Raw genomic sequence first — 69,159 nt, forward strand, 5'->3', positions numbered from 1 at the left:
CGCAATCAATAATTGAGTAACAAAGAATTAATAGATTAAGTTCACGACAAAATGTTAAATCAAATCACTTCAATTAATAAATATTTTGCAATCCCTACATAATGTCTCACTCCATCAAGATGGATGAAAAGGCGATTAGCCACTCATATTCAATATGAAATAACAAATCAAAATGAAGGAATTCATTGTTACCGAATGATGATAAATGAAAACAATGAACGAAATAAATCCAATCGTAATCTTGATCTTTAAAGGTAGAAAAACTGATGAAAAGTATCCTTTTTGATCCTTAAAAACGGCTGGAAAAGATGGAATAGGGTTTTGGAATGGAAAACAAGCTATTTATATGTTTCCAAAAATTCTTATGCAGAATCGTCTTTAAGCTGCGTGGCAGCTTATAAGCTGCGGCGCACCTCACTTTTGACCGCTGTTGACTTTTGACTTTCATTGACTTTGTACGAATCAAGACTGATGGAGCTGCTGCGCAGCTTAGGCCTTCTGTTTCACAGCTGCGGCGCAGCTTATAACCTGTTGCTCAGCTGTACTTGATTCCAAGTTTGACTTTTGTTGACTTTCACCAAACTTCATCCAAACGACCTGGTGATCATCCGTAAGCACTTATTTCACTTCAAGAATGTCGATTTCTTCATAAATACGCTCAAGTATCTGCTATTAACCTGAAACACTAACAAATACCATAAATGCACCAATTGTATACGAAAACGACTCATTAAACATGCTAACTTAACTATATAAACCGTGGGAAATGGGTATAAAATACGACATATCAGCAACTTTACCGGAATCGCTTGTGATGATGATACTTTACATCGGTTACAGAAATCGAGTTATCGAATCAGAATCTTGTTGGTTCGATTCCTTTTGATTTCATATGTCAATTTAACTCGTTAGAAAAGCTCTCTTTCGGGTTCAATAAATTCCTTTTTTATGTACACGAATCGATATACACATTTTAATTTTAACAATGGCAAATTGCTTTATAATTTCAAAACTTAAAAAAAGTAAGTAACTGCTCAGTGTCGCCTTCCGCGGGATTTGAGCCCCAATACCTCGACGGTGTATAGGGGAGGTTAAGATGTAGGCAGACTTTACCTCTAGCTAAGTAGAGAGGCTGCTTACAGTTTCTACCTAAATGGTAGAAAAGACCCTCCAACCTTTGCATGGGATGAGGATTGAACCCATGACCTCTGTCTCCAGAGGCAAGGATGTTTACCACTAATCTAACTATGTTGAATATATTTAAAACAGGGTTGAAGTTTTGTTTAACAGACACAAGGCTTTCTTTTCAAATCTACAAGTTTCAGCTCTAGCTAAATGGAGAGCTAGATAAGTTCAAAGAAGAATCACCGGCAGGAAGTTGATGCCTAGCATGCAAGAAGCATTCTCGGAGGTGCACCAAAAGGAAAGCAGAAGGAAAGAGACTACTTTGAGGGGTCATTAAACATCCTACCAGAGAAAGTATGACCTACTAGCAAGATATCACTCATCCAGTTTAGAAAGTGAACTTCAAAGCATATGACGGATAACCTGAATATGTTCACTACCTTCAACCAGTCAAACGGTACCATAATAAATTTATAAGTATATGGATTTAACTCTAAAGTCATTGGCACAGTTGAAATCACCAAATTTCTTCTGATAAAGCAGAATCATTTAAATTCCAATGTTGAATAACTAAATTTCACATGGAAGCTTACGAAAGCCTGAACACAAACTAATTTCTTTCATAATGATGGCAATGTGAGAAAAATACTACGGAGTAGTTTAATATGGAAGCTTTCCAAAACGAAAACCTTGCAATTTTATCGGGCCGATCAGCTTATTGTAGTCTTTGTTATAATTGAAAAGACATTTGTAGGTGTTTCATTTACTTAAATGTGACATACTCCCTCTCTGAAAACAGTATCTAGAAGCTATTTTGCCACCTACAGAAAATGGCAGCCTTATTTACCTGGAGCTCATTAGTTTGTTGTCACTGCTTAAATGAATCATTTTGCTGTCGGTGATCCAGCTCTGGCTGCTAATGCACTGCCTATATAATTAAACTATTTAATGGGCAGATTATCAACTTTTATCGTCTTTTCTAGGTTTTTAAATTTAGTCCACGGCTTGGTGAGGAAAACGTAACTTATGTTTATGTTTCTCTACACAGATAATAAACAGATTCAGAACATATAGCAACACACCTCCACTTTAGTTTCAGGCTTAAGATATCCGAAAATCTCAAAACATTGAGTCTTTATACATTGCCACAAATAATGATAGTTCTTAGGACATTCAGGATACTTGGGTATTAGCAAATACCACACGCCCTCTTAAAACTATAAACTAGTGGAATGCACAACCTTAGCATGCATATATCAATTTTCAAAGACCATTCGTATGTCATAATGTTAATTAGTCATATTTATTCTTACAAATACTTAATGTATGATTAGTTACTTGTGCAGGAAGAGACAAGTTGATAAAGTTGGAGGTTTAATTCTGGATAGCAAGTAATATAAAGCTCAGGGTAGATTCTGTCATAAGTATAAAGTCAAGGATCCTATCTGTATATTGTTGATTCATATAAATAGAAGATGATGAGGTGAAAGAGATGAGAGACGATATTATTCACACACTTGATTCTCTGAGTTGTTTTCTCTCTTATTCCTTACATATACAATATCTGTATATATTGTATATCACTTTGATATACAATATTTTGATTCATTATAATTACTAATCATAATCTGTTTGATTAGTATATCTGTATAAATCTCCAGTTCTTCAATTTGGTTGTAATAAGTTTAATAACAAATTCTGAATAATAATTAACTTTCTGGTAATTGATTGTTGATTGTTGAGATTCTTTCATGGTATCAGAGCCAACGGCGGTGATTTTTGGTGGTTGATTCGATTTATTTTCAGATCCGATTAGATCTAGGGCGTATTTCACCTGAAACCCTATTTTATATTTTTTGGGGTTTTTTGTTCGATTAAGTTAGGGTTTCATCTGGAAACCTTGGTTTATATTCTTCCGCTGCTATCATTATTGTTTTGCCTAATTTTTTCCTTGACTAAGTGAATCAAGGAAAAATTAGGGTTTCTGGATTTTATATTAGATCCTGATTACTTCTCTTGACTAAGTGAATCAAGAGGAGAATTAGGGTTCCTCTACCATCGGCATAAATAGCACTGTATTGTATTCTCTTTCCCTATTTTTGGTGTGTTCTTGGTTGATTCTACTTTTACTTTCTTCTCGATCTGAATTTTTTTATATATACATATATAAAATTTTTCTTATCTCTTTTCACACAAAATCAATTAAGCTAATACTTGACCTGCCATCATACGAGTGGTTAGGAATCCTGTCACTGGCTTCTTTGAGTGACTGAGATTTATTTTTTACAATTTTTTTGAGAAGAAGGTATCTATGGTTTCTTCTGTGTGTTCTTGCTATTTTTTTGTATACTCTGTGTTGTTGATTGGTTTCTTTATCTGTTTATATTTGTTCTTATTTGATTATCTGGTTTAATTTTTTGTTTAAGTTCTTTATTTTTTGCTTGAAAAATTGTTTGTTCTGATTAGTATTGCTTAATTGTGTTTAAAACTGGTTAAAATGGTGAATACTCCACCTGGTTCTGTTCATGGTAATACTCCACCTGCTTCAGTGCATAATGAAGAATCTGATAATGAACATGATTTTGAAACAACTAAGATAAGTAAGCTTGATTTTGGTGATCCTTTATATTTGCATGCTAGTGATACTGTTAGTACACCACTAATTGGTTTTAAATTGCTTGGAACTGATAATTACAAAGTATGGTCATGTGCTATGGAACTTGCTTTGCATACTAAAAATAAGATAGGATTTATTGATGGGACTTGCTTAAAATCTGAGGATAACCCTGTGTTAGCTAGTCAATGGGATAGATGCAATGCTGTTGTACTTAACTGGATTCTAGGTTGTGTTTCACAAGAACTTTATCTTGGTCAAATTTTCTCAAAAAATGCTGCTCTTGTTTGGCAAGAACTAAAAGACACCTATGACAAAATAGATGGTTCAGTTATTTTTAATATTCATCATAAAATCAATTCTTTGACTCAAAATGGTGCTTCTTTGTCTAAATATTATCATAATCTTACATCATTATGGAAACAGTATGATTCTATGGTTACTTTGCCTACTTGTACTTGTGTTGCTGCCACTACTGTAAAAAGTCATAATGATTTACTTAGATTGATGCAATTCTTAATGGGTTTGGATGATGTTTATATGGGTGTCAGATCTAATATTCTAACTAAAGAACCTCTACCTAATGTGAGAACTGCATATGCTATTATTTCTAAAGAAGAATCACATAGGGCTGGGTTACATGATAAAACCAATTCTGCCACTGTTTTTTCTGCTAAAAGTAATTTTCAAAGGAATACCTCTAAATCTGCAACATATAAACCTCCTTTTGATAATAAAAGGACTTTTGACAATCATTTTGAATCAAAGAAAACTTTTGATAATAATGCAAGGACATTTAGACCTCCAAATCCTAATCTTCAATGCACAAATTGTAATAAAATTGGGCATACTATTGAAAGGTGTTTTCAATTGGGATTTAAAAGACCTAATTTTCAAAATGGTTCTAAATTTTCTAATAATCATGTAAATGTTGATTCAAAATCTTTTTACTCTGTTAATTCACCATCTGTGCATGAATATGCTCTATCTTCTTTGACTACTGATCAAATTTCTAAGTTGTTGAGTTTCATAGATAATCAGTCTTATTCATCTCCTTCTACTTCTACTTCCACTTCTTCTGGTCTGCATGCTAATATGGCAGGTATGCCACTATGTAGTAACTCTTGGTTTTTTAGTTGTCATTCTGCATTATATCATGCAATTCTTGCTTGGATTATGGATTCCGGTGCAAATAAACATATGACTAATTCTGAAAAAGAACTTTCTGATGTAGTTGATATTTCTGATCTTAATCTTAAAATTGGTCATCCTAATGGTACTTGTGCTATTGTCACTAAAATTGGTAACCTGCATTTAAAAAATGGCATTGTATTGTTTGATGTTCTTGTGGTACCTGCATACAATGTTAATCTTATGTCTATTCACAAACTTGCTAGAGATAATAAGTTGTATATAGGATTTGATGAAGATAAGTGTTACATACAGGATTTACTTCAAAAGAATGTTCTGGGGACTGGTAGTCAACATGGTGGTTTATACTTATATGATGATAATTCTTCATGTTCTAATGTGGTTTGTAACTCTGCTCAACTTCCTTCTGATTCTAAATTTCTGTGGCATATGAGACTTGGTCATCCTGCTGACCAAGCATTATCTGTTTTCTATAAAAAGTTGAATATTGTTTCTGGTCTCAAGGGCCTTGTGATATCTGTCACAAAGCTAAGCAGGTTAGAGAACCCTTCCCTTTGAGTGAACACAAAACTAAAAGTTTTGGTGATTTAATTCATGCGGATGTTTGGGGTCCTTATAGGATCACAAGCAAAGAAGGGTTTAAATATTTTCTAACTATAGTGGATGATTATACAAGAGCTGTTTGGACATTTATGATGAAATCTAAAGTTGAAGTTTTTGATCACTTAACTTTTTTTATAAACATGGTTTTAACTCAATTTTCTGTTCATGTTAAAATTGTTAGAAGTGATAATGGAACTGAATTTGTTAACAATAAATTACATTCTTTCTTTCATTCTAAAGGGATTCTGCATCAGACTTCTATTCCTTACACACCTCAACAAAATGGGGTGGTTGAAAGGAAACATAGACACCTTCTTAATGTTGCTAGTCTCTTATGTTTCAGGGGGAATTCCTTTGTATCTATGGACTGATTGTGTATTAACTGCTACCTATCTGATTAATAGAACACCTTCCTCTATTCTCAAAGGCAAAACTCCATATGAATTAGTTTATGGTTTTGAACCAAATTTAAGTCACTTAAGGGTTTTTGGATGCTTATGTTTTGCTACTAAACTAAATGTGTTTGATAAATTTGAGTCTAAATCTGAAAAATGCATTTTAATTGGTTATTCCAATTCTAAAAAAGGTTACAAGTTGTTTAGTCTTGAGTCAAAAACTGTTGGTTTTTCTAGAGATGTCAAGTTCAATGAAAGTATTTTTCCTTATACTATGAATAACAAAGAAGTTTTAAAGTCTGCTACAAATTCTACAAATCATCTTAATTTTTTTGATAATCTTGATACTACTAGTTCATATAAGAGTGATGTCTATACAATGTCCAATGATGAAGAGGAAGATAAGGTGGGTGATCATAATGCTGGCAGTGAGCCACAAATTGTTTTTGGCAGTTTTGATGATCATGTAAGTGAAAAGTCATCACTTGGCAGTACTTCTAAAGCTACCAGTGATCACTCTTCACAACCTGATAATGATAATTCTACCAAACAATCTGTTGAGCATGCTACTGCATTACATGATATGAATTTAAATAATTCTGAGGACAATTTGGTTGATAACAATGATGGTCTTAGAAGGTCTACAAGACATATTACTCTTTCAAAAAGACTTGCAGATTATGAATTGGAAGGAAAAGTTAAATATCCTCTTAACAAAGTAGTAAATTATGCTCATCTTAAACCTGATCTTTTCTGCTTTGCATAACTTAAACAAAAGTGTTGAACCAAAATCTTTCTTTGAAGCAGTTAAAGATATTAACTGGGTAAATGCTATGAATGAGGAAATGGAAGCATTAAATAGAAATAATACTTGGTCTTTGACTACTTTACCTCAAGGTAGAGAAACTATAGGGTGTAAATAGATATTTAAGATTAAGTATAAAGCTAATGGAAAGATAGAAAGATATAAGGCTAGATTAGTTGCCAAAGGGTTTAACCAAAGAGCTGGTATTGATTTTGATGAGACATTTTCACCTGTTGTGAAAATGGTTACAGTTAGATGCATGTTAACTATTGTTGTTAATAATAATTGGCCTTTGTTTCAATTAGATGTTAATAATGCTTTTTTGTATGGTGATCTATGTGAAGATGTGTATATGGATATTCCACAAGGATATTCAAGTGAAAACAATTTTTTGGTTTGTAAACTTAACAAGTCTTTATATGGACTTAAGCAAGCTCCTAGACAGTGGAATTCAAAATTGTCTAGTGCTTTACTTGAATGTGGTTTTAGTCAAAGTAAATCTGATTACTCCTTGTTTACTAGGAATATTAATGGTAATTTTGTTGCACTTTTGGTTTATGTAGATGATATAGTTATTACTGGAAATTGTGTTAAAGAAATTGAGCAAGTAAAATCTTTTCTAAGTACCAAGTTTAAGATTAAAGATCTTGGCAAATTAAAATTTTTCTTGGGAATTGAAGTCTTAGAGAATGATAATGGTTTATGTTTTTCTCAAAGAAAGTATTGCTTGGAATTGTTAAATGATTTTGGAATGCTTGGATGTAAACCAATGCATACTCCTCTTGAGATGAACATAACAGTAAAACCTTTTACTAAAAATGGTAAAATGCTTGATAATATTACTGTTTATCAAAAGTTAATTGGAAAATTGATTTATTTGACTTTAACTAGACCAGACATTAGCTATTCTGTTCAGTGTCTTTCACAGTTTATGCATGCACCTTCTCAAGAACATTTTGATCTTGGATTAAGAATTCTTAGATATGTAAAGAAGGCTCCAGGTAAAGGTTTGTTTGTGCAAAAAGGTAATAATAGTCTTCTTACTGGTTATGTTGATTATGACTGGGCAAGATGTGTTACTACAAGAAAATCTGTTACAAGTTTTACTGTGTATCTTGGAAATACTTTAGTTTCATGGAAAAGCAAAAAACAACCCACTGTTGCCAAGTCCTCAGCAGAAGCTGAATATAGGGCATTGGCAGCAGTGACTTGTGAAATAATATGGCTCAAAAATTTACTTCTTGACTTTGGTATTACATGTTCAATTCCTGTAAATGTACACTGTGATAGTAAGGCAGCTATTCAAATAGCAGCAAACCCAGTCTTCCATGAAAAAACCAAGCATTTAGAAATTGACTTGTATTTTGTAAGAGAAAAAATTTCTGCAGGATTATTGAACACTGTAAAAATACAGTCTGAGTTAAATGCGGCTGATGTCTTTACCAAAAGTTTGAGCATAAATCAACATAATTTTTTTATGTGAAAAGTTGGGACTTATTGACATGTTTAAGAATAAATCTGAGGGGGGATGTTAATTAGTCATATTTATTCTTACAAATACTTAATGTATGGTTAGTTACTTGTGCAGGAAGAGACAAGTTGACAAAGTTGGAGGTTCAATTCTGGATAGCAAGTAATATAAAGCTCAGGGTAGATTCTGTCATAAGTATAAAGTCAAGGGTCTTATCTGTATATTGTTGATTCATATAAATAGAAGATGATGAGGTGAAAGAGATGAGAGACGATATTATTCACACACTTGATTCTCTAAGTTGTTTTCTCTCTTATTCCTTACATATACAATATCTGTATATATTGTATATCACTTTGATATACAATATTTTGATTCATTCTAATTACTAATCATAATCTGTTTGATTAGTATATCTGTATAAATCTCCAGTTCTTCAATTTGGTTGTAATAAGTTTAATAACAAATTCTGAATAATAATTAACTTTCTGGTAATTGATTGTTGATTGTTGAGATTCTTTCACATAACATTAGAAACTTCTTAACCATAAATGGAATATGTATATATAAATACTAGTGCCTAGACCCGTGCGATGCACGGACAACCCAAACTTTTTACGTAAATTTTATAAATCTTTATGTACACAACTTATTTACATATATATCATAAAGCTAAGTATGTCACAACATATATATCATAAATCTTTTCTTTGTTGATTTCGGCCCTAAATAGAAAAGAGAGAGCCCAGACATTTGGGCTTACATTCTGCCTAATATCAATTCATTCCAAGCCACAAGTGTTGATATTAATTTGGTCTGCTTTTCGTATAACATGGAAGATAAGAGTGCAATTAAACTTTTTAGAACTTATTTGAAGCTATTCAGTATCTTCCATCTCATGTACCTAAAATTCAAATAGATCATCTAAGTATAAAAATCCATAAAAATGACAATAATACAAATATAAAAGTAATGATATCGCATAAAATATATATGTATAAAATAGACGATATCACTTGTTCAAATTCCAAAGGCAAAAGGGACGAAAAATAGTGAAAAATAGAAGAGATAGAGAAAGGGAGGGGTGATTTATACTGACGGACTCGATGCTATTGATGATGAATCTCTCAGCTTAAGCTAAGATATTATCTAGATAATCATATTGGTTGATCGTTGCGAATGACAAAAATATCTGGATTTTTATAGATTTAAACTGCATTGAATAAGTAATAATTCTATATCTTTTGAAAAATCGAATGTATGGAAAGTCAAGAAAAGTGAAGGGGAATTTGATAACGCTCAAATTATACATATTTAATTGAGCGTTTGCATGCCGTTTGACGTACAAATATGACCGAGTTGAGTGTAATATATTGTATTTTAGTTACTAATTAAGTGAATGAGTGTTTTATAGGTTGCAATGGATTTTAGTGTAAAAATGTTTGAAAAGTGACAAATTGATACGGTTGCACTGTTTTGGTCATAACTTCTTCATCTGATTTCCATCGAATAAGGTGGCCACACAAAAATTAAAAAAAGATCAAAAACTTAATTGGGTTTCTTTTGCATCTTCACCTCGCAGTTATAGCCAAAACACACAAGGTTTCATCCCGCTCTATTAAATCTACAAAAACTTTAATTGAAATGAGGTCTACACAATTTCCTCAATTATGCATAGAGTGCATTTTGTCATATCCATCCTTACATATTCAAGCATTAAAGAAAATGAAAGGATGATATGCATGAATGACCTTCCGTTCGTCGACTCGCATTGTTTTACCAACCTTCCAATTCGAAGATAAAAAATGACCTCTTACACTCCGGCACTCATGTTGTTAGTTGAAAAAAATTTCCATAAAAATTTAAAGTTTTGTCACTCAAACTAAATTTACTATTTGTTACATATTCATTTACGCAAATTTTAAATCGATATATGCATTTTATTTTTTATGAATTAAGAAACACCATATTACTTGTTCAAAATTTCCAAAAGACAAAACTCAAAAAGGGACGAGAAATAGAGAAAAATAGAAGAGAGAGAGAGAGGGGTGGGTTATACTGGTGTACTACGTCAATGGCGGTTTAGGGTTCCATCATCGTCTTCTTTCCTCTTCTTTCTTTCACCTTCCCTACTGTTTCATTCAATTCAATTCAATTTCTTTCTAAATTTTCAGCAAAAACATAGAGAATAAAAAATAAAACCCTAATTTTTACCCCTTTATAATAATCATCATCATCCTTCAATTCATATACAATTCAACAACTTCTTTATTTTCCCCGGAGCGACTTCCGATGGGCGCCCCGGAGAAAACAACCCCTTCTTCTCTCAACAACAACAACAACAACAACAACAATAATAATAACTCTATGCAGGTAACAACCCTATTTATTTAGCTCCTTTCTTAATATATATATATATATACATACACATAATTATATATGTATTATTACTATCTGCAACTTGATGATTTGTGAGCCCTAGCTTAATGTTTTGATATGTTGCATACTCAATTTATGCTTTTTATTTGTTTTACACATTCTATCAGTATATATTATATATATATATATATAGGGTGGCAATCAAATGAGAACCAACTTAAAATGAGAACAAATGAGAACACTTAAAAACTACATTTTGATGCATTAAAAGTCCATAAAACTGACATAGTGCATAACTAATTATCATTATTTAAGTGTTTAATAACACATGGATCTGTCAAAATCGAAAAAAATCATGTTTTTTTGTCAGATGCATCATTTTGATAATATGCATCCAAGATGGATGCACAAAACCAAAAACGTGATTTTTTCGATTTTGAAAGATCAATGTGTTGTTAAACACTTAAATAATGATAATTAGTTATGCACTATGTTAGTTTTATGGACTTTCAATGCATCAAAATGATGTTTTTAAGTGTTCTCACCGTTCTTATTTTAAAAGTGTTTTCACCGGAGTGTTACCCTATATATATAAGAGCAACTACGCGCTCGTTGCGGCGGTGAGATGGTGGGGTGATAGGTCATAGAGTGTGATAGCCAAATGCCTTAACCGTACGGGCTCCGCCTCAGATTTAAAAATTCGTCGAAAGTATATCGAATGACATCTCTATTGAAAGAGCATTAAATTTTAAGAACACCCATATAATTTTTTAAAATTTATCGATGTACGGTTTTTGAGATAAAATATTTTGAATGGATTGGTGGAAAGAAATGATTTATGGAGGAGAGAGAAAAAAAATGATTGGTTGAGATTTGAGGAAAGAGAAAGGGTGTTAGGTAAATATAGAATTGATATTGGACATTTTGGGAAAGTAAATGTTGAAACTTAAAATGTAAACAGGGGAGATCTGCTTTATAACATAGTATATATATATATTCGAGAATTAGGCCTGTGTTTTAGTAGCTTTGGGTTTAATTTGCTTGATGCTTAGTACTAGGAGATAGAAAAAGTTAATACGCTGTTATTAATAATTTTTGTTTTGATCTTTAATATTTAGAATAGGAATTGAATTTCGGTAGCTTTCCGTTTAATATGGTTGATACTTGCTAGGAAAATAGTTTACTTGATATACTGCTTTTAGAATGTGAAATCAAAAAGTTTTGAACTTTTGGTTGTTAGAGTAACAGTGTGACTTACTTTTGGAGCTGAAAATGTATTGTGAGAGAAATAGTATATTGAATCTCGCTGCTAGATAGTGAAAGTTAGTACATTGACTCTGGTACTACCTTATATTTTAGGATTCCTTTACCCAAACTCTTGTAATCTTGAAAGCATGTTGAGGAGTTTAGTCATGTATCTCTTTTGATATTGTCTGCATTCTGTTTTTGTTTCAGTTTCTTACTGGACACTCTCTTTGAACTCATGACATTCTAGTATAAGATAATTAGAGTTGGATAACAATGCCTGGGCTCATTATTGTATTCTTTTGGCGGTTTGATATAAATTATGATATCGAATCAAGTGATAAGGTGAAAGATGTTTATAGGAGAACTTGTCTAGGGATGTGCTATTCACTAACCTATGATATAGACAGCTTTGTATCTGTTTTGATTGTTTATAGGTCACTGTGGAAGTTTCCTGACATGACCTGTATTTTCTCGTTATCAACTTCTCCCAATCTCGATTGGATAAAAGATAAATAGAATAAGCATCGCATCTTACGTTTGAACTAAGTTAATCTGTAGTATGCTTGGAGTTAAAAACGGCACAAGCCTTAGAGCATTTTGGTACCCTAGGCGCAGGGTGTACAAAAAGAGAGCGCTTTTTGGGCTTTGTTTTTTCCTTTTGGATTAAGCACCAGGCACTAAAAAGCGTGAGCTTTTTGTAGAATACAATATTTATTTCCTTAATAAGAAATTTTTTTCTTTTTCAAGATTTCTTCTTTCTTCTTTCTCAACGAGACCAACAATCTTTTAGGGGTTTCTTTTTGAACACCAAATTTGATCAAAGCTGGACTTAAACAAGGCTCTTAATGAGTGTGTTTGATTTTGATATTTTATGTGCTATAAATTCTATATAAATAATTAATTTTTTTTCCCTGTAAGCGTTTGTGTACCTCGCGTACGAAAAGCTCACTGCTTTTGCACTTCGGAAATGGACCCTATTGCTTTTGTGTACCTTTCCTCTTTTAAAACCAAGGTAGTATGTACCTGCAAGAAAGTAAGACATAGAGCCTGTAGATATACGTGTCATGTCAGCTGCATGCGAGATGCACCACCATATTATATTCAAGTAATGATGTCTTGGTTGCGCTTTTTTGATGGCGGTAAACCTAAAATAGAGTAATAAAATTGGGGAGTACATTGTGTCCTTTTTAGAATGATCATCTTTTCCACATGCTTTTTCTATAGACATAATTGATAAGCATAACAATTAGTCAGTTTAGTTGTTCCTCTTTTAGTAATGTTGGCATTGAGAACTAGCTGTAGCCTAGAAAGTATTACCAGTAACTATTGTTCCTCTCCATTGTTTGTAGTAGTTTTGCTAGTTAATCGCTAGTATACACATGACACATGTAGTAGTGATGCAGTTAAAAGGTCCACAGAAAAAATGATACAGCTTAGAAACTTAGACTTTGAGGTCCAGGTTTCTAGATTACTTATTTGTTATTCAGTATGATTAGTTAATGTTTCACTTAAGAGTTGGTGAGGGAAATGTTCGCATATTATTTCATATATAGCTGTGTTTCACATCATTATAAACCAACTGACTTATATAATAATTAAAGCCAGAGAAATGGATCTTGAAGTGTCCAGATTAGATTGCAAATGAGTTATAACTTATCCGTACTTTATTTATCGTGTTACCTGCATCAGAGGTTAAAACTAATGGTTTTATCAGGCATTCAACTGGTCGTCTCTATTATTAACAAGCATTATTTTGTCGATTGGCTATTGGATTAGTTACTTTCTGTTTCTAAGATATGAACACTGATTATATGTCATGACCTTACGGGAATATTGTTGCTCGAATAAGCATTATACTTATGTAGTTTGTATGAATCGTGAGTTTTGTGAAACATGGAAATCTTATATTCTTATTAGTCATGTTTATAAGCGTTGGATTTATTATGTTAGTTTTATATATGTCGTATACTTGTATTGCGTAGATATAAATATCAATTTGTGGTTAATTACATGATTGTATGTTGATCTATATTATGTTGACCTATTTAAAGATGAAGTTTAAAGCAATTGTGATGATATCTTTAATATTTGATGGTTAATTTATCAATCTAAAAGTAGCATTTGTAATATGTGTACAAAGATGGCAAAGAGACAAAAAAGAAATGTATCACTTTCCAAAATGCTTTTGCTAATATTTCAAAAAATAACTTAACAGTTCTTTATGTAACTTAAAGGTACTTTATTGTTATTTATGATTCCGGAGTTTGTTTATTTGTGTTTTTGCTTCTGGTATCTATCTTTTAATCACTGAACAGCTGTTTTTCATGTAACCTTTTTGATATAGCGTGTCAAGGTATACCGACTAAATGATGATGGAAAATGGGATGATCAAGGAACTGGTCATGTCACGATTGACTATTTGGAGGTTCGTCATAATTCGGTAATGAAACAATTTAATTAGAGTTTATCATCAACTTGAAGTTTCCTGTCTTAAGTAACTGTCTGAAACTTACACTTAAAATGTCATTACATCAGAGATCTGAAGATTTGGGTTTGTTTGTCATTGATGAAGAAGATAATGAAACATTGCTTGTACACCGCATTAGCTCAGATGATATATATAGAAAGCAAGAAGGTACATCTAATTTTGGAAACACACTCCAGTCTTACTTATATTATGCCTCTGTTTAATACTTATGTGCTTTTTGGGCTGGACTGGAAACCCGCAAGGCCGCTACTGGATATTGAACGATCTAGTTTTTTAGCGGCCTTTTTTTGGCATAGAATGGACTAGGTCCCAAACCGGGAAGCGAACCGAATACAGATTTAGGATTATTGATTTTAAACTTATGGGTATAAAGTGACGTTTTTAATTCCGGGAATATCTAAATATGAATTAATATGAACCACCTCCAAGATGGCCTAGTGGTTAACATCCTGGACCTTTTAAGTTTGAATCCTGCTAGGTAGAATCTTGGAGGTGGCCAGGGGGGTTTGGTAATAGTTATGACTACGTAAATGTAAGCCATCCATGGCTTACCTTAATAGGAAAAATCTTATCTGATTAATTCTATGAACTAATGTTTCAGATTAGAGTAGCTCTATTTTAGTTCATTGATAATTCTAGAACAGGGAGGCAAACTTTAAATGGTTTCAAAATTCTGCCGTTAAAAAAAAAAAAAAGTTTTCAAAAGATCTTTAGAACCGAGAACTGAACTGAAAATAGCCAGTTTTGCTCCGGTTCATTTCGGGTTGGCTTTGTCAGTCCGGGTTGCACATTTCCACAATAGGTCCACTCATAGTTTGTGTTTTTCATGTGCTTGCCAGCTAATGGTTCTTATTGCTCTTGTATGTTCTTGTTTATTTTGGCTCTTCTAGATACAATAATATCATGGAGGGATTCTGAATATTCAAGTGAACTAGCTCTTAGCTTTCAAGAGACAACAGGCTGCTCGTATATCTGGTAAACTGAAAATAAGTATTTTTAGTGGTCATCCTCCTTTGTACCTTTCTTGAACTATTTGATTTGACTCTTTTAGGCTTCTTTGATGTTAATGATGTTCTATCCAGGGATCACATTTGCAATGTTCAGCGGAGTTTGCATTTCACCACCCTCAGCAGTAAGTTTTTGTTATTTGTGTATTGAACATCTGCAGCATACGTAGCTATTATTATCATTATTTTGATATCTTTGTGTTTTCTTGTTTGTCTTCGTGGTTTTGCTGGTTCTTTCGTATTTTCATGTTTCAATGAAAAGTATATCCAAAATGTTATTAATTGATAGAAGCTTCAAAAGCTTTGTAAATTTGATTTCTTTGTCTTGAGTAGAATGAATTTATATTGTTATTATTATTCTAGATCATTATAAGCTGTTGCAGCCTTCATGATGCCTTTTAAGTTGATATTCCATTATATTGCTTGCTCAGATGAAACATATCATGGTGCTAACAGTGAGTTGAGGGAATTGCCTGATGTAGAGCTTTCAAAGCTTCCTTCAATACTTAAGGTTCGGACAAATTTCAAGTATTTTATTTGGTTTGATATTTGAAATCATCTTAGCTGTTGAGATACTGTTTTTGGAAGCAGAATCCCCCTCGACACTGGTTTGTGTTGATGTAGTTACAATTCAATATTATAAGTGCAAAAATGGGCGAGTTGGGCAAAACAGTTTTAATAAGGTAGGGCTGGGTTTGGTTGATCAGAAGTATTCCTCTTTCTTTTAAATGATGTGTTGTATATATGATCACAATAGTATAATATTATGATCATAAAAATTTTCAGTAGGGGTTTTTTTGCATCAACATACACTTTCGGCGACTTTTTTTTATAGTTTCTTTTGCTAAATTGTTTTATTCTACTCATTACCTGTTTTCGTAAGTGCAGTGTCTCCTGGAGTTATTTTAATTGTTGGCTATGGTTGTTTCTATATTGCAGGTTGTAGTGAACAGTAGCATTACTGATCAGTTATGTGTGACAGAACTCATTCTACATGATGTATGTGATTCTCAATCTTTATTTTTACTCGCTAGATTTAGAGAAACATGCATGTCTTACAATTAACTTGGATTTTTGCAACTGTATAATGTAAGGTTATCCTGAAATTTGTATGGACTAACTTACATGTTAATAGTACTTAACCTAAAAGTTATGTTATTATAAGAACCAAGCAAAATTTGAGATCAACCATTTGTGTATAAGACTGTTTATCTACTTTATTGAAAGAGAGGATTACAAAGTGTTAATAGAAGCAAACGAAAAGTGGAGAAATGTTGATGAATGGAACTTGATATGGTATCTAAATCCAATATGACATATGATTAGGTAAATGTTCGAAGAAGTTGGCTTTCTTTTGTGTGGTAACTGGGTTCAGACGATGAATCCAGATATGTAACTAAGGCTTTCATATCTCCACATTATCCCAATTGCATGCCCAACCTCATATACTGTATATATATCATATATATATATATATCACATAACCTGGGTTCGAATCATGCCAAAGGCAGAATTGAATTTAAGTGGTTGAATTACCTTGACACTATCCTTGCTGGGGGTTATGTGGGTACCAATTCGGTACATGGGATCAAATGGTTCCTATCAATCTACCGTATATATCACACACACACACATATGTATATATATTTCATTCTTATTCCATGTTTAATACTTTGTAGATGTTTTGCATCCTTGCATGTAAAAGTAATTGTACACACAGAGTTTGATGGATTTATAAACTGTGCAGCAAAAGTTTTTCTCGAAGTTGATGGATTTATTCAGAGTGTGTGAAGATTTGGAGAACTATGATGACCTTCACATGATTTACAAGATTGTCCGAGGGATCAGTTAATAACCAAACTCATAGTTGTTATCAATATTGAAGAGTATGTTTGTATGGTTTACTAAAATGCTGATTATAATATTTTTTTGCAGTTCTGCTCAACAGCCCACAGATTTTTGACAAACTATTTTCTGATGAATTAATTATGGATGTAGTGGGATGTCTTGAATGTAAGTTGTATCTGTCTTAATTTTTTTGCTTTTTTGGTATAGCTTTATGGTTTTAGTAGGGCTGTAAACGACCAGAGTTGAGCTTGCCTAAGTTCGAGCTCGGCTCGTTTATGTCTAGAGATCTTGAGTTTAGCTTGTTCAAACCTTATGAGTAAAGTTTGGGTTTGGCTTGTTTATATAATAAATTTATTTTCTAATTATTTTACTTGCCGCACTTATTTTTATTAATAAATTCGTTGATGATTGTATTATAGAAATATTAAATTTTCTAGTTACTTATAATATAAAATATAGTATAAAAACTTATATTAGATTATATATTATGTATTGGATACTCGTTTTAGCCTTGCTTTGGCTTGCAAGCCTAAATATGTTTAGCGTTTGAAGCTTGTGCTAGATCTTGGTTACAAAGTGATCTTCTTGAACCTGGCTCAAGCTCGTTTGGGCTCAGCTCGACTTGAGCTCTTAGGTGTCAAATCTCAAATAGTTTGCAAGGAGCTTGGCTCATATACATCCTAGGTTTTAGTTTGGAAGTTATACCTTATGCTGATTTTGGAGCAAGTATCCCTATCTATTTTACCCATACGTAGCTAAATATTAATGCTGGCATTGTATAAATACCGATATTTTGATACTGCTGTTGTTTACATCGAGAAATTACTTTTAGAAGGTTGTCTTTCTTCTTTGTTCTTTCTAATCATTATAACTTATAAGAATTGTTATGGCTTCATTTTACCAATGAATATATGAATTACCTGAGGCCATCACGGTACAAGCACCAGGATATGTTGTCAGTGCCTACAAATCCAAAACCAGCTTATGTTTTGTATGCAGAATAATTGCTTTAGAAGCATTATAAATGCACATAAGGGACAATTATGAGAAAAGGACTAAGTAAATTAGCATAGTACTTAATGTAAGAAACGATTATTGTTTTTATTTGTTAGTTAGTGTTACACTTGTTATGTGGTTCACATTTCTTCATCAATTGTTATGTTGAAACAAACGGTTGATTGTATCTTGTAGTTTAGATACGAACTACACTATCATAGGTAGTGTAATGACTTTTATATATAATTTCATTTATAATAGTTGCAGCAGGGAGCTCTTTGCCAGCGACTAGTTATATTTGGATATTTGAGAACCTACAGATTATATAGTACACGTCAATACGATAGTCATCTTTTTTCCCTTTTTATCTTATACAGGCATTTTTTGAAACACATGCTCAGGCATATCACCTACAAGTGACAACTTTTACCCACTTACTTATATTTTTGGCTGATTTATTATATATATATATATTATATATATATAATATTAAATGGGTCAAGTAACTAAGTTTAAACTAAAACTAAAAGGGAACCCGTCAAAGTGGGTTGACCATTGACAACATGTATTCTCAATCCGTACATCCTCCTATCGACTTACTAATAGATTTACATTTATATTGAGAAATGAGAATGCTATATATTGATAGGTTTATGTTTTTATATTGTCATTATTATTTAATGTTTCACAGTTCAGCCATCTATAAAAACCCGAAAATGATTTAGGGTCAACTGACCTGTTTTTTTTTTTTATACAAAACCCGAAAATGATTTAGGGTCCTGTTTTGAAACATACTATAAGATGACCGGTTACCCAACCTGCCCGTATCATCTATCTGGCCACCTCAAATGTTATTACTTGCTCACATATGTGATTTGGTCCAATTTTTTAGTATTTATGCAAGAGTCTTTTGTTTTCATTGTCGATGTATTTCATTTAATATGGAATGTGGTGACATATGGAAACATCTTGTTTGAAGAGATCCCCTGAAAACTATCTGAAGATCAGCTTAAATGCAGTTGTATCATTTCCATCAGTTACTTGGTGATTAATGGTTTATCATAGTAGAATATAACTCATTTTTGCTGTTTTATATCCTTGTGTAGATGACCCTGATGTATCTCATGTCCATCATCGGAACTTTCTTAAAGAACATGTGGTATTCAAAGAGGTACTTAAGTCTATTCGTGCTATATGTTACGGATAGTTAGGTAAACAATGGAGGTTCTCTGTGTTCAGGTTATCGGGGATGGCGACTCTTTTTGACTCAGATGTACGCGGCCTCACTGGGTATCCTCATGGCCGTGACCGACCATTTCCCTGGCCACCCCAAGATGTTCACTTATGGAGGTTTCGAACCTGAGACCTCTTTTCAGAAAATAGGAAGCCTAACCACTAGGCCACCTTGTTGGTGGCTGTAGCTGTGGCCTGTGTGTGTAAAGGATGAAGAGAAACAAAAGCATTTTATAGTCTTACTATCTTTTATTAATTTAGTGATGTATTTTTGTACAGGCCATACCTATTAAAGATCCCCTGACGCTCTCGAAAATACATCAGACATACAGAATCAGTTACCTCAAGGTATTTTACTTAATGTTACTTCTTAGTTTAGTCCTATTGTTTGTTGTAGAATTCTAATGTATTGTTATATCTCTTAGGATGTAGTCTTGCCAAGAGTATTGGATGAGCCAACCATTGCAAGCTTGAATTCCATAATACACTCTAATAATGGAATGGTGAGGTCGTTAAGTTTCACTTGTGTAGCTTTCGCCCTTGATTGTTATTCTTTATTTAATAAAATTTTATTTTCTTGTAGGTTGTGACTATGTTAAAAGATGATAATACCTTTATTAAGGAGCTGTTTACTAGGTTAAAATCGCCTTCTGGGGGTCCTGAATCCAAGACAAATATGGTAAACAAGGGTTCTTAATTATGTTATGTTTGTTTTTCTTTAAACCATGCAGAAGCATTTGTCATGGTTACTGGAGTTGGTAGTTTTTATCCATTTTACTTATGTATGCGTCGATTTAGTTTATGGTGTATCTAACGCGTTAGACGGAGGAATAAAAATATTTGCTAAATAATTACACTGGTCGAAAGTCACTTAAAGTGTATTACTATATTCATAAATCCTTTAATTCATTTTACTAATTTCATAAGATGATTAATAAGGTAATATGAATTCTGGGCAAATGGTGTTTTTTGTTCAACTCAATTTGACATGTTCCTTACGATCTGTACAAAAGGTTACACATAATCCATGTAACCATGTTGTTACGTCTGTAAGTTAAATGATGTAACTAGCCTTATATTTTTGCTACAGGGACAGCTTTTTTGATTTAATATCTACCTGCCTCTTGCTTGGTCAATCTGTACCATGGCTAGAAAACGTAGTACACCCATGATTTTGCAAAATCAGAATATTAAAGTTTAAATTATCAGCAAATTTACCAATTAAGTTTGTTTATGGTATAGGTATATTTCTTGCAAGAATTCTGTAACCTAAGCAAGAGCTTGCAGATGGTTCATCAACTGCGGCTCTTCAGGTATATTTGTTGATATTCTTCATCTTCAATGTCACTTATGTGATTTAACATTCTGACAAAGATCTGCATGTTTTGACACTTCAGAGATCTTGTGAGTGAAGGCATATTTGATGTGATTGCTGATATTTTGCGGAGTCAAGATAAGAAGCTCATTCTGACTGGGTAAATGATTTATGTCTTTGCTATACTCAAGTTTTGTTTTAGTTTGCATGCAATGTCGTACTTATGGGAGGAAAATATGATGGATGCAGGACAGACATCCTCATGCTCTTTGTGAGCCAGGATCCTTCCTTGTTGCGTTCATATGTTAGTCGGCAAGAAGGGGCCTCATTATTTGGGCTTTTGGTATGTCCACAAGCTCTATCTTGTCATATGTTTCTTATTTTTGGTGACGGTTTAAATGAAATCTTTGCTATGCGTGTTGAAAGGTGAAAGGTATGCTCGAAGATTTCGGGGATTCCATGCATTGTCAATTTCTTGAGATAATTCGTAGTCTTTTGGATAACTATACGCCAGCAGGACAGGTTAGGCTACTTGATCAGTTTAGTGTGTTTGGCTAAAACTGATTATTGTTTTTGTTAATATCTTGGTTTTAAAAAAATGTTAAGTAATATTTTTGCGCTTTTGGATTAAGCCCAGGCACTAAAAAGCGAGCTTTTTGTACACAACTAGATTTTTTTCTGTAAAAGTAATATTTTTTCTTATCTGTTTTCTCAACAAGATTGATCTCTACTTTTTTCTATGTCAACAAGACCAACAATCTTTTAGGGGTTTCCTTTTAAAGGGATGGAAGAGACTTAAACGAGTCTCTTAATGATGATGCTTTGGTATTTTATGTGTTATAAATACTATATAAATAATTCATACTTTTTTTTTCATAAATGTGTGCCTTGCGTATGAAAAGCTCGCCGCTCTTTGCGCTCAGCGCTTTGGAAATGGGCCCTGTCACTTTTGTGCGCCTATCACCTTGTAAAACTAAGGTTAATATATTATCAAGTCAACCTGATTGTATCAGATAATTATAATTGCTGAGATAGCAAACTGAAATCATTCCAATTTTGCATCACTGTAACAACTTGTCAATTGTTAAAATCGTAATTAAGACAAATTAAGTTTGTAACTAAATGAGTTAATTATAGAAATATGAAGTTTGACTAAATGTATAAGGAAATATTTATGTAATTTAAGATCCAAGGGTATGTTAAAGTGTAAGTGTAGAAGGAAATATCTATAAATTAAGTTGGTAATTTCCAATCTTGAAATTTTTAGGGTTAAAAAAATTGTGAATTCTTTATCATGTATTATAGATTATATATACGTAATAGTTGGCGTAGAAGAATGGTTATTTGGTGTCAGTCAGTAACTTATAAGGTCTCGTATCAAAGGAACATACATTCAGTGTTTTTTTACATGGTCTTTTAGTAACAAATGGTGATTACAAGCTCTGATAATTTGTGAATACATTTGAATACAACTCATTCTAAACTAGTCTTTTATGATCAAACCTTTTATCCCATAACTTATTTGACCTGTTAGAGATATAATATAAAACCCAAAATTGACCAATATAGGTAAATGTGTTAAAAGTTGACCACTTTGTATCTGCTGCTAGAACTGTTCTTTTTTCTCATCTGTAAATTAGCAAGCTATTTTTCTGATGTCTTCGATTTTGATTCAAATTTGTTGCAGAGAGATGCTATTGTTGATATTTTCTACGAGAGGCATCTAGATGAGCTTCTTGATGTGATAACATCATCATGCCCTCCAACCCAGGCTGTTCATAAACCCACAAGTTCTAATGGGAATTTTGGGAACACAGTTACTGCAAAGCCTGAAATACTTTTAAACATATATGACCTGTTATGCTTTTGTGTTTTGCAACATCCTCATAAAATAAAGTAAGTACTTGATTTGTCTCTGGGGGTTTAGATTTGGCTCATAAACTCGAGTGTGATTTTGTCATCTTTTCTTGTTTACAGGTCCAAACTTTTGCTTAGTGGTGTACCAGAAAAAGTTTTAAGTCTGACTTGTAGAAAGGAAAAATTTCTTGTGGCTGCAGTTATTCGTTTCACTCGAACTCTAATCTCACTTAAAGTAAGTAAATTGTGTCACCTTTGTAGTTTAAGAAATCGTTAAACTGCCTATGAGAGGACAATCAAAGACGATGTTTCTGTTCTGGCTGAAAGTTATGTGAGTATTTATACAACAGTGAATTTACATGCTGTTATTATTGCTTGCAATTATAGTTGGTAAGATGGGGGAGACATGTGAGCTGGATAATGGGTCAAAGTTTAAATGGGCAGGGCTGGGATGACATGCTAACATTTGTTCATCTAAGTTTATAAATCTGTGGTGCATTAATCTTGAATTGCAAAACCACAAGTATTAGTTTTTGGTTAACCAATACGAAGGTTGTATTCAATAACGTAGACCTTGTGTGGCTTCTAACCTGTTTTGATCGATTCCACTTTCTAGCTAATTTTTTGTTGACTCGTCTTTGATATAAAACTTGAATGATTGAAACCAATTATATGTAAGTGGATTATAAATTACAACATTTACTTATGGATTATTTATTCCCACCACTAAATTATAGAACTGCAATTTGATTATTTCGAATTATTTTTAGATTTCTTCGATGTAGCTACTGTGACTAATAGTGATGACTTGCTAATTGACTTTTCGGTCAATATGTTCATGTAATCATATAGCATCTTTCGGGCACTTAAATGAGGTAATATTATGCGACACTTTTTTGCAGGATGAGCAACTCATGAATCATTTTGCAAAGAACAACCTATTTAAATCAATAGTAGATGTTTTTGTTAGTAATGGAAGCCGCTATAATCTATTGAACTCCGCAGTTTTGGAACTCTTTGAGTACATACGTAAGGTAATCATTTCGTTAATGTCTTTCATTATGACTTATGGCTGCTACTATGCTCTGATGATTTGTAACTTTTACACAGGAAAATCTGAAGATACTACTCAAGTATTTAGTTGAAAAATTCTGGGACCAGCTGGTCCAATTTGACAGTTTACCTTCCATTCAGTCACTTAAAGTTAGATATGAGCAGGTATACTTGTACACTAATCTGAAATGTGGATCAGGCTTGTTCATTGGTAATTCGTCCAAAGTTAGAAATGGATCTATTTGAATTATGACAAAAGTATTATCTAATTACATAATTTGTCGATTGGGTCAAGCGATTCAAACGTATTGCATCTCATCCATACTGTTAACATTTTTAGTCCCATGATTCAGGCAATTCATTGCTCTTAACACGTGTTAACATTTCTCTGTTCAAATATGCCAAACAGTCTAAGTTGTTTTGTCAAAGACTGTAGTCAATTTTGGTGGGTTTTTGGTTTCGGCCTTCTAAAATTTTGATCCAAATGTCGGTTCCCATGTAATCTGTGATATATACCGATATCCCACCGATATTGGTCCAAGTTTTGGTGGGATTTTGGTTTTCCAGGTTTTTTTTTTCTTGGTCTGAACTTAAAAACAACATAGTAAAACCTAATATTTTGTAAGTATTACCACTAATCTATCAAATATCGACACTTTTAAGTTTGACTTTTAACATTTCTATTAAGCATTAATTATTATATATGGAGATCGATATCCTGCTGCAATATTTACATAGGTCAAAGAAACATCTGTTTTTCTACCATGATTCACACATATTTGGAATTTTGGGTATCTTATAATCGGGTCTACAGCTCATGGAACAGGTAACCAACCATACGGGCCCTTACGCACCTAATGCTAGAAAGCGTACGGATGAGCGTGCGCTTGAGAAGGAAGAAGAGGATTACTTCAATGAGGACAGGTATAGTTGGCTCTTGACTGTGTACTTCCAATATAAAAGCGATGATTGACTATGTGCCTAGTATGATGAAGTCTTTGACCATCAAAAACATGAAATGGTACAGTAATGGATCCTTAAAAGTAAGATTGTTTACTTGTTTAGTAATTAGGCTGAATGCCTGAATTTGGGGACTTGATAGAAAGTTGAAAACTATAGTCTACTAATAATTGGTAAATTATTAGTCTTGAAGTCAAGCTTTTTTTAAAAGGAAATATTATCTTTGATTAGTCTTGCTACCTGGGATTATTATTTTGTAAATCTTAATGGATAAAGAGGTTTCAAATCTGAAATTTACTGAAAAGGGGGCGTTGCATATTGTATTATATTACATATATAGAGAGAGAGGGAGAAAAGTGATTATATGACTGTTAGATACCCAAGCTTGGGTATAAATCCCCTCACATATTAATTTTTTATAATTTATTGTATACTAGATAAATGATTGGGCCCCATGTTTTTTATGGATTAAGATATTAAAATGTGAGGGGTTCTATACCCAAGCTTAGGTATCTAACCTCAGAGGAAAGTTATTTTTAGTACAAGGGTTTGAAAAAGTACAAGGTATTATATATATATGGGAGGTGAATATAAGGGCCTCACATCATATTATTAAATCAAATAAAAACATGATACACAAATCATTTACCATTTTTGAAAAAATGTTAAAAAGTTGGGTTTTGTGAGCCCATATCTTACCAGCCAATCCATCAATAGATGCGGTGGTACCCGTTACCAATGCAGCTTGGGCCACAATTGAATTTGAGGGACGCGGGTTCGATCCTTAGGGATGCCCAAATCATGTGGGTATTAAGTGAAGGTATTTTATCAGCATTATAGCCCTTACTGGTGGGAAGATGGGAATCCAATGTGGTTCTGGGAACAGGGTGCCACCTTTTCCCTTTTCTTTTATTTAGTTTCTTACCACGTGATATTTGGCCCAACACCTACTAACTTTGGGTTCCCAACAGCGATGAAGAAGATTCCACATCTGCATCAAGGCCTCGTACAACAAGAGTACGTGCGCAGCCCCCTTTATCCAATGGCTCACCTGCAAACTTCTCTTCATTAAGGTAACTTCTCTTATTTGGTTTCTGGTATTGTATCTGCAATCTTTTGTGATATCTGGATTGGAGATGTTCCCTTTACAGCTTACTGTTTCTAGAGGTGGCTAGATGGGCAGCTTGGGTAAATTTATTGTGGATTGACACAATTTGGTTTTGTTGCCTTGAACCAATACATGATGAAGTTTTTCTTTATAAAGTGTTACTGCGATAAATATTACCACAAAAACTATAAATATCAAAATAACAATCTATTTCTAAATCTTTTAACAAAATGAGTCATGAAGTACATAGTGGGTAAACTTATATAATCCATGTGACCCATCACCCATATGAGATCAAACATAACCCATATCGACCCATTCCTAGTCAAACGAGTAAATGGTTCCTTCTCAAGTTTTTTTGAGATAAATGGTTTCTTGTTAGATATATACTTTTCGTAGCAGCCAGTGATGGTATAATAGATTAAGCTTTACTCTGTTGGTTAATCGTTTTCTAGCCCTAGACCTGGTGGACTCGTTGACTATGAAGATGATGATGATGATGACGAGGACTACAAGCCACCACCAAGGAAGAAGCCAGAAAAATCTGAAGAAGATGAAGGATCTCTGGAGTTTACACTGAAAAGAAAACTTCCAGCTTCCAAACCAGATCCTGAATTGGCTAAAAAACGGAGATTGGGAGGGAAAAACCCGAAGTCAAAAGGTGTGTTCGCTACATTCTGTTCAAGTCAAACTGTATTACCTTCCAAGAAAACTACAGTTACCACAAATACGCAAGAAGTAAATAATGAACCCAATGATAAGGCTGATGAAGTTAAAGATAATACCAGTCTAAATGAGGAAAAAGCAGATAAAGATTTTTTAGAAGCTGCTACCAAGATGGCCTCAAACGGATCCTGAGCTTAAACCTATCGGTCATTCAGGCATTTTGTGACAATCTATTTTGTTTCACTTGCATATGGTGGAAGCACTTTTTTTTTTTGAAAGAGAGACTCGAATGGTGGATAAAAGTGAAACATTGTTAGTGATATTCCCAGTAGTGGACAGTGGTGGGAGAGCATACTGTACAGTATCATTGCAAAGGCGGTGGTGTCGGTGGCGGTGCTACCATAATTTCCAGTCGGGTAATAAGTCTTGATGCTTTTTATCTAATGTAGAACTTTATACTTGTGTTCTTGCAATTTTGGTTAAACTTATGCTCGTTCAAGTAGCAGTTTTAGCAATCTAAAATGGTTATATATGTGATAGAATGGGATCGTAAAAACGCCCAATGTATGACCGTTGTAATGCACAATTTTTTCTTGAAATATTTAGTGGCGATGAAGTAGTAGTTAGTATTTATATGTACATTATACAATTATATAGGGAATATCAAAAGCTTTTGTCAAATTTCTCCTCTCAACACACATATTTTGTTACCGCATTGGATGGTATCCCTAATTTCTTATTGGATGTGTTTGGTTTTTAACCCCCACTTTAATAATAGCTTAGTAGAATGTTTCTTCTCGATGCACAATGGTTAATAGTGTTAAATAGTAGTTAAGGTTTCTTAAGGTTTAAACTATACTAGAATATTTGTTAAAATTTATATATGACAACTAGAAATAGAATCCCGGTCCCAGCAACCATCGTCTATGGTATTACAAATGAATGATAGAGAGTATTATCTTGCAAAAATGATGAAGTACTTTAATTTAACATACAGTTTGTCTTTGTGTGGCTTTATCTTTACCCAAAAACTAACATACTTGATAAGGCAGAAAAGTTCAAAGAAAAAAAGTGATATTTCTTTTATTAGCGAGTCTATATAGATACGTGGCTTTGAACCATATTATTAAAAAGATATGTTTGTGATCAAGATGGATGGTTTTCGATCTTCATACCAAAATGAGGGTTTTAGGTTTATAACTTGAAAAACAAAAATAGGCAAAATGTGGTATAAACATAAAACCTTGAGGTGTGCAATTGCAAAGAGTAGAGTAGAACGAGTTACGTCACCTTGTGCGTTGCCCGAAGCATTACGTTTATTGTGTGCGGTAAGAACAAAATATGACTTTGACTTGTGTAACATTCTTTTTATCAAGATCCGGAGTTATATAAAAGGTTATCCGCCCTTTGTTGTGGGTTTAACTTGTTAACAATTATAAAATGAAGTTTACTAACATTTAGAATTATTGACCAAACCTTATAAACAAGACCACATCAAATAACTATATAGGTCAGCAAATGCAATAAACAATTCTTTTATCACCTTGAAATTCATTTAAACAAATTATATATTGGGCTATTATGCAACTAGTGAAATTACTCAAACATAATTGAAATATTTTGTAGAATATAAACACGTCACAAAAATTATACTTTGAACATATAAGAGAAAACCTTTATATGTTTAAAATTATTTAATAATAAAATTTTCCAATTGTTTGATATTTAGCAAAAGAAAATTGATATAAATATAAATAACTAAAAGAATTTAAAACAACAACAATAATAATAACAACCCTATTACTATAATAAAAACATGGAAATAATAATGATAGTAACAATAATAATAATTAATATTACATTAAAAATAAATTAAAGTTATTAAAATGTTTCAAGGGAGCTTAAAATGCAAGTTGAACATTCGAATTTCAATGTCAAAAAGGAATGCGACAAGGTGATCCTATATCACCGTTTCTTTTTTTATTGGGCATGGAAGGCTTGTCTTGTTTGGTGAATAAAGCTTCGAGTTCGGGTTCGTTAATTGGCTTAAAACTACCTAATAAAGGACCGGTTCTTACACATCTTCTCTATGCGGACGATTGTACGTTTTTGGGTGAATGGACGGAGGAGAATTTGATAAATTTTGCTAGAATTCTGCGTGTTTTCTTCTTATGTTATGGATTAAAACTCAATCTAAGCAAGTCAAATTTATTTGGAGTGTGTGTCGAGGACAGTGAAGTTAAAGATATGGCCAAATTGATAAAGTGCAAGGAAGGTTCTTTACCTTTTACCCACCTAAGAATCAAGATTGGTAGCAATATGAATCGAATTGAGAGCTGGAATTTTTTATATGACATCTTTGAAAAACGATTGGCACGGTGGAAGTCAGATAGTATTTCAATTGGTGGTAGAGTTACACTCATTAAAGCCGTATTGGAAAGCTTACCGACCTATTATTTCTCTCTTTTTAAAGTCCCGGAATCGGTCATTGAAGGATTAGAGTCTATTATGAGAAAATTTCTTTGGGGTGGGACTGCTGAAAAAAGGAAAATCAATTGGGTTTCTTGGGATCGGGTGGCGTCACCGATAAAAGACGGAGGTTTGGGAATTGGAAAACTTAAAGATGCCAATATCGCTTTACTTTTGAAATGGATTTGGAGGTACAAAAATGAAACATCGGCATTATGGAGATCTGTTATAGATGCTTTGCATGGGACTAGAGGGTGGAAACCGGTTCCCAGTTCGACTTCTTTGGCTGGGGTGTGGACATCAATCATAAAGACGGTGGAAAGATTTAAAGTCGCAAGTAAGCCCATTTGTAGTTTATTCAAAGGTTTATGTGGGTGTAGGAATAAAATAAGGTTTTGGCTAGACCCATGGGTAAACGATACATGTTTAAAAGATTTGTTCCCTAACATTTTCAAGATCGAGAAGAAAAAAAAAGTGAGTGTGCGGGATAGATTTTGTAGTGATACAGGAAGATTTGTGGGGTGTAACTCTTGGTACTCGATCCTTTTTTCACAAGAGTTGTTAGACGAATGGTTATCCTTCCGAGATATGATGGACGTTTGTAGGCTGTCACAAGCAGAAGATCGGTGGGTTTGGCTAGGGGACAATAGCAAAATCTTCTCTGTTAAGAGCGCCAAACGGTTTATTCAAAGTGGGAGTGACTATAGTGATCGATTTATCTTCAAATGGGCGAAGGGGGTTATGAAGAAATGTAACATTTTTATGTGGCGAGCGGCTATGGATCGTCTTCCTACTTACAAGGCACTTAGCTACCGGAATTGTAATTTTGGTAATACTCTCTGCGGTTTATGTGAGGCGTGGGACGAGACAATTGACCATTTACTTTGCTACTGCCAATTTGCTTTGGAAGTTTGGAGACTTATTTGTAATTGGTGTAAGGTTGGGAATCTTAGTTTCTCATCTGTTAAGGAACTTGTCATGGCAGCTGACAACATGGGCTTAGGAAGAAGTCGACCAAGGCATTTAAAGGGGTTATTTTCGTTACGAGTTGGTGCATTTGGAAGGCTAGAAACGAGAAGATTTTCGAACAAGCATCTATTAGCGTCGACAAAGTGTTCACGGAGGCCAAAGCAATAGGTTTTATGTGGTACAAAAATAGATTGAAACAAGGGAGTATTAGTTGGGAGGCATGGAATTCTTTTAATGTAACTTAAACGGTTGTAACCTTTAATACTCCGTAATTGCGGAGTAGAGTGAATATATACGAATCATACTTTTCAAAAAAAACTATAAATTAAAAACAAATATGGATGAACAGACTCGGTCCTGAGTTGTTTGCGAAAAAAGTTAAGGCACATGTCATTTCACCTGTTTAATTTTCTACGGTCTAATTTGGTAAACTTGCTATATATAATCTTCTAAATTTTGGAGGAAATAACGGGCACGAAACCCGTTGTATGGGTTTTAGGATATATACTAGTATGTTTTTTTCCCCACAAAAGCTGGTTGTTAATATAAGTTGGAACCAAATCATTCACTGTTAAATGAATATTAGCACGTATTGTGAGAGTTTGAGTATGACATGGCTAACTAACAAGTTTAGTTTTGATTGGCTTACATATAATTTAATATATATATATATATATATATATATGTAATTTTTTAGAACAGCAAGGGCTGGATCATGGGTATCCGGACTGGATATCGTGGACCTACCCAACCTCCTCCCCCCGCCCGCCCACCCGGTAAAAGCTCCACGAAAGCCAGGACAAAATCCTGACGGGCAATCGCAGGCCAAGAGTATCGAACCTGTGACCTCTTGGACAAAAGTCCGGGTGTCCAACCACTGAGGTAATCTTTAATATGGAAGGCGTAAATTCTTAAATATTGGTTTGAATTTATGAAGAGATATCTTATCTACGTATTAGTTTGAACTTATGAAAAGCTATCTCAGTTTTTGAAAGAAAAAATCTTTTTTTTTTATGTCATTTATATATATTTATAACTTTCAACTGTAGTAAATCTTGTTCCTTTACAAAAACTACGAGCTATCGGTTTTCACTATCAAAAATCTGGTTACAAGCTATCAATTTACACAATAAACTTCAGATATACTGAACATAAAGTCCTTGTGTTATATCATTATATAGATGAGAAACGACTTGAGGTTTTCTTTATTCAGGATAAGGTTTTATCTAATTAGGTTGCTTGAAAGAGGAAGTCTGTATAATTTAAATGTATGCGGTCTCATCGAGTTAGCCTGATTATTATTATTATTATTTTTTACTAGTGAATTTTACCTTAGATGTGTATGATGTGTGCTAATCGCACAACGAAAGGGCCCCGCACTAAGCGGATCTTAAATAGCCTTTCTCACTATACCATCTCCTTAATTGGAAAATACCGTCGAGGAGAACCTACCAAGGCTCGAACTCGAGACTTTGGAGTAAACTCCCCCGGGACCCCACATAGCAGGTTTAGTGAAACACCGCTGACCACTAGGGTTTAACCCAATGGTTAGTCGGATTATTTCATTTCTTTTTTTTTTAGAACATTAAGATATTATTGATATTGAAAAACTAGCAAGGTGCTAGGATTACAATAAAAATGTCCAAGATAGAAACAAAAGGAATTACATGGAACTTGTAAGACTAGAAATTAAAAGACGACCATTAGGACCGAGTGATATTATTGTTTGTGGATCGATTGAACAGCCACGAAAAGCTCCACTGATTGAAGGTGACTTATTGGAGAAAATGCGATCATTCCTAGATTGTCAAGTAACCCAGACGAAAGCTTAAATGACGAGGTTGATGTGTTTCCTTGTTTTTGTGTTAAGCTTGAAAATTTTGTGTATTTCAAATAATTCTCGAATTGAAGATGACTTGTTAGATGGCAGCCGACACCAGATGGTAAGGGCAGTCCACAACGAGTCAGTAAAGGAGCAGGTTAAGAATAGGTGGTCCACGGTTTCATTTTGTTGGAGGATGTGACGGGGACGTTGCGTAACACAAGCTGGTCCAAAGTGGCTTTTCGGTTCATTTCAGTGCGCCATCCCAGAATGTTTTCCTTGAGATGAGCTGTTTTATTCCAAGGAAAGGTCCATTGCTGAGGACCAAATTGAGAAGAATGAAGTCTCGATCGTAGGGAGCTAGTAGTGAATCTTCCAGAGGGATCATGTGTAACATCCTAAATTTTAGCTTTTAACAGTTTTAATTTTCTAATAGTTAGCTCTTATTAATTATTATGTATTTGTAAGGTTAACTACGTAAATATTATAGGATAGTATACTTATGAGTGACCAAATTATGATGATAACAATTTAATAAATTATCTAATAGCCATTATGATTTAACAAAATAGTTTAAGGACTTGGATGGTAAAGTTGTGTAATGCCAATTAAATGACATATAGTAAACGTGCAAAGTCGGTTTATGTGGGGATTATATTATTAGCTTATTAGTAGATAAACTAGATTTTAGATCCGTGTCCGACATTGGATACAAGGTTTACAATATTATCAATATTAGATCTTCATACATTTAATTCATAAAAATTTATAATTTGGAAGATATACGGTTCTAAGTGATATACTTTGCAAGTTGTAGTACAATAACCACATGTTCGTCACAGTCATTATTAGCTGATACACATTGATGAGATGTTTGTAATAGTCGTTCCACATGACACATGCTACCATAATTTCTCTATTATATAATTTTTTGAAACCAATTGTACTCATAATGTGATATTATTATGAAAGATTATTATTAATTAAAATATAAACATACTTGTGATCCGTATTTGACATTGAAGTATATGTGTTTGATCATGATACGACCCATAACATGAATATGTTTATTTTCAACCACTGTCCAATGATAATTAGATAACAATTATGATTGTTTTCATATTGTTTGATAACAATTAGGACTTTTGATTTGAGTGACAATTGTAACTTTAAAAAATTCAATAAAAATACTTTTTGTAACTTTTTAAAAAAATTTTAAAAAAAACTTCTCAAATTGATGGCTAAAAATAAATATAATTTAAGTATTGAGGGTTAAAAAGTGTAAATTATTGATGGAAAACAAAAAAAGTGTAAATTAATGAGACTTTTTCTACAAATTAATATAAATACCAATATAATATATTTGGATAATGATTATTAGGATTTCTAATTTATAGTTAAGCTAAATGATGACATAAGCGAGACTCAATTTGATACAATTGAGCGATTTGATTGGTTAATAAGTCATTAGTTCAACTGTCTTATAGTATATACTAGATTTTGGACCCGTGTCCCACACTGGACACAAGACTTGCGACATTATCAATATTAAATCTTTATACATTCAACTCATAAAAGCTTGTAGTTTCAAAGTTGAAAATATACGTAAAAACTAACTGTGCAATTCAAATGTCAAGAATATTAGTAAATAAAAAGCAAAATAATGTGTTAAATGGACATTAGAAGCATATATCTTTCTTCATCTTTTGCAAAGTACATGGATATATATTACTGTTTGTAGATAAGTTTTACAATAAAAATAATATAAAATAATATATTGATTAAAAGTTGTACGTCTCTAATTTTTAGTTATATTTTGTTATTAGATTGACATTATGCAACAAAGTATAAACTATTTTGATATTAGAATAGCGTGTAAATTGGTGATGAAAAAAAAGAAAATGTAAATTAATTTAAACATATGCTTATTTAATTAATTTAAAGTTGAACATTATGCAACAAAGTATTAACTATTTTGATATTCGAATAAAGTATAAATTGATGATGAAAAACAAAAAAAATATAAATTAACTGAGACATGTGTTGATTTAACTAACTTAATTAAATCGAGACTTGTGATTGGTTAATATTTGTTAGGTTAGTTGTTTTGAGTATATATTAAGATTAAGATTAAAATAAAATAAATATTATATTATAGTTATATATATAGTTATATGGTTACCAGAGGATATATATCATTGATAAGTTTTAGTTAAAAATGGATAAGGACTATTTACAAATCATAACACAAAGATGGAGTTATTTTATTTATTAAATAAATTTAATTGTTTATTATTATATTTATCTTTACATCGTAGGTGGTCGACAATTAATGTGTAAATATATTTATTTATAATATAAAAGTTAACAAAAGTCAAAATTAAAAATTTAATGAAATCGAGAGTTATGATTGGTTAATAAGTTATTAGAGCAACTGTGCTTTAGTATAATAAAATATTAAGATTAAGATTAAAATTAAAATTAAAATTAAAATTGTACAATTACTACTAAAATCTTAATATATTTACAATAAATTTAATTTATTTTTATATAATTAATTTTATATATATGATAGAATATATTATTGGATATATATTAGATATTATTTTATTGGATAAATATTAGCTATTATTATATCAGATATATATAAGCTATTATTATTTATTTATTATATTAAAACTGTTGGGTAAAAAGTGTAAATTTGTGATGAAAAACAAAAAAGTGTAAGTTAAAGTCAAAACTGAAAAAAAAGTCAACTTTAAGAAATCAAGAGCTGTAATTGGTAGATAAGTTATTAGAGCAACTGTGCTTTAGTATAATAAAAGATAGAAACAATGTATACGAATACTCCAATAAAAACGATATCATATGCAAAGAGTAGGGTTTCAAATTTCGATAAGTTGGTGCCGCTATATATTAAAGCTCGAAAGAGGGACCAACAGATCATATGAGGATATCATGGTATAATCTCGTGTTACATATTGAATATACTTAGGGGCGTATTAGCAAGTAGCAGATAGTTCAAGGGTTGAAAGTGTAATATTGTAGAATAAGTCGGTTAGCGTCTCGTGTATATACATCTGATGATTGATGAATAATACAGTTATGATTTGATAATGAAATAATCCTCTCCTCCTCTGATTTCTGTCTAATTCTTCTCTAATCCCATTTCTACCGTATCAAATGGTATCAGAGCTGTCGATTCTCCGGCGTGCTTCCGATTCCCTCTCCGACTAGGGTTCCGATCAATTTCAGGCAGCTTTTTGATTCTCTTCTTCTTAAAATCAATGGCGACTGGATTTTGATTAGTTTCTTTTTTCGTGAGTTCTATCAATCCCGATCAGATCTCCGGTGAGGTTTTCTTCTCCGGTGAACTATCAGATTAAAAAAAAAATTTGTTATTTCCGATCATCAGCAAGTGTTCAAGATCAGGGCATCAACCAGAGTTCTACAACAGAAAGCAATTCAAGAATAATGGCACAAGAGATAATGTCAATTACACAAACAGGTAACATTTCTGATTACTGCAGTGTTTTTCAAGATTGGTTCGAACAAGTTCAGATTCTTGAGGGATTTAGTGACTTTTATGGTGTGTATCTCTTTATCTGTGGGTTAAAATCAGAAATTAGGGAAATATTTGATGATTGGCATCAATATAGTTGCAATACAGTTGACGATGTCATTTCTTTAGCCTTAAAAATAGATGCTAATGGTTTACAAGATTCATTTCTCCATTTGATCCTCAATCTTCATTTTACAAGAAAGAATTGAAATGGAATACTACAATTAGTCTTGACATGTTGATGAAGGACAATGAGTTTTTTTGGAACGGGATGATTCAAAAAACCATTATCGATGAGGTAATTGATGATAAAGATATAGAAAAAAGTGAAAAGATAGCTGCTGTGAAAGATTCGCTAGCTATATCTGAAAATTTAGATAGTGCATATAATGTGTTTGATGAAAGTCCTGAGAGACTTAGTGATGAAGTTAGTGTTGAACTTGAGGTGGAAAACAGTTTCAATTTGGAAATTGGAGATATTATTAGTGACTTGTATGAGAATGTGACTCTTGCTTCAACAATGGTTTCCAATAGCTTTCAAGATTATAATGAGTGTTTTAGGAATGGGAAGGTTAAAGAATTGCTTGTTGATGATGTAAGTGATGTTAAAAATCTGGAATTAAGTAGTCAACAGTGGGATTTCAGTATTTTCAATGGATTTTTATGCTTTAAATGTGACTTTTGGGGACAAAAATCTTTAAAGGAGGGAGTAGTAGATACTACTAGGAGGATAGATATTGTAGCTTTTGGCAGAATTTATGGCATTGAAACCTTTGGTTGGAAACCAGGTTGGTTTAAAGGTGTGAAGGATACTAATGAGATGCACATTGGTTATTCGTTGAGTGTTGCGATCAGGAGTTGTTTGGAGACCAAATATATTCAGAAAACAAGGGGGTTTTGATCATAAGAGTAAGCTGAATTTTTGGGTTTTAGTCAAGAGAACAATGGATTGGGAACGTGTTGTGCTTAATGCTAAGAAAAGGGGGCTGTTATGTTTTGTGTGTATGTTTGTTGGACCATTTCAATGGAAACCAGGTTGGAATTGTATTAATGATCAAATAAAGAAGGATGGAGATCATGTTATGGTTTATAAAGGGTGTGAATATGGACTGATGTTGGTTGGAATTTATAAGGAACTTGATGCTGCTGATTTTCTGCCAAATGAGTATCATTTTGCTGCAGTTGTTTTACTTACTGTTCTGGGAGGCCAGATTGCAAATATTATTGCTACTAATAATGCAAGTGGGGATACTAGTTTAGGGAAGAGAGATTATATGAAAATATTTGTGATTCGAGTGGTTTTTAGGGGGTTTAAACTTCAGGGGCCGCAAGGATTACAACCAGTTATGAGTGACATGGGTTTGCAACAGTTTGAGTTGTGTGGTGTTTATTTTAAAGTCAAAAGGTGTGATGAAGGGGTTGTTTCAAGGTTGAATGTGTTGACTGCAATTCTTCATGATTTTCATAGTATTCAAAGTACAGAAACTGTTTGGTAGAGTGGTGAAACATATAGGGGTCGTGATTTACTTGGGTTGTTCATAATTGATACAATGCATAACCAAGTCCGTGATTGGCTGGACTTGTCACTCAACCACTCCATACCATTTTCATTGTTGATTAATTCTAGAGTTGATTAAGTAATGGAGAGAATGCTTCACATATCTAGTCCCGATCCACAACTTATCAAAATTTTGAGCTTAATTAACTCTGCCATACTTGAGCTTGGGGAATTTGTTGACACGAACAGTGAATTGGATAAGTTTTTTGTCGATAAGGAGCATTATAATATATCTGGTGTCTGGAATGAATTTGACAAGCTAGCATAAACGTTCACGTACAAACAGCAAGATGTTGCAGTTGGTGCTAAGTCGTGGGGACAAATATCCAAGACTCCATGTCTTCATTATTATGGGAGGATAGAAGTAGCTTAAAGAAATATGTTACAGGAAGCTTTATTAAGAGACTAGATGGGGCCAGTGTCATATATGCTGATCTGGATGGAGCTTTTGTTTCTGCTAGATACTTAGATGCGACATTGAACCTTTGGTTTAAGGCTCTGGAAGTCCTGTTGGGTGCAATCGATTACTCAACCATCATGGCAATGTGCTCTGTTGACTGCATAAGTGATAAAATAGTCACAAGAACAGCCATAGTTGCTGGAGAGCTTCTACATTTGCAGTCCATGTTCAGTTTACTCTCCATAAAGAAATCTGGCCAGAAAGGTATAATGCTCGATATCAGTCCGTTGCAGGAGGTTTATACAGGGGATGGGTCAGAATTAGTAGCTGATGGGTCAGAATTGGTAGCTGAGATGCGTGATAAAGGAGCTCATGGTTAAATGTACAACGACTTGATGGGGTATCGTTTTGAGTTCCACCTGGATGACTTAAGTGTCAGCAGCCAATTTTTAGTGCTCAAAATGCAGAACAAAATTACAAGGCTTGCTTGCATAATGTCAATCAGCAAGTACAGATGGTTTTATTTGTGAAGTTAGATGCAGCTTCGCCCATTCATAATCAGCTTCGTCCAGGCCGGGTGCTATAATGGTCAGCTTAGTCCATTGGTCAGCTAAGTTACTCATTTGCCATGCTGATTCCCTGATAATCGGCTTAGCTCATAAGGGCAGTTTTCCATTGTTGCTGAGGATTCCATGTTTTTCATTTTTGAGGGCAAAAAATGTTGTTAAGGGGAGGGTAATGTTACATATTAAATATACTTAGGGGTGTATTAGCAAGTAGCAGATAGTTCAAGGGTTGGAAGTGTAATATTGTAGAATAAGTCGGTTAGTGTCTCGTGTATATACATCTAATGATTGATGAATAATACAGTTATGATTTGATAATGAAATAATCCTCTCCTCTATTTCTCTCTAATTCTTCTCTAATCCCATTTCTACAGTATTTAGAGTATCTCGGGGTAGGTCTAGTCCCACCACCAATGTCAATGAAATACGGTATACTCCTGGATTGGCTTTGCCTTTCCTTTGCGACAAAGATGGACCACCGTAAGGTCTACCCATTAAGTTGGATGTGAGGTTCCCTGTAAAGTCAAGCGACCACCTACACACAACCACTCACCTTATATGTGATGAGTGACTTATGTCACGAAAAAGAATGAGATGTAAATGTTAATAGGCACATCTAGGATCATTGATATATGTATCCTATAATGTTTATGTGATGATATGTGTGTAATGATGATATGTGTGTTAAGATGTAAAATGGAACTTTTTATTATATATAAATGGACAAAAGTTTCTGAAACTATGTATTATCTTAGCTAATTTATTAGCTAACACTTGCTTTCTTAAAACGTTGTGCCTTCAGGATAAACAGGTGTGAGATAATGAAGTTTATGTGAGGCTGGGTAGTTGCTTGAAGATGCTTAACACCCAGTAGTAGCCTTACCTTTAGACTTTATAATATTCTATGATTTTTGTATCTGTTATGTCTTGAATTTTTTAGCAAGACAAGACTTGTATAATAGCTCGTGGCATTTGTGTTGGTGCCTTTGGAGTTTCATTTGATTGATGCGATGATATTGTTTCCGTTATGTTTTGACACCGTTAGGTGAAAACTTTTGAAAATCCATATTTTCACATGTTGGGAGTTACATCAGGAGTCCATGACCAGGAGTCACAACAGTTTGATAAGGAGAGGCCCGAGATCGTGCATAGAAGATCTTGAAACTTGAACAGCTCAAGGTGTGAAGAGGGGGGATGTATCCAGCGCCACTCCCAATTAGAAAATCTTCCTTGGCCGGTTAGTCTTTTAGCAATGGTATAACCTTTGAATTTTTCCAAGCGGTAGAGGGATGGATAAGTGAGGTACAAAGGTTTGTTGCCCATCCAAGTATTGATCCAAAACCTTAAAAACTTCCCATTTCCTACCGTACTTGTGAAAAAATCTTCCAAGGCGATATTAAAAACATTAAGGTGGGAGTTTAGATTAGCTATGGTTTTCCAAACTCCTACCATATTATTCCTAAAAGGGATGGGTGACACATTGCGGGATGAGTGGTGAATAGCATAAATAACATGAGTCCAGAGGCTGGTGGGTTCATTCCTGAAACGCCACCACCACTTTGAAAGTAAAGACAGATTTTTGAGGTGTAAACAACCCAACCCAAGCTCGCCCGAGTTAACAGGAGCCGTGACAATATCCCAGGAGATCCACAGAATTTTCCTATTTGCAACTGATCCACCCCAAAAGAAAACTTTGCGGATTGATTTAAGTTTAGATAGGACACTAACCGGGGCCTTATACAAGGAGAAGTAGTAAGAAGGCAAACTGTCAAGCACCGAGCGGATAAGGTTTATGTGGCCAACAATGGATAAGGTAGAGGCAACGCTCGAAGGTATTTATAACAGATGACCAGTTATTGATATGATTCATGTTCGATCCCACTTTCAATCCCAGATATGAGATTGGGAATTTACCAGATTTGCATTGGAGGATTTCACAGGAGGAGGTGATGATGTCTCGTGATAGGTTAATGCCAAAGAAGGAGGACTTGTGATGGTTTATCTTGAGACCAAATGCCAAATTGAAGCATCTGAGGATTCTGGAGATATTTCGAATGTAGCCAGGAGACCAAGAACCAATGATAAAAACATCATCACGGAGATGAGATATATTGGGGCCCGAATTGGGTAATTGGATTCCAGAGATGAGGCCCGATCTTGATGCCTGGTTGATTATGCTAGAAAAGGCTTCCATGGTAATTAAAAAAAGGAAGGGGGAAAAGGGATCACCTTGTGGTACTCCGCGCTCATAATCAAATTCCGGAGTAGGGGAGCCATTAACGAGAATTGATCTGGTGGCCGTGAGTATACCTCGAATCCAAAGGATCCATTTATTAGGGAAGCCCATCTGGTCCATGATGGAGAGGAGAAAGGACCAGTTCACGGTATCAAAGGCTTTCTCAAAGGCTACTTTAAAACCAAAAGTCTCTCGGTTGTTTCTTTTAGACCATGAGAGAATCTCATTCAAAACAAGAGGCCCATCGAGGATATTTCGATCTCGAAGGAATGCTGATTGTGTTGATAAAATCACCTTGGGGATTATTGTCTTGATTCGGTTTGCCAAGGTTTTGGATATGACTTTCTTTATGCATCTAATGAGGGTGATAGGGCGAAAATCACCAAGAGATTTGGCTGAGCTCCTTTTTGGTTTAAGGGTGATATGAGAAGAACCGCAACCACGACTAGTTCCAAAAGAGTGGAAACCGATCATTATGTTGAGAAAGTCCCATTTAAGAGAGTTCCAAAATCGTTTGATGAAGCTAAAATTAAATCCGTCTGGACCTGGAGCGTGATCACTGCCACAATCCCATACTGCCTTGGTGATCTCAGTGATGGTAAAAGGTGAGGAAAGATAAGCTGCTTCATCCGAAGAGAGAGTTTTTAACCCAAAACAGTGAATATTGGGTCTAGATTTGATGGGCTCGGTGAATTTGTTTTTGAAGAAAGAAAAGGCGGTTTCACGTATAGATGGTGGGTCAACATGCCAGTTACCATCAATATCCAAACCATTGGTTCTGTTCCTGGCTAAACGATTGTTGATGATGGCGTGAAAATATGCAGAGTTCTCATCACCACACTTAATCCATCTCGATCTAGATTTTTGATAGAGGTCCAGGGACTTAGAACGCTCAATTTGAATGAGATGTTCTTTTGACTCGATCCAGAGGGCAAGCTCATCATCAGTTAAGTCACGGTGGTCAACAATAACATCAAGTTCAGCCATCCGATTATGGATAGCGGTGGCTTGCGAATTGATCTGAGTGTTTGTGAGACGAATCCAATCTTTGAGGTAGCTTTGACTGATTTGAGTTTGCTTTTGAGGATTTCGTCGGGTCGAACATAAAAGTAACCAGAGTGGAGGTTGTTAAGAAGCACCTCGTCAATGCCTAGTTTAAGCAACCAAGAGTTGAAAAATCTGAAGAGGGGGGGGGGCAAAATTGACAGTAGAGGTGGTGAGGATGAGGGATCGATGATAGGATAGGGAGCGGGGGAGGGTAGTGAAAGAGGCAGTAGGCCATGTATTGATAAAGGATGGGGATACAAGAATTCTGTCAATTTTAATCCGTTATCCTTGACATAAGTAAAGAGGCTGCCATGCATAGTACACTCTTGGAGGTAGTTTTGGTGAATGAATGCATTGAATGCAAGAGCACAAGCATGTACAAAAATGGAGTTATTGAGCTCTGAGGGACATCGAACTGCATTAAAGTCCCCCAGTTGTATCGGAGACGATGGAGGATGATACGTTTTATTTGTTTTTATTACATTTAATTGTTTTTATTTAGCTTTTCATAAGTCAAGGACCTGATAGCCTTTCTTTTAGTTATTATGGGTGTCTTATGTAAACTTGGTTAATTGTGGTTTTGATTAAATACCCTATTCGGTTCCAGGAAGAACCATTTGGAGGATCACTATTTTCTTTTATCTCTTAGCTTTCTTCCTTACCCTATCAAGGCTATCAGAGCCGTTCCAATCTTCAATCGGAGCCTCTTGTCATCATGACAACCACACGTAACCAAGATCTAGACAACACTGTCAAGAACCATGATAAGGCAATTACGGAGATTCAAGCTGCCTTAGGAGCCCTAATGAAGCAGCAAGAAGAATCAGTTTTGCAACAACAAGAAATTTTGAAAGCGGTACAGGAGAAATTGAGTTCATCTAGTGGCGGCGGTACTGGTTCTGGGTCAATCTTTTTTAGTGAGGCAGAGTGTCGCAGGGTAGCCGACCTATGAGGATTGGGAAGGTTGAGTTTCCAAAGTTCTCGGGTGAAGATGTTGATGGGTGGGTTTATCGATGCGAGCATTTTTTCACTATTGATGAGACACCAGAAGCAATAAAACTCAGGTATGCCGTTATTCATTTGGAAGGGGATGCCATTCAATGGCATAGGGCATTTATGCAGACATGTGGGGCAACTGTAGCTGAGATTTCATGGAATGACTATGTTCGATCCATCAAAACCCGTTTCTCCAATGCAATGTTTGAGGACCCATTGGAAGAATTGGCTTCGCTTAATCAAACAGGTTCACTTTATAAACTCGACACCACTTTTGACTCGTTGCTAAACAAGGTAACCCTAACTGAGTCACAAGCTATTAGCCCTTATTTGAAAGCCCTCAAACCAGAAATTTGGGGTCCAGCTAAGATGTTTAAGCCTAGCACCCTACATGAGGCTTATGGGCCGACAAAGATTCAGGATCTTAACAATGAGAATCTAGCGAGTAAATTCAAAACAGGAAAGAAAGATACAGGAGGGTCTTGGGTGAATAACAACTCAAAAATTACGCCCCCTACTAATGCAACTAAACTGCCACTTCTACCCACCCCTAACTGAACCACTACCCTTGTCTCAATACCAGTTAGCAACACACGTCGCCTTACTAGTAAAGAGTTGGAACAAAAACGTGCAAAAAGGGAGTGTTTAGGAGAAAGAGCAACAACCTCAAATTTCGATTCATGCATTGACAGGCATTCCGTCATACTCTACTATGCGGGTTCTTGGTTCAGTAGGTAATAGACAGTTCCATGTACTTGTTGACTCTGGATCTACCCACAATTTTCTTAAAGAGAAGTTAGCCAAAAAGTTACAGTGTGATGTCAAGGAAGTTGCTGTTATTAATTTGGTGTGATTGAGGGATTTGGTTATGACACTTGGATATGGGTTTGGAGGTACGGAGTGTACGCCCATTAAGTGAATGACATCCTGAACCCAAAAGCATTATAATAATTGATGGCTAGTATTGATTTTGTAATAATTGATTGACAATCTTTGATAACATAATAAAAACGTTTTTCTACATGAAATTTACAAGCATGAAAACTTTGAAAATGATTGTGAATGTGAAAATGAAATGGCAATAGTGTCAGACAAATTTGACATAATGGAAAAATAACTTTTACTTGTTTTGGAAATAAAGTCATCATGTGTAATACTAGAATGGAAAAATCAATAGTGATTTGGAAAGTCTGCACACATTTCATTTCTAGAATTCACACGTAATATGTCATGCTGTCAATTTCATTTTAATGTTCACATACAAAAAGTCATATTTAATGAACTATGCCATCAATGCTGTTACTAGAGTTTGCCATATTATATATATGCATATATGCATGCATGAGCTGCATGGAAGAAGTACGAGTAACAACACAACGTTGTGAACTTTTGTTCTCTCTTTGAATATAACATTCTTTGGGTGTCTCAGAAAGAGAAAGTTACGTGAGAAAATATATACAAAACACGAAATACTCTCTAGCGAACGGGTTCTAGATTTCTGCCAAAATCTAGAACATTACTCTTTGTATTATCCCAAAACAAAATTTGTGTAACCCAGGCAGATAGGGCCGAATTGTTGTTTTCGGAAAGTGATATCACAATACAAAGAGATATCCGGTTATTGATTTCTTACCCTTGTAACTTGAAATTCCCCAACAATCGAAAACAACATTTTACTGAAATCAATGGCGTCTAAGATGAAGCATATGACTGCTAATTTCTCCAAGCTCGATAAGTTTGAAGGAATGGATTTTCGTAGATGGCAAAGGAAGATGCACTTTCTCCTCACCACCATGAAGGTGGTTTATGTGCTGAGCACTCCTTGTCCAGAAGATGGTGATGATGCCACTGTTGATCAAATTCGGAAAAGGAGCAAATGGGAGAATGATGACTACATTGCTGGAGGATTAATCCTCAATGGTATGTCTGATGCTCTTTTTGATATTTACCAAAACCATGCTTTTGCTAAAGAACTATGGGACTCTTTAGAGACCAAGTATATGACTGAGGATGCCCCTAGTAAAATGTTCCTTGTGAGTAATTTTAATAATTACAAGATGGTCAATTCTAGACCGATCATGGAACAATACAATGAGCTCATTCGCATACTTGGTCAGTTCACACAACATAAAATGAATATGGATGAGACTATTCAAGTCTCTAGTATCATTGTTAAACTCCCCCCGTCGTGGAAAGAATTTAAGCATTCTTTGAAACATAAGGAGGAGGAGTTAACTCTTGTTTAGTTGGGTAGTCATTTGCGTATTGAGGAATCTCTCAGGGCGCATGATATTGACAAATCAAAAGGCAATAATGTTGCCGGCACGTCTTTAGTCAATATGGTGGAACATAAAAAATCCACCGGATATAATGACAAGAAGGGGAAACGTAAACATCAAGAAGCTAACAAAGTTGGTCCCAACAAGAAGTCTAGCTTGGCTTGTTGGAAGTGTGGCAAATCCGGACACTTGAAACGAGATTGCAGAGTTAATATTGGTAATAAAAATACCAATGGATCTGGCACAAGCGGTTCGGGAAATGGTTTTAACAACCAAAACTCGAAAGGTCAGTATATATATAATGATTCATTTGAGAATTATTATGTTTCATATATAACTGAGGCTTATTTTGTGCATGATGATGATGTTGCGTGGTGGGTTGACTCGGGTGCTAATACCCATGTGTGCAAAGGATAGATGTTGGTTCAAGACTTACGAGTCAGTGACTGACGAATCAGTTCTTCATATGGGAAATGAGTCAACAACCCCAATACTTGGATGTGGAAGTGTGGATTTGAGTTTTAGTTCTGGAAAAGTTGTTTCTTTATTTAATGTTTTGCATGTACCACAAATTCGTAAAAACTTGGTTTCAAGTAGTGTTTTAAATAATTGTGGTTATAAACAAGTTATTGAATCTGATAAATTTGTTTTGTCAAAACATGGCGTGTTTGTTGGTTTTGGTTATTTGTGCAATGGAATGTTTAGACTTAACATTAATCACATGAATATCAACTTTGCTTTTATGTCAACTTCTAGCATAAATGATTCTACTATTTGGCATGCTATACTAGGACATGTATACTTTAAAAGAATGCAAGAAATGTCTAAAGATGGATTAATATCGGCCTTTGACATAAACGATGAAAAGTATAAAACATGTATGTTGACAAAGATCACTAAGAAACCATTTCAAAATGTGAAACGTGATTCTGAAGTTTTGGAATTAATACATAGTAATTTATGTGATTTGTATGCAACTCCTACTTTAGGGAATAATAAATATTTTGTGACATTTATTGATGATGTTTCTAGATGTTGTTATGTTTATTTATTACACACTAAGGATGAAGCATTAGATAAATTTAATATATTTAAAGCTAATGTAGAATTGTAACAAAAGACTTTGATAAAAACGCTTAGAATGGATAGGGGAGGTGAATATATTGATCAAACATAGTTTCAATCCGTTGGGATAATCCGTGAGACTACGGCTCCGTATACACCACAACAAAATGGTATATCAGAAAGAAAGAATAGGGTCCTTAAAGAAATGGTTAATTCCATGTTATCCTATTCAGGTTTAAGTAATGGATTTTGGGGGGAAGCTGTGCTTACAGCTTGTTATTTGCTTAATAGAGTTCCTAACAAAAGGAACAAGATTACACCTTATGAACTTTGGAATAAAAAAAAAACAAACTTGAATTATCTTCGGGTGTGGGGTTGTAGGGCTATTGTAAAATTGCCTGATCCCAAGAAGAAAAGTTTAGGTGAAAGAGGTATAGATTGCATATTTATTGGATATGTTGAACATTCTAAGGCTTATAGGTTCTATGTTATTGAACCTAATGATTCATATGCGGTTCATTCCGTAATTGATTCAAGGGATGCAATCTTTGATGAGAATCGTTTCTCATCTATACCTAGACCAAAGGATATGGTTTCTAGCTCCAATGGAACCGATAAGGATTGTAATGTTGAAGTCTCTGAAAAGGCTGTTGATCAGTCACTTGAGCTTTGGAAAAGCAAAAGAGAAAGAAAACCTAAATCATTTGGACCAGATTTTCAATTATACTTAATTGAAGGTTCCAGAGATGATGCTTTTACCCAATATTCATATTGCTTCAATGTTGAGGATGATCCAAAAACATTTGATGAAGCAATGAAGTCTCAGGATGTTGCCTTATGGAAAGAAGCAATTGATGATGAGATGGAATGCATCATGAGCAACAACACTTGGGTGTTGGCTGATCTACCTCCTGGTTGCAAACCATTTGGTTGCAAATGGATTTTCAAAAAGAAAATGAAGGTAGATGGAACTATTGAAAAGTTCAAGGAAAGGTTGGTCATTCACGGCTTTAGACAAAAGTATGGAATTGACTATTTTGATACTTACGCTCTAGTGGCTCGTATCTCTACCATTAGACTGCTGATTGCTTTGTCAGCAATTCACAATCTGGTCATTCACCAGATGGATGTGAAGATAGCATTCTTGAATGGTGACTTGGATGAGGAGGTTTATATGAACCAACCTCAAGGCTTCGTCATGCCAGGAAATGAAAACAAGGTTTGCAGACTTGTTAAATCCTTATATGGATTAAAACAAGCACCTAAACAATGACATCAAAAGTTTGACGAAGTGGTTTTGTCAAATGGTTATCATTTAAACCAAGTTGACAAATGTGTATATAGCAAATTTGATGATTCTGGTAAAGGAGTCATCATTTGTCTATATGTTGATGACATGTTGAGATTTGGAACTAACCAAAATCAGGTTGACTTAACAAAATAATTTTTTTCATCAAAGTTCTCCATGAAAGATATGGGGGAGGCTGGCGTTATCCTTGGTATAAGGATCAAACGTGAAAACAAAGAAATTTCAATTTCTCAATCTCACTACATTGAGAAGGTGCTAAAGAAATTCAATTGTTTTGACTGTACTCCGGTGAGTACACCTATGGATCCAAGTATGAAGTTGATGCCTAACAAAGGTGAAGTTGTATCACAACTTGAGTATTCTAAGGTGATTGGCTGCTTGATGTATGCCATGACTTGTACAAGGCTTGACATTGCATTTGCTGTGGGAAAATTGAGTAGGTATACTAATAGTCCTGGTACTCATCACTGGCAAGCAATTAGGCGGGTACTGAAGTACTTGAAGAAAACTATGGATTATAGTTTATCTTACACTGGGTTTCCTTCGGTTTTAGAAGGGTATACTGATGCAAGTTGGATAACCAATGTTGAAGATCATTCTTCGATATCTGGTTGGGTATTTTTGCTTGGGGGAAGTGTTATCTCATGGGCTTCCAAGAAGAAAACTTGTATTACCAACTCAACAATGGAATCTGAGTTTGTTGCATTAGCTGCTGCTGGTAAAGAAGCAGAATGGATAAGAAACTTGATTTATGAGATTCTATTGTGGCCTAAACCTATAACACCCATTTCTATCCATTGTGATAGTGCCGCTACATTGGCAAAGGCTTATAGCCAGATGTATAATGGAAAGTCTAGACACTTAGGTGTTAGACATAGCATGATTCGTGAACTTATCACGAATGGGGTGATTTCTATAGAGTTTGTAAGATCTCAACAAAATTTAGCTGATCACTTGACAAAGGGATTAGCTAGAGACTTGGTTAGTAAGTCTGCTGAAGGGATGGGTTTAAAGTCTACCTAAATTTCTAATTGTGAGATACCCAATTCCCTTCTGACATTAATCAGAAGCTGAATTTAATGTGGAAAGCTTACCCTTAGAAATTGGAGCACATCATTTAGGGGTGAGTACGGTTCGGTTTGGTTCGGTTTTTGACTAAAACCGAAACCGAACCGTTATAATTCGGTTTTTGAAAACTAACACTATTAGAAACAGGGCTATCCTTGACCAGCTTTTTATGACCCACGCTAATAGATGACGCGCAAAGTGAGAAGTTATAAAAATACTGTCATAATTTGTAAAATCTGAAGGGTTTATGACACGCATTTTTTAGTATCATAAAAAAAGGTAGGGTAACACGGGGCTAAAGTGTTTCTTATACAAAATTGCCTTTAATGCTAAAATAACCAAAAAACCACATTTTTCCACACACATACAGTTTTTTACAATCAATCGATGTATCTATCTATCTATCTTAGTATAAAACCCTATATTCCTAGCTGTTCTAAAAAATATATATATATAACCCTAGATTTCATCAAAAATCCATCATGAAAAGTCAGCGTAACGCTTTGCTTATTGGCTCAGTGCTTGTTTTTTACTGGATTTTGTATTCGGTTACTAAGATGCTTGTGAAAGTTGATCAACTTAATCAGAGGATTGTGAGGTTGAAGAACAAGGAGTGAGTGAGGTATTTGTTTCTGGATCTGGATCTGAAATCTGATTTTATTAAATTAGGTTTCTTTTTAGTTTTTGTTATCAGAGGATTTATATATCTATATCTATAACTATATCTATTGGATATTGTTATTGTTGAATATTTGTTTTGATTTGAGGATCAGGACTAGTACCTTTTTTAAATGAATGATCTTAAGGTGATTGAAATCGATTGTTGCTATTGAAATTCTTTTGAATTTTGGATTTGATGAATTGATGTATATACGTTTAAAAATTATCATATAATTGCAGCTATATTTTTAAGGAAATTATCATTTTGTAACTCTTTATTTGATTCCGTAAAGGAGGAACAACAACATCATTGTGGAGGAACAGCAAGGGTCAAAGCGAGAGAAGCCATCGATCATCAAGTGTTCATGTCCCCTCTAATGTAGATCCTGGTTTACTGCCTGGTGATAAGTATGTTGTTTTAGTGTCATGTCGATGCAACTATACTGGTAATTAAGATTACTACTTTCTGAATACATAGGGCCGTTCTTTAAAAATAGGAGAGAAGAAACAAAGATATATAACTGTATATGGCTTGTAACACATAGTTTGGAAGCAGAATCTAGGTTGTTCTTAAAGCAGCCAACAAGTTGGCGACCACGTATGTCAAGGGATCTTTTGATATCTGTTGCATCTCAAATGTCACGGCCAACTCTTGGTGTAGATGCAGAGCTCCTCAGTTACCTATTCAGGTCTCAATTTGATTATTATTTTATAAACACAAAACATGACTATGATTAATCTAAATGAATGGAGTTCATGATAATAAAGTTCATTTGTGTTAGGTTTTAAACACAATGTTAGCTTAAGTGAAATCGGTTAGACTTTATGTATATACGTTGATGTTATATGTATTCACATTTTAAATGTATGTCACTGCCTTTAGTTTATACGCCCACCAAGTCACCATAAAATCAGTTTATAAAGCACAAGTTCTTCATGTTATGTAATAGAAAGTTATGAGATGGACAAACCATTAATGGAAGATAGAAGTATGTTTTTTGACTGTCTGAATGAAGCTGCGTTGTCAAATACCATCGGAGGGAGCTGCAAAGAAGTCCCAAAAGTCGGCCGTTGTCCCTGAACTCAGCAAAGCGCCCAAACTAGACACTGGTCCAAAGGTCTCTGAACTTATAGCTAAAGCCGAAGCAGAGGGTCATGCCCTCCGTAGATTAAGAGTGTGTCTCCGCGATGTTTGCAATCGGTAAATTTTCATAATTGCAATAATATACTCTTTTTTGTAGCCTTTGTTTACAATACTTGATGCTAAATACTAGATCGATTAATGTCAATAACACTAATGCAGGGTTTTATATGACAAACGCTTCAGTGCTTTTCATTACCCCGTGTTGGATGAAGATGCTCCAAATTATCATACAGTTATACAGAACCCAATGGACATGGCTACACTTCTGCAGCGTGTTGATGGTGGAAAGTACATAACATGCAAGGCATTCTTAGCAGACTTTGATCTTATTTTAGCAAATGCAAAGGTATATCAGCTTGCTGCTCAAGCGTATGCATTTTAACATCTTCAACCCCTTGAAAGATTTTGTTCCTGCAGATATATAATAGGGATGATTACAACAGAGCTGTCAAACTAACTTGTGAATTACTATTGATATGTAATGTTTGTCGTTAATTAACTTGTGACTTATCGTGAATTAGTACTTGAATTAACCTCATTGTTTTGATATATATATATATATATGAAATGCATTATTTTGATATTTGTGTTTTTAATTTTGTATTATCAGGTTTTTAATTCTCATTTAATAGAAAATTAGGAACTGAAAAAAATTATTTTTTTAAAAAAAATAAATAGGTTATGACACGCAAAAACGCACGTCATAAAAAGGAGTCATAAATGCGTGTCATAAGTGCGTGTCATAAGTGCGCGTCATAGACGGATGACGCCCAAATGCGGGTCATGAAAATTTATGACTGGTCCTTCCTTGACGCGCTTTTGCGCGTCATCTGACTCATTTATGACGCGCATTGCGGGTCAAGAATAGCCCTATTTCTAGTAGTGTAAAACCATTGGGTTTTGGTTTTTCCGGTTTAGGTCTATTTCGGTTCGGTTTTTCGGTTTTAGTCGGTTTTTAACCACTTGTGGTTTGGGTCAAATTGAGCTTCAAAATTTTATAAGTTTATACCTTATAATTACACCTTAATTAATTTCAACAAGTTTTCAAAACAATATTAGTAATAATAACACTACAACAATGACAACAAATCCATAAAACTAAGTAGTACAAACTTCAAACAAATTTTATATATAACTATTTATATCTTTTACGTGTTGTATAATTATACAATTATGAAAACAAATTAAAATTGCTGTGTATTTTCACTTAAAACATATAAATTATATTATTATATACACCTAAAAATGAAAATATAATAACATATTTATCAAAAATTAATAATAAAATGATATAAATATAAAATAAAGTAAAAATATATATTTTTGGTTCGGGTCGATTTTTATGGTTTGGGTTTTCATTAAAAACCAAAACTGTAACACCCGTTGTTTTAAAACCTAGATTTCAAAAATTTTGCCAAACAACGTTTAAAACGTAGCGGAAAAGGATCACTTTAAAACTTCCCCATCCGTAACCGGATGGTACCTTTATAAAATGGTGTTACTAACGTGCATCATCAAAACAATATAAATGAAATCCAAGGCTTGGCACAAACATAAATGCCATTCATTATTACATGCATCGAAAACGTAAATATTGTAGCCGAAACATAGGCTATGGGAAGTCTAAGCATTCAACAATCTATGCTAGTCTTCTTTATTGCATCTACCCATCTCACCGAGCTAATCCTTTCTTAGCTTATACATGCTTATCCTGAAGGACACAACATTTTCATAAAAGCAAGTGTTAGCTAATAAAATTAGCTAAGTAAGATATAGACATTTTGATAAAACGTTCTTCATTTTACTTTCATAAAACTTCTTTCATATTTTACTTATCAAAACATGATCACATTACACTTCATTCACAATTATCAAAGATCAACCCATACTTCCCTTTTCCCACATTGCATCACATTTCATTTCATATCAACATATACATCATATTATCGTATACCCACATCTTAATGAGTATCTTATATCATATCAACATAGACTTACCACTTAAACGTAACTTCATATCATATCTTAGCATATCACGCATAAACTTATCACACGTATTCATATTAGCACATATTCTCACGTCACATGGTGGTCTCACAACGTAAAGCACATATACTTCTTCCACACATATCTTATTATCATCTTAATCAGCTTAATCGACTTCATCTTACGTCTTACATATCACACATAAACATATCGCACATATATGCATAGCACATGTAGGACATATACTCCTAATTGTGCCTATGCATCGTTCTTATCACACGTATCAACACATCTTATTAAATCCGACGTCACTTTGTAATCCCACATCTTAAATTACATGTACATCTTTCTCACATATTCATATATTTATCTTAATCGACTTATTCTCACGTCTTACATCTTTACATATTACGCACTAGCTTTACAACTAGCACGATTTCCCACGTCTTATGAACTAGCATCACAACTAGCACGATTTACCACGTCTTACGCACTAGCATCACAACTAGCACGATTTACCACGTCTTACGCACTAGCATTACATCTAGCACGATTTCCCACGTCTTACACACTAGCATTACAACTAGTACGGGTTAAGCTTAACACTTCCCACGTCAATCTCACGTATTTAGCTATAGCATTTCCCACGTATTTATCTTTCATACTTTTACGCACTAACACTAAGGCTAGAACGATTTCCCACATTTCACACTTTACTTTAACATTAGGTATATTCATTATCTAAGTAATCCCACATCTACTTTAACGTTTAATCCCACTAACGTGCACAACTCATAGCAATTCCCACGTGTATCTAGTGAACTAGACATGTCATACTTAAGTCCCACATACAAGCCGTCACATATCAACATTAAGGCATATCAATGACATTATCAACAACACATATCTTAAACATATCATAGCAACGTCATTATAAGCATCATACTTCATATGCACATATATACTTCTACTTTAAACGTCATCATATCAACATAAATCATTTCAACATGCATATAATACCACATAACCTCCCGCATAACCCGAAAAACCCAACACACATAAGATAATCCGATTAAGAGGTTATTTATAGAAAACCAAATTTTGTTGTGCCTCCAGCGTGAGAAAAGTTATGTATCTTACCTCGTTGAAGAGCACATTAAGAGCACAATAAATGATAACGTAATTTATCGAGCTTTGCAATTTTTCCAGGCTTACCTATAATCATTAAACGACATAATGAGCTAATCAAATATCCACTTACTTATGGTCATAACTCAGGTCTAGATACCTATATATTTGACCCATGACAAAACTTGATGCATCAGAGGTTCGATTAATGTTTTAGAGCTTACATAACTCGACGGAACTCGACATTCACTCACTAAATTAACCTTTCTGAAAACTTGACATCATCATCATCTTTTAAAAGCATTACCATTAGAAAATAGACTCTCTCACGATTCCGTGCATAGCTTATTCGTCAAATACGGAGTTACGGTTCAAAAGTTATGGTCGTTTAAAAATGTTACAAAAATCAGTCCCTAATGGGAGTTACGAATATTTGTAACGGGAGTTACCGTGGAGGTGTTATCGCAATTACCCAGCTAACGGGTGTTACATAACCGTAACGGGAGTTACGATGACCAAACGTGAAAAACAACTCCAAAACCTAACCAAACACATCCCAAACGACTTTAACACATCTGTAAGTCTTATGAACATAAAATACACTTAAAATAAGACCTTAATGACTCTTTGAAAACACCAATTGATCCTTGAATCAATTGCATAAATGAATCCCTCTTTTTGATCATCAAAACGACCCGAAACCACAACGTTTGATTCAAAAACACGATTGAACACACATGGATCTAATTAAACACCTTAGATTCACTTATTTACATATAAACAACATTATTAAACATTAAAGTTTGCATCTTGACATAGTTAATCAACTCTATTAATGATTTTTCTCACGAAAACGTCGTTTTTAACCGAAAACATCAACTTCCAACAACTCCAGCCCTCATGGTCGAATCTACAGGGACAAAAACTACTTTAAAACTTGATCAACAATCAACTGATGATATAATACTTGTAGGAAAGATTAACGGATCCAAAACTAGAAGAAACCACCACCGAATCACCCTGAAATTGCTCTAAACTTGAAGGAGGCTCTTAGGGTTTTGTGTGTGAAAGTTTCTAGGGTTAATAATCTGATTATATGGCATTAGGGTCGTGATATATCCCCTAAATCTGCTGGAACAACTTTCTAAATCTTACATATAAGCCCTTGCACTTTCTTATAGCTCGTTTCGTCACTTAACTATTCATTTAACGCATTCGAAAACACTTTAAGACACTTATATCGTATCAGGAACACTAATTTATTTTGTTAATCATTATCAACTTTAATTTCATTACTTTAAATCACTTTAACACATATCTCACGTTAATCATTTAATTCACATACGCACCTACAAAACACATAGTCACTAACGGTCGCTACCGACGAGTTAATGGTCAACGTCAAAAAGTTTTGGGATGTTACAATTCTCCCCTCCTTAATAGGATTCTGTCCTCAGAATCATTTCACAATATCAACACCTCCATTTCTCTTTTCACTACTTTCCTTCACACTTATAAGGTTGAGTATAACTAATCAATTCACCACATCTACCACTTCCAATTCAACCGAACTTTCAACCATTTCCCTTTCATCACCTTCCTTCATTTCATGTCTTTCATTAGTCAGTATGAATACCATCAAATGAACACGCGTGCGTCATGATACATTTATTGTTATGTTCTGGACCATAATTATAACTATATCAATCATCACACGTGTACTTTTAATTATATCCACACATCATAATGTCCAACTTTTCCAACATCCTACTAGCTACAAAACACACATATTGCACATAATTCATATACACAAAATGAAACACTACATACTACTTCCGTTGCATACCACATTCATGTAACACAATATCGTGCACCCTTCTTATGGATGACCACCTATTCCACCAATGTACCTTTCCTTACATACATAACATCCATCATAAACAAATCTTAATTGATCTCACATTATCATTATAATCTTGCAACGGATAAATCGAGAAAAATAGAGGATTAAAGGCTACCAACATAATTTACTTCAACAAACACTTCTCATCTTGAACCACTACAAGTTGCATCACATATATCACGTAAGGATGTAATACCACATAGCATATCACTTCGTTCATGACAATCCGTAAATTCGTGTATCTCCGAGCTCTTTGTCACATATGACATCATCAAGTTTCAACATTTAATAATACTACAAACATATTCCACCTAATTCTTTAATAACATTTCGTCTTACCATTAAGCATCAATATTTAGCAACGGGTTCAACAAGAGGTAAAGAAATTAAGGCAAATCAACCTTCTTTATGCATAATCCACAACCAACTTATAATACCTTAATTTTACACTCTCACTTTTCCCAACCCGTCCTAAAGGCATTTTCATCTTAAAGCTAAAGCATTACTACTTGAGCCTATCATTTCTCATACGGTTTAAGTCCAAAATCCTAAGGTCTTGGTCGAATTTCGGTTCACTTAAACCTGGCTCTGATACCAACTTGTAACACCCGTTGTTTTAAAACCTGGATTTCAAAAAAACTTTTACCAAACAGCGTTTAAAACGTAGCGGAAAAGGATCACTTTAAAACGTCCCCATCCGTAACCGGATGGTACCTTTATAAAATGGTGTTACTAACGTGCATCATCAAAACAATATAAATGAAATCCAAGTCTTGGCACAAACATAAATGCCATTCATTATTAAATGCCATTCATTATTCTATGCATCAAAAACGTAAATATTGTAGCCGAAACATAGGCTATGGGAGGTCTAAGCATTTAACAATCTATGCTAGTCTTCTTTATTGCATCTACCCATCTCACCGAGCTAATCCTTTCTTAGCTCATACCTGCTTATCCTGAAGGACACAACATTTTCATAAAAGCAAGTGTTAGCTAATAAAATTAGCTAAGTAAGATACAGACATTTTGATAAAACGTTCTTCATTTTACTTTCATAAAACTTCTTCATATTTTACTTATCAAAACATGATCACATTACACTTCATTCACAATTATCAAAGATCAACTCATACTTCCTTTTTCCCACATTGCATCACATTTCATTTCATATCAACATATACATCATATTATCGTATACCCACATCTTAATGAGTATCTTATATCATATCAACATAGACTTACCACTTAAACGTAACTTCATATCATATCTTAGCATATCACGCATAAACTTATCACACGTATTCATATTAGCACATATTCTCACGTCACATGGTGGTCTCACAACGTAAAGCACATATACTTCTTCCACACATATCTTATTATCATCTTAATCAGCTTAATCGACTTCATCTTACGTCTTACATATCACACATAAACATATCGCACATATATGCATAGCACATGTAGGACATATACTCCTAATTGTGCCTATGCATCGTTCTTATCACACGTATCAACACATCTTATTAAATCCGACGTCACTTTGTAATCCCACATCTTAAATTACATGTACATCTTTCTCACATATTCATATATTTATCTTAATCGACTTATTCTCACGTCTTACATCTTTACATATTACGCACTAGCTTTACAACTAGCACGATTTCCCACGTCTTATGAACTAGCATCACAACTAGCACGATTTACCACGTCTTACGCACTAGCATTTGTTAGAAATCCAAAAGTAGTGATACATTGTAATTTAAGTTATGGACTTACTTGTTGTTAAGTCATGAGTTGATGATTTCTAAGGTTGAGGGGCTAATTGTGATTATTAGCATTGTTAGTTTGTTTAGACTATAAATAGCCCTCAATCCCTTAGAAATCAACAATACATAACTTTTGAACAACACTCAACACTTAACACCTGAATAACACACTCTTGATCCAAATTCTCTCTCAAAACACACACAAACACCAAGAACACACACTAACCAAACGCCATTGTTGATGTGAATTCAATTGATAAAATCGTGTTGCTACATGTGGTATCAGAGCAAAACATAATTTTTGATCTCGATCCATAACTGAATTCAATCAAAAATCATCACACATTCACCTTTAATTCTGTTTTCATCCTGTTTCTGTTCGTTTTTTTTCTTCACTGAAAATTCAATAATAACCTCTCAAATCACATAAAATCACAAATGTTTGTTCACCGATCGATTTCTCAAAGTTAATAACATAATCCTCTCAAGTTTCATGTTCTAATTCGATCTGGATCAAAAGTTCAGATTTTGAGTTTTTGGCGCTAAAATTTGGGATTTGATTCTGTTGTGTTATAAGCTAAATTGTGTTAATCGGATCGTTGCTGAGGTGAAAACAAACTGTTTGCAAGTGGTTTCATGTTCCAATTCTCAGAAAATCAAAAGATATTGAAGTTTTAAAAATCGTCAATGGAGTTGTTCATACTCAGAGGTTGAAGACAACTGTGTGAAGCTAAACGATCGTTTTAGTTTTTCTTTCCTTGGTACATACATTTCAGTGTTGTGGCTTGTAAAACGATTCAAATTTGATCGTTTTGACAAGTGTGGTTGTAGTGTGAAGAGTTGATTGTGGCTAACTGATCCTTTGGATTGGTTTTGGTCAATTCAATTTCTTGAATATACTCAAGGTGTTGAGAAATCCTGAAAAGAAACCAAAACGATCTCTTTTAGATCGTTTCAGTTTTCTTTGAAACCAGAACGATCTCTTTTAGATCGTTTCAAGTTTTACTTGAACACTTTCTGGTTTGCGTAATTTGTGAAGAGTTGTGTTTGGGAATCATAATATACTTGGGTAACTGATCCTCGTGATTGGTTTTGCTCAATTCATTTCATTCCAATTCATACCAAAACTCTGCCCAAATCATTTCAGAATACTTAGAATTTTTCTTCTTCTCAAGATAGTTTCAATTTTAAATCGTTTCACTCCAAGTTCAATTTAGATCGTTTCAAGTTAGATCGTTTCATTCCTACATTTAGATCGTTTTAATTCAAATCATTTCATTCCTGCACATTTAGATCGTTTCATTCTCACTTCTTTTAAATTGTCTCATTTCACTTTCTTAAAACAATTTCAATTCAGATCGTTTCATTTCATTTTAATTCAGATCGTTTCATTTCATTTCAAATTAGATCGTTTCAATTTCTTCTTCAAAAATCAATTCAATTCTCAATTCAAATCAATTTCAAATGACTACTCGTGAAGCATTGTCTCTAGGTACTGATACAAGACCTCCAGTTCTTTATCGTGGTAATTATGGACTTTGGAAGAAAAGGTTCATGGATTATGTGGAACGTCAGACTAATGGTCACATGCTTAAGGACTCAATCATCAATGGACTTGCTATGCATCGTCATCCTACTACCGGTGCTATTTTGACTCCTGATCTTTTGAATGCTGAACAAAGAGATCGTACTGCTGCTGACAACAGAGCTAGATCATTTTAGTCCCAACTATCACTAGATGGGTGCTGAAGACACCTCTATGTCGATGGTGAGTGAACTTTGCAACACGATCAATTAATCTGGATGTGACCAGTTTAGTTTGATCGTGTACCAGGTTAACTGGAATTAAGTATTAAAGTGACAGAATATTAATACATGCAATAATATAAATGACGAGTATATAAACTGGTGAGACAATATGTAATTTTCAAGTGTATTTTATTTATTACTTGTTTAAATAAAATACAAGGTTGTTACGGAACCAAGATAATACAAGAATGTAAATATCCTAACAACCCATGAATTACAATTGATCTAAACTTGGAAATTCTCCTAAACAATCGAAACACTTAGAGTTGTGAAATGTTTCTTTTTGCGATTGAGAGAATATTGCACAAGTTCACCAATATTGCAGAATATATGTATTTGCAAAGTTATTGAAACAGCTTGTGCAAGGACCTCTATTTATAGTCGAAGATTGAGCATGGGGATCTCAACTTCGATGTACAAATATGGTTGACAGCACACAAAAGTATTGTTTAAATAATCCTTTGTGTGTGTTAAATAAAGTAAGACAAAAGGTTACTTTATTCAACCACTCTACATCTTTGTATCTTTATCCAAAGACAATATCATTGTCCGGTTAAAAGGATGTAGAGTAAAAAGGTCCTCCTCGTAATCAGTGTAAAGCTTTGTAAGAGCATTTACACTGGAGGATTCTCCAGTTGATTGATCTGGTAGATTGTCAACTGGGCTTCGCTGCCATTGCCAATCTCTATCTTCCATTTGTTGTCTTTGACTTCAACTGGAAGGTCTTCAGATTCTAGTCGTCTGATCTCAACTGGAGGAAGTCATCAGTTGCTAAACCTGTACAATGCAACTGGACTTCTAATATTTCGGACAATTCCTCATGCTCTCCAGATGTCACTGGAGAGCTCCAGTTTAGTTAAAACTGGACCTAACAGATCATGCTTATATCAAGCACTTCCTGATGAGATTTATGGCTCAGTTGAATCTTATGACACAACAAAGGAGATTTGGGAAGAAGTTGCTAGACAAATGGAAGGTTCTGATGTAACCTCAACAATTCGACTGACAAATGTCTTAACTGAGTTTGACAATTTTCAGAAATCACCAAATGAATCTCTTGAGTCCGTGTACTACAGATTTTGCAATGTGATCAATGAACTGAGAAAGAACAAGGTCAAGAAAGATGAGATTGAGCTGAACATCAAATTTATCAAAGCACTTGGTCCCGAATGGGAAGATTATGGGACTCAAATCAAACAACATCAAGATCTGACCAAATTCACCATTCATACACTTTATGAATCTTTCAAGTTGAATGAGCCACGAGTTCTAAGCAAATATTCACTCAACAAAGTGCCAGAAGTTGTATCTACTGATCCTTTGGCATTGGTTGTTGAGCGAAAGGTTTCTGAGGCTCTTAAAAAACAAATGACTGTTGTTTCTTCGTCTGATGAGGAGGGAGAAGATTACTTGGCTCCAAGAGATGGTGTTCCTGATGAATTCTACCAAGCTTTTGCCGCTGTGACTAAGCATTTCAAGAAAAAATATTTCAAAGTGAGGCCAAATAACAACAATCTTCGAACTTCATCAACAAGTGCATTTCCAAAGAAGGAACAATATCATCACAAGAGTTTTGAACAAGGTGAAACAACTGGTTCCAAGAAAAGAGACAAGAAAGCAGAAACTGAGAAACAAATCGTGGAGAAAGAAAAGACATCTGACAAAAAGTGTTACAACTGTGGAATTCCTGGTCATTTTGCTATGGATTGCAAGCTGCCTCGCAAGAAAAATTATGAATACTACAAGCAGAAGATGCTTCTGGGAAAGCAAGTTGAAGCCGGTCAAGCCTTGATTGCTGAAGATGACAAGTGGCTTTTACTGACTGATGATGAAGATGAAAATCTGTCTGCCAATGTATGTTTCATGGCAAGGTTGAGCAAAGACAAAATGTTGGAGGCTGACAACACTGACGAGGAATATCCCAATGATGAGGTAAATCTCGACTCTACTTTTTCATCAATTAAGGATAAAGAGTCTTGTAGAATTGCCTTATCAAACTTGACGAATCATTACACTTCTTTAGCCAACAAAAACAAGAAATTGAAAAATAGCATTTTATTTTCAAAAAGGGAGTACACAAAACTTCTTGAAGAAAATTCTAAACTACTTTTTGAGTATGATGCTATGAAACAAGAATTTCAAAAATATAAAGAACAAATGTTGGTTAAAGAATGTGAAATGAATGCGTCTCCTGACTCTAAGTTATTGGAAAAGTGTCATAATTTAGAAAAGACCATTCTTGATCTTGAAAAAGCCAATCAAGATCTTGAAGTTCAAAAGACCAATGAATGGCTTCGTGCAAATGCGAGACAAATGGATGTTGATATTCTGAATAAGAAGCTTCAAGAAGCTACACCAAAAACAATTGAACTTGAAAGAAAAGTTTCTGATTTAAATCATAATTGTTTTTTAAAAGGCATTGAGATTGAAAATCTTGAAAGACAAATTGAGGAACATAAAAAGAATATACTTTTCTATCAAGAAAAGTTGTACAAAGTTGAACAAAACCCTCTTTTGGATTTCACTGCCTATTTCAATAAGTCAAAGATTGATAAATCAGAACTTCTTCTTGGGTTGGGATTTGAGAATATCACTCCATTGCAAAAAGCCAAAGATAAGATCGAACCCTTGTATGATGAAAAGTTTTTGAGACTTGGTATGGTTCAACAATTCATTCGTCCATTGGATGACAAATTTGAAACTGATGAAGTTGAGAAAATTCAAAACAATAAATTTTTGGTTAATTATGATGCCATCAATACTTCCTACAAAACGAAAAAGTCATCAATTTTTGAATTAGAAGAGATTGCGTCTAATTTTCAAAACCAAGAATCTGTCGTTTCCCCACCTAAACCAACTAAATTGTATGTTCCATCCACATTTTTGGAAAAACAAATAGAAGGTTTACAACAAAAGGTGGAATCTCAACAAAAACTCATTAATAATCTACAGTCTCAAAGTCCGAATTCAAAGAATGAATCAATTGTTGTTGATATCAAAAAAGTTTGTGTTAATGTTTCTACTCAAACTGATTTCAGTCTTTTAGTAGACCATTCCACTCAGACTACTTGCGTTTCATCTACTGTTTCCTCCACCCAAACCTTGACTGATTCTTTTGAGTGTTCATGTCAAAATACTGCTACTATAATAGCTGATGATTATGTGCAATCTGATTTATCTTATGACGAACTTGCGCATAGTTTAGTTTTGATATGGTACTACTTTGGTTTTTCACTTGTGAGTTTCCTGAAGAGTTAGTTGTTCACCCTAAGCTTTGTGCTAGTATAGGTGTTGATACTTCTACTCAATTTTCTTGTGAAACCAAGGATGTTTCAGTTCAAGTTGATTACATTCCTGAGATTCCCAATAGTGTGAAGTTGGAAAACAAGACTCCTGATTTTTCAAAATTCTCTCCGGTTTCACCATTCACCAAAAATGATTTTGATAAATTCATGGAGTGAGAATATGTTTTTGATTCTGAAACTGAGAAAAAGATTGAATCTACCAAAATCAAAGTTGAATCAAAAGAGGAATCTCCAAAATCGTTTTTCAAAGCTCCAACTTCATATTATTCAAAGAAACGGGTTATTTCCAAACTCATCAAGACTGAACCAAAGACTGTCACCAAACCAAGAATCAATAAGTTAAAAACAAAGTGTCCTACCCCGGAAAAGCATGTTAAATCCAAACAAATTGAGACCATTCCCAAAATCAAATACAACAAAGTGAAACTTCTGGAAATCAATTCAAATGTTTCTTCATCTAGCTCTCATTCTAGTTCAACTTCTAAAGTATCTAGGTTTAGCTCTGTTTTGCTAACTAGGGATACTACAAATGGTGCAACTAGATATAGGGATAGATATGGCTGGTTTTCTCACAATAAACCTAAGAAACAAGAAGTTTCTGCACCTTCAAAAGAGTCTAAAAAGATAAAAGTGCTTCAAAACTCTCGTTCTAATCTTCTTAGTGCCAATCCAATAGGTGGAAAGAGCTTGATTAATGAGTCTAAATGGGTAGCTAAGTCATTAGTACCTAAGATCACTAAAGTTGAGAAAAAGAAGAAAAGGCAAAGGAGAAAAGCGGGTAGTAAGAAGAAGCTTGTTTCTGATGTTTCAAACAATTTATCTTTTAAGTCATCTTTGAAAACAAATGTTAATGATGCCAAGGCAATGCCTTGTGATGGTGTAAACAATGTTAATTCTCGTTTTTATTTGTATGGTTTGAATGGTGGTAGACATGTTACTTTTGATTCATGTGTTAATATTCGTTTGTTTAATCCAAATGTGCTTGTTGATAATGTGCTTGTTAACAAAGCATGTTTGTATGCATCTCCTAAGTTATACCCCCTGCCTGTGTTAACTAACCACAAAGGACCCGTCTTTAAGTAGGTACCTAAAGTTGGTTAAATTTTTGATTACAGGAAATAACCAACTGTGTATGGATACTCGATTCCGGGTGTTCAAAACACATGACTGGCAATAAATCATTGCTCAAGAATTTTGTTGAAAGATTCATGGGAACTGTTTGTTTCGGAAACAACAATTTCGCTCCAATTCTAGGTTATGGAGATATTGAAAGAAACGGAATTGTCATTAAGAAAGTTCATTATGTTGAAAGTCTGAGTCATAACTTGTTCAGTGTTGGACAGTTCTGTGACAACAACCTTCAAGTTCTTTTTCGACAATCTCTGTGCAAAGTCCAAACTCTAGATGGAATTGATATCCTATGCGGAGATCGTGAAGATAATCTTTTCACGGTTAATCTAGATGATAACCAACCAACTGATAATATCTGTCTTGTTTCAAAAGCTACTTCAAAGAATTCTTGGTTGTGGCATAGAAGGCTTTCTCACTTGAATTATCAAACCATCAATGCTTTAGTCAACAAGCAACTTGTTATAGGCTTGCCTGACTACAAATATGAGAGCGAGCATGTCTGTCCTTCTTGTGCAGTTGGGAAGATCAAGAGAACTTCTCATAAACCAAAGAAAATTCCACACACTTTGGCACCTCTTCATTTGCTTCACATGGATCTTTGTGGGCCTATGAAAGTACAAAGCAGAAACGGGAAAAGATATATTCTGGTTATCGTTGATGATTATTCAAGATACACTTGAGTCAAGTTTCTTGCTTCAAAAGATGAAACAACTCAAATTTTGATCGATTTCATCACTTCTACTCAAGTGAATCTTCAACTTCCAGTTCGTTATATCCGTTCAGATAACGGTACTGAGTTCAAAAATGCCATCTTCAATGAATTTTGCAAATCAAAAGGCATTACTCACCAATTTTCTATTGTCCGTACCCCGCAACAAATGGTGTCGTTGAAAGGAGAAACCGTACACTGGTGGAAGCAGCAAGAACAATGCTTGCTTATTCCAAGTTACCATCAAACATGTGGGTGAAGCTGTTGACACTACCTGTCATACTCAAAATCGGTCCATCATCAATCAGCGTCATGAGAAGACTCCTTATGAGGTTATTAACAAACGCAAACCCAACATCAATTACTTTCATATTTTTGGGTGTGTCTGTTATACCTTGAATGATCGGGAAAATGTTGGAAAGTTTGAAAGGAAAGATGACGAAGGTTACTTTGTTGGTTACTCAAAGACATCGATTGCATATCGCATCTTTAATCGTCGAACAAACACGATTCAAGAAACCATGAATGTTTGGTTTGACGAGATGTCTGGCATGATATTTGAACAAGAAAGTTTGCTACCAACAATTAGTGAACCAAGTACTTCAAGTGCTTCCTCAAGGACATCTACCTTAGCTTCAAAGTTCAAGAAATATCCAACCCCAACAAGTAAGAGCTGGATATTCTTTTCGAAGAATTCTACAACTCAAAACCGATTCAAGAAAAGGAACCTCAAGTCATCAATGAACCAATTCCGAACAATGACCCTATTCAAACAAATGAATCAGTTCCTGACAACAATCATGAATCATCTTCAAATTCTGCATAGCAAGAAGAATCACCTTCAAGTGATATTTATTCTCAAAAGAATGTTCAAGAACAACTTCTCAAATCATCCAAACAACAAATCCATCAAATACTCCAAATGTGTATGTGCCACTGGATTTTATCATCCAAACTTTGAGGAAAGAGTTCTTCCAATCTATGATTCCATTTCTCAACAGAACTCTGGATTTAATGATGATAATGTTGACATTCATCAACAAGATCCTCTTCCTCATGACAACAAGTGGTCACGTATGCGTAAAGATCATCCTACAGAACAGATCATCGGAGATCCACAAGCTGGTGTTTCTACCCGTACTACAGTCAATGAGTGTCTTGTTGCACTTTCACTGCGTAACATCGAACCCAAAACTGTCTCTGAAGCTCTTTGTGATCCAAAGTGGGTTAAAGCAATGCAAGATGAATTAGCTCAGTTTGAGAGACTAAAGGTATGGAGATTGGTTCCAAATCCAAGGAAAGAAGAACCAATTCGCACTAAGTGGATTTTCAAGAACAAGAAGGATGAAAATGGAGTTGTAGTAAGGAACAAAGCTAGATTGGTTGCAAAGGGTTACTGCCAACAACCTGGTGTGGATTTCGACGAAACATTTGCTCCTGTTGCAAGAATGGAGGCCATTCGTATTTTCTTAGCTTATGCCGCATTCAAAAACTTCACTGTGTTTCAAATGGATGTGAAGACAGCATTCTTGAATGGAGAACTCAAAGAAGAAGTTTACGTAGAGCAACCTGAAGGTTTTATTGATCCTAAAAGGCCAAACCATGTCTACAGGTTAGACAAAGCTCTCTATGGTTTAAAGCAGGCACCCCGAGCATGGTATGATTCCTTATCTACTTTCTTACTCAAAGGAGGCTTTACCAAAGGTACTATTGATCCTACCCTGTTTATTCGTAAGCAAGGTAAACATGTTTTACTTGTCCAAATATGTGTTGATGACATTATTTTAGGTCAACCAGTCAAACTTTTTGCCGAAAATTTTCATCTCTAATGGTCAATCATTTTGAAATGAGCATGATTGAGGAAATGAATTACTTTTTGGGATTACAAATCAAACAATTACCAACTGGTATCTTTATATCACAAGGTAAGTACATAAAGGATATGTTGAAAAGTTTGATATGACTACATGTTCTTCAATTTCAACCCCAATGGTTGCTCGTACAAACATTAATGCTGATAAAAATGGGAAACCATTTGACCAAAAGAGGTATAGAAGCATGATTGGTTCGTTGTTGTATCTTACAGCATCTCGCCCAGATATAATGTTTGCAACATGTATGTGTGCTAGGTATCAAGCCTCTCCAACTGATTTACATTACCAAGCTATGAAACGAATTTTTCGTTATCTGAAGGGTACACCCAATCTTGGTCTCTGGTATCCAAGGGATACTGGATTCAATTTAACTGCCTATTCAGATGCAGATCATGCAGGTTGTAAGCTTGATCGCAAGAGCACATCTGGTACTTTACAATTCTTAGGGGATAAGATTGTAAGTTGGTCATCCAAGAAGCAAAATTGTGTATCACTGTCAACAGCGGAAGCTGAATATGTGGTTGCTGCTAGTTGTTGTGCTCAAGTGCTATGGATGAAAACACAACTTACCGATTATGGTCTGAAATATGATCGTGTCCCTATCTATTGTGATTCTCAAAGTGCCATTGCAATTGCTGTCAACTCAGTCAACCACTCACGCTCAAAGCACATTGATGTGAGATATCATTTTCTCAAAGATCATGTTGAGAAAGGTGACATCGAACTCTACTTCGTGGGAACTGACTACCAACTCGCTGATTTGTTCACAAAACACTGGACGAAAAGAGGTTTAATTTCTTAATCTCTAAACTTGGTATGCTAAATCTTGATCCTTGATTCACTTTACCATGGAAGGAATTCTTGATTCATTCTTCAAAAATCATAAAAAGTTGAAAAACAAAAATCAAATACAAAAATAAATTTTTGAAAAATAACAAAAAGATTTTTTTTCTTTTCATTTATTTCAAATGGCTTGCGTATATTCTGTATGCAACCCGTTCTTCATTAAACTATTTATTTTAAAGTAGCTTACATATGCTATGTATGTAACCTGTACTTAAATGATGTATTATTACTTCGTGGCTTATGCACACTCAGTGTATAACCCGTGCTTATTTGTGTTATTTATTTCAAAATAGTTTGCATATACTCTGTATGCAACCTGGTTTTAAAAAGTAAATTATTTATGTTTCAAAATGGAATTAATTCATGTTATTATACATATAAATTGATATAAGATAACACGGAATTGAACGCCTTTGTGTACTTCCAAGTGGTCTTATATGAATGTATATGTGTAATACAAGATGTTAATTGTAATTAAAAACTCTCAATTGTTGATATGAGAAGCAAAGGATTGAACGCCTTTGTGTACTCCTGAGTTGTCTCATCTTGAAAATTGATTGAGTTCACTTTTCATAAAACTTGTTTTGATTTCACACAAATCGTTTTTTGCTCCATTTTTTCTATGAAAATCTTTTTGATCTATATTTGCATAGATTAAGGGGGAGTTTGTGATTTCAAATCTCTTTCAAACTTCAAATGTGTTGTTTAAACATTTTTTCACAATTGATGAATTTTTTTCAAAGGAAGTTCGGTGTTTAGTTTGCACATGAGCGACTAGGTTTTTCTCAAAAATATACTCCATGAATTTTATCATCGTCGATGAGTTCTAACCCCAGAGTTTTCACTTCTTTCATTAGAAAGCGAGGGTATTTTTGAGTGATGATGAATTTGTGCAACTAAGTTGGAGGGAGTAAAGTCGAAAAGTGAGAGGTTATGGTGATAATGTTGTGAGAAACGGGTTAAAAGAATTGATACCCTTCCCTAAAATTCTCAAATCGCCGGGTAAAACACATTTCTATCGAATGTCATTTGTTGATATCTTGATATTGAAGAAGCCTTCATGGACCCAATGAAGCGATGCACATCTTTACCTACCCACTCAAGTGTTTCTTAACAAATGCTTGTTTTACTTCTCACGGAGATTTTCTCATTTCTATTGACTCTTCATTTGGAAGACGTTAATATTGAAAAAGGGTGACACTCTGCTCCAGTCCCCGACTTCATTTGATCACTTTGTGTCTAGAGCTCTCATAATTGATCATTAATTTGATCGTTATTCATTCTTTAGGACACATTTGCGTCATCTCTTTGTGATATACATGCTTATCTTTGTGATATAGCCGAACATTTGTAGTGATATCTTAATTGATATTTCACGATGATCAAATGGAAATCCTACCATTGCTAACATCATTTCCAGCTTTGAACGTAGGTCTCATAATTGCATTTTTTTATAATATTGAGTTAACAAGAAGTCTATTGTGACCTTGGATTTTTCCTAAAAGTCTTTAAGGATAGTAGAACATGGTTATCGAACGCTTAGGTGACACTGACCATGGTTTACATTCTTTGAAGCAATCTTGAGGTTGAAAAGCCAAAAGACCAAACTATGTTAGAGGTTTGCTTTGTGCATTTCTCAATGATACATAGGAAATCCGATAAATGCTATATATTTCTTTCGGTCATTTCATTAATCCTTTCGATTTTTGAATGCAAACGGATCATTCTTATCCGTTTTTTTTCTCATCACCCCAACACAGAAAACACCAACACCATGCTAAAATGTTTATCCCAACAACTTCAATCTTACATTTTAGTCACCCATAGGAACAATTGGGTTGGTTTATTTGGTTAGATTGATGTTTTGATGGTTGATAATTCTCCATGTGCATAATGTCTAGATTTTAGTCATGATTATTTCTTTTAACATTCGAATCAATCAATGTTTGCATAATGACATTGGTTCCCAACTTTGTCATTATGAGGGGGAGAAATAGTATGATTGATTATTGATTAGGAGAAGAAATTAGAATGATTGATAAGGACAAGGAGAAAAGTTTGTGTTTGGTTGTTTCAATTGCTTTTCGAGATACTATCATTCAGCTTCTTGTTGGAAGTTTTCAAGTTTTTTGGAGTTCTTTTATCTCAAATTTCATTTGTGACATCAACTCATCATTCTTCTTCAAATTTGTTTGTCAATTTCATTCCAACTGCAAGGGTTCCAAATTCAACTTGAATTATTCATCTCGAAAGAAAAGGATATACATTCAAGATTTAACAAGAGATTTTTTCAAAAATCAAAGAGACTATGATTACTCATGAATTGAAGGGGAGCATGATTACTTCATAAGAGACTTTTCAAATCCTCATTCAAATGTTTACTCTCAAATGCTTAAGATGATGTGACAAAGATCAAAGCTTCAAAGGACAAAAGATTGAAGATTCAAGACAAAGAAGAAAAGCTTCAAAAGAGTCTTCATCAATTAATATCTTCAAGTCTACAACAACACTCTTACCAAAAGCTACATTGCACATATCAAGGGGGAGAGTACATATTTCTGAAAATTCATTCCAAGACTTCAAAGAAAAGACTTCAGATTCGAAGATTGAAGAATTCAAGACAATTCATATCTTCCGCATTTCAAAGACAACTCTGATCTGTGATTCAACAATCCTCGAAGATTTAATACACACACACTCATCATTCTCTGTTCACAAAGAACATTGAGAATCGACAAATGATTTAACATCAAGAAGTCCAAGACCATACTGAATCAAGTTCTCCAAAGACAATGAGAAAGCTTTGAAGGCTTGTTTCAACTCACCAATTGTCTTCATCACCGGGCTCATCAAATTCATTCCTACAAGACAAAACAACACGTACTTCAGACCTTACAATATCACTAAGGGGAGAATGTTAGAAATCCAAAAGTAGTGATACATTGTAATTTAGTTATGGACTTACTTGTTGTTAAGTCATGAGTTGATGATTTCTAAGGTTGAGGGCTAATTGTGATTATTAGCATTGTTAGTTTGTTTAGACTATAAATAGCCCTCAATCCCTAGAATCAAAATACATAACTTTGAACAACACTCAACACTTAACACCTGAATACACACTCTTGATCCAAATTCTCTCTCAAAACACCACAAACACCAAGAACACACACTAACCAAACGCCATTGTTGATGTGAATTCAATGATAAATCGTGTTGCTAC

The 69,159-nt window shown here is 34.2% G+C and overlaps 2 protein-coding genes across 3 annotated transcripts; both read left to right on the top strand.

Moving 5' to 3' along the window:
- Window positions 1–6,935: 6,935 nt before the first annotated feature.
- On the top strand, window positions 6,936–8,395 carry LOC122610460 (uncharacterized mitochondrial protein AtMg00810-like). The gene is made up of 2 exons (XM_043783448.1): window positions 6,936–8,142; window positions 8,283–8,395. The coding sequence occupies exons 1-2, from the start codon at window positions 6,936–6,938 to the stop codon at window positions 8,393–8,395; spliced, it is 1,320 nt and encodes a 439-aa protein (XP_043639383.1).
- Window positions 8,396–10,182: 1,787 nt separating this feature from the next.
- LOC122578228 (serine/threonine-protein phosphatase 4 regulatory subunit 3A-like) lies at window positions 10,183–27,004 on the top strand. Of its 2 annotated transcripts, none has more exons than XM_043750137.1 (24): window positions 10,183–10,538; window positions 14,137–14,232; window positions 14,328–14,427; window positions 15,171–15,255; window positions 15,363–15,412; window positions 15,719–15,798; window positions 16,227–16,286; window positions 17,035–17,134; window positions 17,223–17,300; window positions 19,238–19,302; window positions 19,644–19,712; window positions 19,790–19,867; window positions 19,948–20,043; window positions 20,607–20,677; window positions 20,762–20,839; window positions 20,929–21,022; window positions 21,106–21,201; window positions 22,367–22,575; window positions 22,657–22,771; window positions 23,439–23,570; window positions 23,647–23,754; window positions 24,404–24,513; window positions 25,521–25,622; window positions 26,113–27,004. In XM_043750137.1, exons 1-24 carry the CDS (start codon window positions 10,458–10,460, stop codon window positions 26,513–26,515), a joined length of 2,556 nt encoding a protein of 851 aa, XP_043606072.1. In that variant the 5' UTR covers window positions 10,183–10,457; the 3' UTR covers window positions 26,516–27,004. The 2 variants fall into 2 exon arrangements, with proteins under 2 accessions (XP_043606072.1, XP_043606073.1); XM_043750138.1 differs by having other exon boundaries at window positions 14,137–14,217.
- Window positions 27,005–69,159: the final 42,155 nt, after the last annotated feature.

The sequence above is a fragment of the Erigeron canadensis genome, chromosome 8, assembly GCF_010389155.1.
Source record: "Erigeron canadensis isolate Cc75 chromosome 8, C_canadensis_v1, whole genome shotgun sequence".
In the NCBI taxonomy this organism is placed as follows: domain Eukaryota; kingdom Viridiplantae; phylum Streptophyta; class Magnoliopsida; order Asterales; family Asteraceae; genus Erigeron; species Erigeron canadensis.

Excerpts from the sequence above, each read along its gene's own strand:
- LOC122610460 (XM_043783448.1), top strand. The coding sequence starts at position 6,936 with ATGGTTACAGTTAGATGCATGTTAACTATTGTTGTTAATAATAATTGG. Across the intron at positions 8,143-8,282 it reads GGCTGATGTCTTTACCAAAA|GAAGAGACAAGTTGACAAAG; the intron begins GTTTGAGCATAA and ends TTACTTGTGCAG.
- LOC122578228 (XM_043750137.1), top strand. The coding sequence starts at position 10,458 with ATGGGCGCCCCGGAGAAAACAACCCCTTCTTCTCTCAACAACAACAAC. Across the intron at positions 21,202-22,366 it reads ACTATACGCCAGCAGGACAG|AGAGATGCTATTGTTGATAT; the intron begins GTTAGGCTACTT and ends AATTTGTTGCAG. Across the intron at positions 24,514-25,520 it reads GATTACTTCAATGAGGACAG|CGATGAAGAAGATTCCACAT; the intron begins GTATAGTTGGCT and ends GGTTCCCAACAG.